Consider the following 58,937-nt stretch of genomic DNA (forward strand, 5'->3'; position numbering starts at 1 on the left):
CGGTGAAGATCGGGTTTGGAAGTTATTTTGATCTGTTTATGAATGAAAAAAATTAAGTATGTTATTCTCACGTAGAATATGAGTCGTTTTCCTTCGGAGGCTATATATAAAAAACTAACCATCAGATTCAGCTGAAGTTTGGATATGTTATTCAAATCATAGATAATGTATTTTGAACGATGAAATATTGGATTTTGAGCATAAAAGTGGTGGAAATAATTTTCTCAACGTTGACAACACTTCAATACTTGACATAACTTTTGACTCAAGAAATTGACAGCACTTGGAATGAGGATTTTTGAAAATATAGAGTGATTAAATGATGTAAATTTCAAGAATTGGGTGGGGTATTTATAGGCAGTGAAATGAAAACCTTATCATAATTCGGTTGATATTTTTTCATAAGTTTGAGATAATTTTTCCATACATATAATCTTGCTAAATCTCAAAAACTTGGCCCCCAAGTATTTGTAATTCTTGAAATTTATAGTGGACAAGGTGGTGGAATGTAGATTGTTTTCTTGTACACGTATAAGGCGTGCATAAACTACATTGAATTTATTAGTTTTTTGTTGGGCAAAAGTTACATTACAGGTATTATTTTCTTTCAGATTTGACCGATATATATTTTTATTTAAAATTTAAAATTCTTGAATATATTGTACTAGATTTTATAATTTAATGTTTTTTTTTTGAAAATTTTGAATATTATGTATTATTTAATATATTTGAATTTATTATTTTTATAATAATATCATAATTCAAAAATACATTATTACATTTTATATTTAAATAAATAATTATATACCCAAAAATCATGATTCTCCGGATATATTTTCGTTGTATCGTAATTTTAGTTATGTATGTTATAAATTTTTTGTTTTTTTTTTTTATAATTTTTAATGATATCCGACGTCAGAATATCCGATTCGCTATATCACCCACCTGCATGATACAACTTCGTGATTACCCGATTCGCTATATAACCCACCTGCATGATACAAACTTCAATCCCCGAACCAAATATTTCTTTTCCTCTCCTCTGAATCTGCCGTTCATATATATTTTTCGGCCCCAATCCGTGCAAGCGTTTCGATTCCTGTCTGACAGGTATGAAATTCTATCAGCAATTTTTTTGCGTACTATATACATTTCCTATTATTTGATTTGATTTATTTCCGTAAAATGAGGAGTTTTAGTTAGATTTTTGTGAATGTTTGCTGCAATCAATTTTCTTCATTGTGTGTTGATTTGATGCTGTGGTTTTGTAGGGATTTCGGTGAACTGGGCAGATAGTTTATTAGTCGATATCACACGAAAAGTACCGATGGTGAGAAAGAAGCCAACTGCTCGCGACGAGGAGAGCAGTGCCATCGGAGGTGGCGCAGGTAAGTCGAAGAAGAATGCGTTTGTGATTGGCGATGATGAGTACTCAATTGGGACTGAATTATCAGAGGAGGCTGCCGTTCCAGAAGAGAAAGTGGCTCCTGCAGGTAATAGAAAGAAGGGAAAAAAGGGTGTTTCGAATAAAAGGCGTCTAAAGGACGATGATGTGCAAGTGCGGGATAATAAAGTTGATGAAGAGGATGATATAATATTTAGTAATTCGAATTTTGGGTTATTAGGAGAAGATAAGGATGAGGGCGATGCTGAAACGGAGAATGATGAAGATTGCAGAGAGGATGTCACAGTCTTTACAGGGAAAAAGAAACCATCAAATACTAAAAGGGGTGGTGGTGTAAGTGGGTTTAGGTCATCGGTCTTTAATGCTGTTAGTGATGAGGATGAAGAACAGGCCTTGACTGATGATGATGGGGCCTTGATTTCTTTACCTCGGAAGAAGAAACCTTTGAAGAGTAAGAAGAGCGGTGGAAATGTCTCTTCTGCAGCTGGTTATGACGTGCTTGATGGGGATGATGAGATCGAAGACTTGAGTTTTAAAGAGGATGACGACGATGACATGGGAATTAGTTTTGCAGGTAAGAAGAAGACAAAGTCATTGAAGGGTTCAAAGAAGTCTTCTGGAAATTCATTTTCTGCAGCAGTGCTTGCAGATGAAAATGAAGAGGATACCTCAGTTTCAGAAATAGGGGATCAGCTGGTACGAGGTGCTGATGATGATCAAGAGGAAGATGTATTAGCGATTAAATTCTCAGGTAAGAAAAAGTCGTCTAAGAAGAAGAATAACAGTGTCAATAGCGCAAATGATATTGGAAACAGGGATGCATACTCTCAGGTCCTGGAATTTAATAAAACTTCTTCTGCAGATGCTTTCAGTAAAGAATCTGATTATTTGAAAAATCAAAAGCAGTTAAACGAAGACGTGTCAGAAACTTCAAAGAAAAAAAAGAAGAAAAAGGGTGGGAAAGCTGTTCAAGAAGAAGAAGACCTTGACAAAATTTTAGCTGAACTTGGTGAGGCACCTCCAGTGTCAAAAACTGTTCCAACTCTTGCTTCAGCTCCTAGTGCACCTCCACCAGTGGAAAAGGTACACAACCAGTCCCAGCTAGAAGAGGTTTCTAGGGATAAAGAAGCTGAAGAAGAAGAACCTATCGAGTCAGTAACTTCGAAGAAAAAGAAAAAGAAAGAAAAAGAAAAGGAGAAAAGGGCAGCTGCACCTTCACTTGCAACTGAAGAAAAGCAGGAAGAAACTAAGACTGATATGAACAGTAAAGTAACAGACGAGAAAGTTCGGAAGCATGTCCGGAAGATGCAAGAGAAACTTGCTAGAATGAAGGAAGCAGAAGAGCAGAAAAAAAGGGAAGAAGAGGAGCGATTAAGGAAAGAAGAAGAAGAAAGACGCCAATTAGAAGAATTGGAACGATTAGCTGAAGAGAGAAAGCGCTTAAAAAAGGAAAAAGAAAAGGAGAAACTTCTAAAAAAAAAATTAGAAGGGAAGCTTTTAACTGGAAAACAAAAGGAAGAAGCTCGTAGATTGGAAGCAATGAGGAAGCAAATACTTGCCAATGCTGGGGGCTTGCTGTTACCTGGTGATAATACCAGAGCACCAGCCAAGCGGCCCCTCTATCAGAAGAAAAAATCGAAGACACTGCCACAATCTAATGGAGCAGCCCCTGCAGAGGTCGAGAGCACAGACACAAGGGGGATCCAGCAAGAAATTACTTCCGAGGTTGATTATGTGGAAGCGGACAACATTGAGGAAGCTGAAGTTTCGAGTGCAAAGGTTAATGTAGAGGCTACTGATGTATTTGAAGAAAATGGAATGGAAGAGGAAGAGGAAGAAGACAACGATGATGCTGAGTGGGATGCTAAAAGTTGGGATGATGCTGATCTTAAGTTGTCAGGTAAAAGTGCATTTGCTGATGAAGAAATTGACTCAGAGCCTCAGCTTTTGGCAAAGAAGGAGATAAAGAGTGCAAGGACTGCGGCTCAGGATGTTGAGCTGCCATCTGTTGCAACCAAGTCAGTTGGATTGTCGGAAAAAGTTGCCTCGACTATGCCACTTAAATCCAATAACGTGGAAGTTAGAAGGAAGGATTGTGAGGCTGTGGATGCCGACAAAAACAACAACAAAGTTGCTGCTAATTCTGACAAGATAAAAAATGTTATTGTTAAAGAGGAAACACCAAAATCGGATGATGGTCCTGTACAGGGTAGACAAAATCTTCGTTCACCAATATGCTGTATTATGGGCCATGTTGATACTGGCAAAACAAAATTGCTGGATTGCATAAGAGGTACTAATGTCCAAGAGGGCGAGGCTGGTGGGATTACTCAGCAAATTGGTGCAACCTATTTCCCTGCTGCCAACATTCGTGAAAGAACTAGGGAACTGAAAGCTGATGCGAAGCTTAATGTCCCTGGTCTGTTAGTTATTGATACCCCGGGACATGAATCTTTTACTAATTTACGTTCTCGAGGATCAGGATTATGTGATATTGCAATATTGGTGGTCGATATAATGCATGGCTTGGAACATCAGACCATCGAATCCCTTGATCTTTTGAAGTTGAGAAATACTGAATTCATCGTCGCCTTGAATAAAGTGAGTGGCATTGTAACATTTCCCTTGTAAGTTTTCAATACCAATATTTGGTGGTTCTTTATTTCTATGATCCATTCTCCTTATGCACTTGCAGGTGGATAAGTTATATGGTTGGAAAACATGTCCCAATGCGCCAATTGTGAAGGCAATGAAGCAACAGTCAAGAGATGTTCAAATTATGTTTGATACGAGGCTCACTCAGGTCATCTTGATCTCTTATGTTTAGTATAGTTTTCAGAATGGCTTTGGCTGGTAGACATTTTTTTTTCTGTTTAGGTTATCACACAGTTAAAAGAGCAAGGGCTTAACACAGAGTTATATTACAAAAACAAAGAAATGGGAGAAACTTTCAGCATTGTACCCACTAGTGCTATAAGGTTTCTGTTTCCTGCGAACTTTATTAGTTTTTGTAGCTGGTTTAGTATTTTCGGTTGTCTTTCTTGTAGAACTGTCAATGTAACCTTATAATGTTTGTGATTCTGGCTATAACAGTGGTGAAGGCATCCCTGATTTATTGTTACTAATGGTTCAATGGACCCAAAAGACAATGGTAGAAAGGTTGACATTTAGTGATGAAGTGCAGGTTTGTTTTCTTTCATATTCCCTGATTGTGAGGAATATTGTCCGATTGTGAGGCAATGTTGTTTACATCCTTCTCTGTGGCAGTGTACTGTTTTGGAGGTTAAGGTGATTGAAGGGCATGGAACAACAATTGATGCGGTGTTGGTAAATGGGGTACTTCATGACGGGGACCGAATTGTTGTTTGTGGCTTACAGGTATGGATTTCAAGGTTTATTTCATTTTTAGATCCTTTGTCGGGAAATTCACATTCATCCACTGTACTTTTAGGGGCCTATTGTTACTTCAATTAGAGCGTTATTGACACCCCACCCAATGAAGGAGCTCCGAGTCAAGGTGAACATTTCTTGATTATAAATTGTTTTTTTATGGCAGATTATAGTGTGTTTTTTTCCAGACACCAGTCTTTATTATTTATTTTAAAATACTTTTTTCCTTCAATCCAATTCTGTTCCACCTGCAATGTTCGTAGACTTAGCAAATATGCGTACACTTGAGATTTGATGCAAATCCACTTGATCCTCCAGACTTTTACTATTTATCATGAGAAATCAATAATTCTACGAAAGGTGGCTACATTTTGTTGAAAAGGTATTGTTGGAACTTTTCAAGTTCTCAATCTTGATTTTGATGTTAACAAAACTTGTTATTGTGTTTCTAACATATTTACTCAAGTGTGAAGTTGCAAACACAAGAAGCTAGCTGAAACTGAATTTTGCACAAACTGAATTTCTGGCGAGCTTCGGTATTTTGATGATATCTCTCAACTGGATTATCCAAATGACAATCCGTCAACTAGATTGATTAGAAAACGCAATTTGGAACAAATCGTATTTCACGTCAGTTAGGCAAAATCGGATGTTATCATGGTCTAACTGATCGCTATATTACCGAACTGATCACACGAAAACAACAATCAGTTGGGTTTGAGCAGCTGTGGTATTTTGGTCATATCTCTCAGCTCGGTTATCGAAATGAAGCGATTCAGTATGCGTTGGAAAGATAAGACAAAGATCTACAAATCATTATGAGAAGTCAAAGTCTGAATCGAAGCTTAAGATGCTGATAAATGGCGATGAAGCTACTGATTCTGCACCAACTGAAATCAGTTAGGCTGATTTCAGCAAACCAGTTGAAAACTCAACTGAACCAGACCTGCTGAACTGAACCAGCTGCTGACCTGCTGAACTGAACCAGCTGCTGACCTGCTGACCAGTTGAACTGAACGATCAGTTGAGTTGACCAGAGTTGACCAGTCGGGAAATGCCCAGCAAGCTGAATTTGACCGTTGCAATTCCCGAAACATTACAGAAACTTTCCAACGGTCATATTCTTATGTCTAACGTATATATCAGTGTTGGAGCCTATAAATACAATATCTTGAAGATCAAACAAGAGCTTTGGAAGTGGATTCAAAGCATGGGCACTTAGCATGAATATATCAGCTAGTTGAGAGCACAAGCCCTCGTGTGAGGAAACATTTGAGATGTACACTGTAACTGATAAATTCCTCACACACAATCACTCACACATATACAGAGAGTTTGAGCTGAAAAGTTTAGTTGAGTGAGTCTTTACACAAAGATGTAAAACATTGTGTTTGTAGTCTTTGCATATGAGACATTAAACAATATGCTGATTGTGAGGTGCTGCCTACAATCTTGAGTGTTAGGAGTTCAGTTTTAGGCAGTGGGTAAGTCCTAGCTGAATGGGTTTGTACAATGAGTTGTATAAATCAAAGTCTTCTAGTGGATCCTTCCCAAGGGGAAGAAGGGGTGACGTAGGAGTGTTTGAAATCTCCGAACATCAATAAACAAATTCGTGTTTATTTATTTATTGCATTTACTTATGATTTCCATAGTTTTAAAGATGCATTGTTGAAGCATTTTATGTGTTCTTCAAATACCAAAATATTGTACACCAAGTGTTTGATAAAATGCTTCAACTGAATATTTTAACTCATTCAACGTGCATATATTTTAAATGGTTTACAAAATATTTATTCGGTTTCTACGAAGGATTATTTCGAGTATTTTCCGCTTGGTTTGAACACCAAACTCGATTTAATTCATCGGTGTTCAATATTTCAAGAACCGAGCTATTGTAGCTCAACGATTACCCCCCCTAATCGATCCTATCAGGTATGCTCTGGAGTTTTGTTTGTTATCCTTCATATTGTAGATCACTGATAGAACAATTGTTAATTTGGCGTTGACAATAAGTGATGGACTACACAAGCCTTGGGTAACCAAATATGAATGGCAATATAGGCTTGGATTTGGGGTGTTAGATATATATCTTGCTTGAAATTTAAAACCTTGGAACAGAAAGAAGATTATGTGCCCCGAGGTCGAGGTTGATAACCGATAAGCATATTCATGATATGAATTATAATTAAAATTGAATGAAACATCAAATGATATTATTTAGAGATCAAAGGTTTTTCTCTAATGCTCTTTAGTGATATACATGTCGAACAAGGTTCAAATGTCAGTGAGGCAGTGAGCACAGCTGTCACAAGTCATTAGCATTTAGAATTAGGGATGTAAATGAACCAAACGGTTTGCGAGCTATTCGAAGCTCGGCTCGATAAAAAGCTCGTTTGAGTTTGTTTGTTAATCATATCAAATCAAGCCCAAGCTCGATTTTGAGCTCGAAAATTTAATCAAACCAAGCTCAAGCCTAAGGATATTCGGCTCATGAGTTCGCAAACATGTTTGATTTTTATGTCTGATTTAAAATTAGTTTATAGATATATTTAATTTTTAACAAGCTCGATTCAAACTCAAACTCGAGCTCAATTCTATGCTTATCGAGCTCGAAAACGAGTCGAGCTCAAGCCAGGCTTGTTAAACATGTTAAACGAGTTATTAATGAATCAAGCTCGAGCCTGACTTGATTAACATGCTAAACGAGCTTTTAACGAGCCGAGCTCGAGCCTGGCTTGATTAACATGCTAAACGAGCTTTTAACGAGCCGAGCTCGAGCTTTTAACGAGCTCAGTAATTTCAATACAAACCAAGCTCGAGCCTGATAATAAAAGCTCGAATCGAACTCGAGCTCGAGCCTCAAACAGTTTTAAACAAACCAAACTCAAGCCTGATATTGTTTGATTTGGTTTGGATCGTTTACATCCCTATTTAGAATGTATAATGTAGGTGTTTTCCTTTTGTGTGAAGTATGACGAGGAGCTTATATGAATTTCCAGCATTTTATACATCTTTTTTTTCTTTATCATCAATTCTCTCGTGTAATTATTATTATAGAATATAGTGGTGGATGTGAATGTAGTACAAGCATTTTCATATTGAGTGTTAGAACAAGATATTTTTGGAAGTTTGTGGAAGATAATTGAAAGTTTGAAAAAGGAGTCAAAAGATTCTGAAACACGATTGTGTATTTATCAAAAAACTCTCATACTTTATAACTAGTGTTTACAATCCTTATATAGAGATCCCTAGATATAACTACCTCCTAATTAATAGAATCGATTGTTACATAGCGGTAAGACTAAATCTCTTCCTAACAAATAATTAAAAATACACGCTAACACCCATCCTCAAGCTGGACTGTACAGGTTGTACATTCCAAGCTTGGTTACAAATTTCTCAAAGGTTGGCTTGAACAAAGCTTTTGGGCCCGTTTGGTATAAGAAGCTACAATTAAAAAAGTGCTTTTTTTTTAAAAAAAAGTGCTTTTTTAATTTTTAACTTGTTTGGGTGGGCTTCTAGTGCTTAAAAAAGCACTTATTTAAGTTGAAATTAGAGCTTTTTTAAAAGCCCTATTTTAGAGCTTTTTCCACTAGCTTTTTCAATAACCTAAAAAAAACATCCACCAGTAGCCTCCTCTCAATCTTTTCTCCATTCTTCTACAAGGTACAATTTTTTTTTTCCGTCGAGGTTTTTGTACGTTCATTTTTTTCTGCTTTTTTTTTTGCTGCAGAATCTACACTCCTTATTGTTTTTTTATGTTTATTTTTTGAATATAGAATGTATTCGAAGTTAGCTCCTAAACGAGGATTATCAAATCCAAGTCAATTACCTAGATATACGATTGAGACTGTTGAACCTGGATTTGTTGCTGATGGGAATAATAAGGCGGATTGGACTGATCAGAATACCGAAATATTTTTAAAAATTTGTGAGGAAGAAATTGAATCCGGCAATAAGCCTACCAAACATTTAAACAAAACGGGGTACACAAATTTAGTTTCAAAATTTCATGAGAGAACGGGACTTTCTTTGAATCAAAAACAATTCAAAAATAAATGGGATTCTATGAGAAAATATTTTGCACTGTGGGCACAACTTATTGGAAATAATGAGACTGGCCTTGGTTGGGATCATAACAAGATGACCGTGCAAGCTGATAATAGTTGGTGGGAGGATAAGATTAAGACACATAATTTATATACTACATTTTAAATTTTTAATCAATGTATTTAATTATCATCATTCCAGTTTAAGGACGGTTATTGAAAGAATATTTGGAGTGTGCAAAGCATGATGGAAGGTATTACAAAATATGCCCACATTTTGTTTAGATACTCAATTTAAAATTATAGTGACATGTTTTGCTTTACACAATTTCATAAGGCGATATGATGCGGCTGGAGATATTCTTGAACAATTCGAAAATATTGATGATTTACAAGAAATCGAGCAAGATGGTGAAAATGTTTATGTCCATGACAGAGGTACGAGATGGCAAGAGCCAACACAAGAAAATATTACGGAAATGAAAGAATTGAGAGATGACATAAGAAATTCACTGCCAATACAAGGTCGACATTGAACTATTAGTTTTTAGTTAAATAAATTAAATTAGAATGTAAACATTAACCATTGTTATTAACAATTGTTTTTATGGTTTTTAAGATTTCAATATTTTATTGTTTTGGTATGGATTTAATCATTTATATTTATACATCACATTTGTTTAGAAATCCGTTATAAAATATATATATAAATTAATGAGTTAAAAAAGCACTTTAATGATATGTATCCAAACACATTTATTAATTAAAAAGTGCTTTTTATCTATTCATCCAAACACAATATTAACACAACTTTTACTTAAAAAAACACTTTTAAAAGTCAACTTAAAAAAGCACTTTTTTAATCAAAAAACTTTTGATATCAAACGGGCTCTTTGTTAAGATGTGAGCAGTCTGTTCTTCGGTTGAGATGTGTTTCACTGCCAGAATTCTTTGGTCTATCTTTTCTTTGATAAAGTGCCTGTCAACCTCTACGTGCTTAATCTTGTCATGGTGAACTGGATTGTGGATGATAGAGATTGCTGCACTGTTGTCGCAGAATTCTAGAATTGGCCCTATAGTCTCCAGCTTAAGTTCTTCCAAGAACATTTTTATCCATAAGCCTTCGCATGTTCCAAGAACTACTGATCGTAGTTCAGCCTCAGCACTACTTCTAGCTACAACGTTTTGTTTCTTACTACGCCACGTGACCAGATTCCCCCAGACAAAGGAACAATATCCAGATGTAGATCGTCGATCTATTGGAGATCCAGCATAATCATCATCAACAAACATCTGTATAACTCTGCTTTCGGTCCTTCGAAATAAAAGGCCTTTACCCGAGTTCCCTTTTAGGTACCTAAGAATTCTGTTGAGGGCCCTCATATGAGTTTCTGAAGGAGAGTGCATAAACTGACTTACACAACTAACTGCAAACCCAATATCCGGGCGTGTGTGTGAGAGATGAATTAGCTTGCCCACTAGCCGTTGATAACCGCCCTTGTCAACCTGTTTGTCATCTGAGTTAATCACCAATTTCAGATTTGCGTCCATTGGAGTATCAACTGGTTTTGAGCCTAACATGCCAGTTTCTTTCAATAGATCGAGAGGTGTATTTACGTTGAGATACTGAGATGGAGTCTTTGTTCCTAGCAATCTCCATTCCGAGGAAAAATCTGAGATTACCGAGGTCCTTCATGTCAAATTCTCTTGTTAATTCAGCTTTAATTCTCTGCATCTCGAGTTTGTCATCCCCGGTTAGGACAATATCATCAACATAGACTATTAAAATAGTAATACCGGTTGACTGTCGTTTGTAGAACAGTGTGAGGTCAACTTGAGCCTGCTTGAAACCTTGGCTTTGGACAAATTTCATAAATCTCCCAAACCAAGCTCTTGGTGACTGCTTGAGTCCGTATAAAGACTTCTTCAACCTACACGAATTACCTTGGTTATGGCTGGTGTTGAAACCAGGAGGTAGATCCATGTAAACTTCTTCTTCTAATTCCTCATTTAAAAACGCGTTTTTCACATCAAGTTGTAGAAGTGGCCAATCGAGATTGATCGCGAGAGACAAGAGAATACGTATGGAATTTATCTTTGCCACCAGAGCAAAGGTTTCTTGGAAGTCAATACCTTGGGTTTGAGTATATCCCTTTGCGACGAGTCTTGCTTTGTGTCGTTCAATAGTCCCATCTGAATTGTATTTGATGGTAAATACCCATTTGCAGCCTACTGATTTTTTATCTTGTGGTTTCTGAACAATTGTCCAAGTGTCATTCTTTTCAAGAGCTTGCATTTCGTTTAAAATAGTTTGTTTCCACCTGTTATCACACCATGCTTCCTCAAAGTTCTTTGGAATTTCCGCGGTGGCTAGTTGAGATACAAGGGCCTGCATAGCTTGTGACAAGTGTGCATAACCAAGAAAATCTGAAATGGGATGGTTAGTGCAAGAACGTTTTCCTTTCCGTAATGCTATAGGAATGTTAATTTCAGAGATTGTGAGATCCTTACCAGGGATCGGGAGTTGTGCTTGGTCATGAGAGGTGTCGGGTTCTTTATTTGCTGCAAGTTTTTTCTTCTCTCATAACATCTGTCATATGGCTGTATTTTTGTAGTACCAATTGGATTTGAAGGAAGCTTTTGGGGAATTTGGTGGATTTGGTGCTGATAGATTAGGATCAGGTATATCTGTAAGTAGAAACTCCCAGTCCATAGTTGGAGGATGATTTGAATCCCAGAAAATGTCGTGATCTGCTGCATTTTCCCAGAAATTTGCGATACTAGTTATCCCCCCTGAAGCTGATTTATGGGATAAAATGCTTGATTTTCAAAGAATGTGACATTATGTGAAATCAAATATTTTTTTGTAGACGGACAAAACACACGATATCCTTTTTTTGTGGAAGAGTATCCTAGAAAAATACAAGGTAAAGCCCGGGGTCAAGTTTGCTCTTAGTGGGACAAGTATTGTGGACAAATGCCTTACACCCAAATACTCTAAGGTCTAGTTCTGAGTATATACGTGAAGTTGGAAAGGATCTAAGAAGAGTTGACAAAGGTGTATTGAAACCAAGGACTTTTGATGGTTGGCGAAAAATAAGATAGCAAGCAGTTAAGATTGCATCCCCCCAAAAATGTTTAGGAACATTAGCAGTGAATAAAAGTGTGCGTGCAATTTCAAGAAGATGACGATTTTTACGTTCGGAAATTCCATTTTGTTGAGGTGACTCAACACAAGAGCTTTGATGTAATAGACAATTTTTTGTGATAAATGCATTCATGACAGAGTTGAAGTATTCAGTGTCATTGTCAGTACGAAAAACTGTAATGGTTGTGTTAAATTGATTTTTGATCATGGTATAAAATGAGGAAAAAATGTTTGGAACTTCCGATTTTTCTTTAAGTAAATAAACCCAAGAGACACGAGAATGATCATCAGTAAATGTAATAAACCATCTTTTGTTTGAATGAGATGCGATCCTCGATGGACCCCATAAATCACTATGAATAAGCGAAAAAGGATGTGAGGGACGAGGGTTGGTATGGCCGAGAGAAAAAAAGAATTTTTTTGTGCTTTGCAAGTTGACAAATATCACAATCGAATCGTTCATTTTTCAAGAATAATGTAGGAAACACTCTTTGCAAATATTGAAAACTTGGATGACCTAAACGACAGTGAAAGAGCTTTATTTGTTGACGCCTAGAAAGAGTAGAGGAGGATCCAACAGCCGCCAGATGTTTATTTTTAGAAAAATCACCTTGCTGAAAATAGTAGAGACACGGGCTTTCCTCAGCATTCCCGATCACTCGGCCCGATCTTTGGTCCTGAAAAAAACTTCGCGAAGGTGAGAAAATAGCATTACAATTCTGATCCATTGTCAGCTTGCTGATGGATAATAAATTACACGAGAAACCAGGCACATAAAGAACGTTTTTCAAGCATAACGAGGGCCGAGAGAGACTAAACCAGTCCCGTGAATGTGCAAGAAAGAACCATCGGCAATCTTAACAATGCGAGGAAAAATGCTCGGAGAGTAAGTAGTAAAAAACACTTTGCTACCCATCATATGATCAGAGGCGCCTGAATCAATTATCCATGGAGCTTTTGATAGAGCAGAAATTGAGTTTAAAGGATTACCGGTTGAGGCCATAAGAGAGGCAGTATGAGTAGATGAGAGAAACTTGCTCAATTGATCGAGTTGAGCATCAGTGAAGAGGGCAGGATGCGGTGGAGACATCGCGGACTGCGCAGATGTTGTGTGACCAGGACTGTCGCGCATGTGCTTAGGAACCCAATCGGCTGGCTTCCCATGTAGTTTCCAACACTCTGATTTTGTGTGATATGGTTTGTGGCAGTGATCACACCAAGTTGTTGGTTTCTTGCCCTTCTCATCACCTGCCCGAGTTGCCATAGCCGATGAATCAACAGGTGAAGGCAAGTTGGGGCCGAGCATAACAGATTTGCGATGTTTCTCGCGACATACTTCAGCAAAAATTTCATCGAGAGATGGTAGAGGTTTCACGCCAAGAATTCGACCGCGAACTTCATCCAAAGTGGGATTGAGACCAGCAAGAAAATCATATGTGCGCTCCTTCTCTAGCATGCGACGATGGAGACGTGCACCAGCCGGATCTTTCCAATCTTGGGGTTGGAACATATTTAATTCCTGCCAGACACGAGTTAGAGAATGGTAATAATCCGAGACACATCCATCAGCTTGACGGAGGTCGCGAGCTCTCGTTCTTAAAGCGAACATCTGAGACGAGTCTTCGAGATCTGAATAAGCTCGTTTGACTGCGTCCCAAATAGCAGAGACAGTCTCGTACATGAGATAGAGTTCTCCGATCCCGTTTTCCATGGAGTGGATAAGCCAAGACATGACCAGAGAATTCTGGATGTCCCAGGCAGCAAACGAAGGATCCTCCACGGGAGGAGAAGGGATAGACCCATCGAGATATCCGAATTTCCCTTTTCCACGAATGATCATCTGGACAGATCGAGACCAGGGAACAAAGTTCCGGCCATTAAGTTTGTATGCAATGATGGCGCCGGAAAAAGAATTATCAGAGTGTAGGGTAGTGGGAGCTGTGAGGGAGGTAGGTATAGAGGTTTCCGAAGCTACCTCTGAATCGTTACCTCCCGATACTCCGGCCATAAGTGCGATGGAATGCATTGTCCTGAATTCAAAGAAATCGCCGAGCTCTGATATCATGAAAGTTCGAAAAAGGAGTCAAAAGATCCTGAAACACGATTGTTTATTTATCAAAAAACTCTCATACTTTACAACTAGTGTTTACAATCCTTATATGGAGATCCTTAGATATAACTACCTCCTAATTAATAGGATCGATTGTTACATAGCGATAAGATTAAATCTCTTCCTAACAAATAATTAAAAATACACGCTAACAATAATTTTTTCCCAATCATATTTTGGTTGTTATTTAAAAAATACTGTCACTGTTTTACCATTTTGATGCTGTAGGATCAATTTTTTGATTTGGAGATTAGAGCATTGGTCTTTGATCTTTTTTATATTGTCAATATGCTGTGATCGAAACAGAGATCCAAAAGTGATTATTTCCTTGAGTAACTTTCATGAAGATTAGGTTGATTAGGTTTGATATATTGGCTGAAATCTCACAGTTTTGTCATTATTTAAATCCAGGGAACTTATTTACGTCATAAAGAAATCAAGGCTGCCCAGGGTATAAAGATCACTGCACAGGTAACTTGGTCAAAAGTTGCACTGATAATAATTTTCAACGATAGGTGGAAATTGGCATGGTTTGTTGATAAGTTCTTTTGGGTACAAATAAAGACATTGACATGACCTAAAACTGTTTATTTAGGATGCCATGTTCGGGTTGTACTCTTTGGAAACTGATTTGAACTTGTGGATTTATACACTTCATTTTTTGGGACTCCATATCATCTTCAAGGAATCACTTCTCTTGCATGCCGAGTCTGCTGGCTTTAATAGCCGCCCCTCATTTTGTTTACTTGGTAATCTGAAAAGCAAACCCAGCAAACAAACAATCCTGGTTCTCAAGGGATGCAAAGTGTGCACCCAGCTTCTTAATGAATCACTGTGCAATCCTGGCATCTTTCTGTCTTGTGGCTATGCATAAACCTTCCATATGGTAACCTCGATATATATGAACAGACACAAGGCATGCAAAAAAATTCCCCTCTGTGGATTAATTCCCAGCCTTTTGTGTTTTTACCATACGTCTCACATTTTTTAATTATTCATTCTTCTACTTATCGCTGAAATAAATAAGACACTTAAAAGGTTCTGACACACAGCTATGAAGTTCTTGAAGTTTGTAGATTTATGTGGTTGAGAGAGGAATTTGAAGTTCTCAAATTGATTGTAATTTGTTCAATTCTTTTGAAGTGTGCTGGGAATTTGCAGTTGTTCATGATTTGTCGGGATTAAATGCTAATATTATTGGACTACTTAATTTATGTGTGGAAACAGTATGTCTTAGAAAGTTTTTGAAATGGTGGTTTGCTTGTAATTTATTAATGTTATTGAAGGTGAAATTAGATATTCTAATATGTTTTTGACGTGCTGAAATAATTTGGCACTCACTTAGCAATTGGGCATGTTCAAGTGTTTAAGTTGGATTGCTGCTGATAATTTGTGCCCCTTTTTCTTGTTTTGCCATATAGGGCCTTGAGCATGCCATTGCAGGCTCAAGTCTCTATGTTGTGGGGCCTGATGATGATTTGGATAACATCAAAGAGCAAGCTATGGGGGATATGAAGTCATTGATGAGTAGAATTGATAAAAGCGGTGAGGGAGTTTATGTTCAAGCATCTACTCTTGGGTCATTAGAAGCATTATTGGAGTTCTTGAAGACTCCTGTTGTCAACATACCTGTCAGTGGCATAAGCATAGGCCCGGTACACAAGAAAGATGTGATGAAGGCCAGTGTTATGCTGGAGAAGAAAAAAGAGTATGGGACTATACTGGCCTTTGATGTTAAAGTGACACCAGAAGCTCGGGAACTGGCTGATGAACTCGGTGTGAAAATATTCATTGCTGACATTATTTATCACTTATTTGATCAGTTTAAGGCCTATATAGATAATCTTAAGGAGGAAAAGAAGAAAAAAGCTTCTGAAGAAGCAGTTTTTCCATGTGTTCTCAAGATTATACCCAACTGTGTGTTCAATAAGAAGGATCCCATTATCTTGGGGGTTGATGTCCTTGAAGGCATTGCGAAGGTAGATCATCAAACTACCCTTATTTCAAGCATCATATATATGTGTGCCCCATCATCTCTATCATCATCATACATCCCCCTTATAATACGAACTTGTAGAATTTGCTGCATTGGATCCCGTGTCCAAGTGCTCTGTTTAAAATTAAGTAAACGCTCTTGCTGGAATCAACCCAGGCACATGTGATTGAAAGTGATTGATGTGGTCATAGTACAAAGTTTATAGTAATTTGATTTTCATGATGATGGTTTTCCATTGAATGGAGAATGAATTTCTATTCAAGTTTTCCTTTTACGGCCTATCACTTAATTTCTATGGTTAAAGCATTCATTTTTGGTACAAAATCATCTCATTAACATGCAAATCTAACCAAGCTATACATTTATGAGGGTGGAGAATTTTTTGGCGGGAAGTGTCTCTTCGGATGTGTCTACTTTTTTAACATTTGCGTTAATCTTGATAGATTTGTTTGTTGTATTTTTCCCTCTATATTTGTTGAGATCATAGTTTGACTTGAATTGAATTTATGCAGATTGGAACTCCACTATGTGTTCCCCAAAGGGAGTTTATTGATATTGGTCGCATAGCTTCATTTAAGAACAATCACAGTCCTGGTGATTATGCCAAGAAAGGCCAGAAGGTGACCATTAAGGTTTGAGATTTACATTTGCTGCCACATTTGATTTTCTGGGGACCTTGATATGTGGTTCTTTCTTTTCGTTTGAATATAAGGCCATTCAAATTGATTGTGCAACTGAAGCATCAAATTAATGTATTTGCTACTTTCTAAAATGTTTGACACTGCATACCTTTATATAATGCGGAACGTCTGACTCAAATATTTTGAATTTTTCATTATGTTTTTTTGTTGAAGTGATAGTTTTTCTTTGCAGATAATCGGCAGTAATTCCGATGAACAGCAGAAGATGTTTGGCCGGCATTTTGAGATTGAAGATGAGCTTGTGAGCAAAATCTCAAGAAACTCCCTTGATGCGCTGAAAGAACATTATGCGGTCAGTAAATATGGGATTTTAATGCATATTTCCACTTCTTGCTCCATACATTACTTGTTTTAGCTGACAAGTACAGGTTCCTTGGAGAATGAGAGGCTTATCCTCTTATTTTGAAAAGCTTGTTCACGTGTTAGTAGTTGAAAGATGTTAAATCATGACACTTCTTTTATTCGTCAATTGAATATGCACAGGAAGACTTGTCCGTTGAGGAGAAAAGATTACTCTTCAAATTGAAAAAACTTTTCAAGATACCATGAGTTCTTTTCTCGTACCCATTGGAAATGAAACTGTATGGGGGTGTGTCACCCCTTGTCACTTGACCGTGAACTGAAGATTTTGTATCTCATGAAGAAAAACTGGGGACTGTACAAATACATGGTCGAATAATTCTTCAAACTACCGAGTTTTACTTTTTCAAGACACTCTGAACCATTCCAAGCTACCCATGGAGTCCGTATTGCTTGTCCCCTGGTTTTTTGTGCTTCAGTTTGCTGATAAGGTCACTGGAGTAGAAAGCCATCTTGAGTGGGAAGCTACACTAAACTTGCGTGTTCTTTTTTAACTACCGTAAAAATTTTGACTCTGCCATTGTAGGTTTGGTGAATGGTGGTTCTTTTATTTTTATGTTTTTGTTTTTATTTTGTTATGCACGTTCAGTGTGCCTTGAATGAGGAAATGAGCTGCGAGAAATCAACTACTATGTGATTAATATGCTAAATCAACTACGATCTCAAACTGAATTTTATTATTATGGTTGTATTCGGGTGGAAGTTTTTAAATAAATGAATTTAATTGACAATAGATTTCAAACGACATATATTTTGGGTTAATTTGAAATCAAAATGTCAATTGTTAGTACACGCGTCTAAATCAAATTAGGTTGTATTTGAATTGAAGAGTTTGAGAATTTGATTTTTAAATTTGAAATCTATTATATAACATAAAAATAAAATAATGCTCTCTAACCTTCTGTACGAAAAAATCTGAAACATCCTACATTATAAAAGGTCAAACACATCTTGCAGCCTCGCAGGCAAGTCATTGTTTGTCCCGGAAATAAGGATTTCGAGTAACATATGATATGAAATCTTGTATTATCAATATATCTTCAAAACAAATTATTTTAATTATCCAACATCACAATTTCAAAAAGAATACCAACTGATTCCCCTATTGATTAACCTCCTCCAACCTCCGAAATGGATGAGATCCCGACAGCTTAATCTATAGCAGCAGATTAAATAGGATCACTGATAATTATTAATCAAATCATTTTGGTTGAGAGTCTTTGATTGATGTAACTTGATCTTAACAAAACCTATTTAATCCATACACAGATAGCAAGATGTAGCCATGATCACAGTTTAAGAACCGGGATTCAGCAGACGGTGGAACCAAATAATGTCATATATACAGCTGCATTATAATCTAATGCTGTATAACAAAAGATTAGTCAGTAGCAATCAAGGAACTTAAACATGCAAAAGTGGCACCTCCAAGAATTCGATTTGGACTTCATCTTCATCGATTACCATCACTCTATTCACTGATTTCTTGAGTGCACCGTCATTAAATGACTAGTGATATGATCGCTCAAGTCTCCACTCCCTCTAATCTGAAAAGTCGGTGTCATCTTCTTTAGTTATGTAGCTACTCCACTTTGACAAAGGTCCATCTGCAGCTATTTTATGGTTTAATTGTCCGTTAGAAGTATTTTCGTTCTCGCTTAGTGTTATGCACTCACTTTGCTTGGAAGTTGATACATCAATTATCTTTGCTAAATCATTGTCATCATCTAGAATTTGTGTCCTGAAGCTCTTTTGTTTAGAAGCCATGTTTTCTCGATGTAACCCAATTTGTTCCTCCTCGTCAGAACAAATACTTTGCATCTGCTGCATATCTGCATCAACTAATTTTATTATCTACAGTCCAAATAAAATAAACACTTTCGGGAATTAGGTTTGAAAATTGGGATTTCCCATGAGGTTGCTGAGCATAATCGTATAATTATGAAATCTTTTTCAGAAAGAGTAGGTGGCATACTAGCTTCCGAGGAATTTCATTCAAATTATAGGCATTTGAATTGTGGGGGCCTATGAAACCCTTTTATGATTGGATACAGATAATATGTCGGTCCAAACAAAAAGCAAAACATGAGCAAATTCCCATCTCCCTAAAATTTCTTACGATGTGCAAAACTACAAGTTCGAACTGAGGATAATCCATAAGTTGCTCTTTCTTTATTTAATCACCAATTTTAGGCCTTAAATGTTAAAAGGTAGCTCAAATACAAGATAGATGAATCAGACTTAAACACTGCTTTAAAAAATGTTCCATACACAGCAGCATTTCACGCATTCAAGATTAAAAGAAATTGATCAAAATCTCTTAAAAACAAGTTATTCATAATTAAAGTATCATTCAACGAAAGAGCAAATCATCCAATTTACCAGAAGTGAATGAATTCACCTTGATATCGAGCATTCTTCGGTTTTTTGGCTTTACTTCTATTTGGAAACGCTGATTTCAAAAGATTTTTGCCATGCCCAATCCCAGCAGCATAATCCTTCAATTTTGGCTTTTTAAGCACCGGTTTGGGCATCTCTGTCACAATCATCGCCTCATCAAATGTATCAGTATCACCCCCATAATCAGCACCTTTAAATCACATCAAAATGATATAACAATCAATTATCATTAGACAGACCCACTGATCGTGGGGTGACAAGTGCACTGTATATCGGGTGGGGAACAACGATTACATTTTACAAGCATAACATTTGTTTATTTTGGCATCTAAAGCCCATCGTCCTCATTCCCACATGGAATCAAACTCTGATTTATATAACAATATAGTTTAACACGAACACCTTTTGCGAGCTCATATTTCTCAAATCTTTCGGAGCATTCATCCTGATCATACTCAACATACTCGGTCCAATCACTCCTTTTCTTATTCTGATTTTCCATTACGGAAAATCCCTCCTCCTCAAAGATATCCTCTCCTTCTTCGAGGGCTGATTCTTTTCGATCCGATAATTGGCGGGACATGTTGAATTTCTGGACGAACTGCCGGATGTTTTTGGCCATTAAACCTTCGGCAAACACACGGAGAACGGATTGCTTCTGGTTGCACACGACGCATACCCATTTGTTGCTGCTCTTTTTGGCCTGCTTCACCTGCAGCAAGGACAAGGTAAATGCACAGATATTCAACCAATTTATATAACATAAACGCACAAATTTCCAGCAGATATAGCAGATAAAAAGCTTGCCTGCATAGTTGAGCATTGAAAACACTGGACGGCAATGAATTTGGTCTGCATGTTGCTTCAGATTCAGAGTTGAGAATGCAACAAATAATGGCGGGGATTAGGGCTTTGGATTCAAATATGGAGAGAGAGAGAGAGAGAGAGTAATTTATTCATATTGGGTTCGAGTTTTGGGCCCATATTTGGGCTGGACTAGGACTGTGCTTAATGGACTTTTTTATATACTTAATGGACTCTTTTGGTATTATATATGAATGACATTCAAATAAAATTGAAAAACTATGATTATATTTTAAAAAATACACATTTTAATAAATCTCGATGTGAAAATCATTTACACATTTTCTTTCAAAATTTTGAGATATAATAATTATTCTTGTTGAATATAACAATCAAAATTTCATGTATTTCATTACAAGTAAATACGTATTTCATAGTATTCGAGCAATATGACAAATATCAAAATTAATATCGGTCAAATGTTAATTTAACAATTGACCTGATAAATATGATAATCAACAAATTTGATACAAACCAAATATTTTTTTATATAGTAGAAAATATTAAAATACTAATAATAATTTCCATTACCTATTAAGTGTCACATCATAAAATCGATATTTTGGTACGATATTATGCCCGAATTCCTCAGTTATTAAATTAATAAAAAAATTTATACAAATACAGAATACGTGGATAATAATATCGTTTATCCATAAAAAAAATAAAAATCTATGTGCTATATTTTTTCAACCACTATTGTTATTTGTTTTTAATTAATACGTTAATAATAAAGATTAATAAATTAATTATTATTATAAGGATTAAAAAATTGATCAAGTATTCAATTTATAATAATCAATCAGACTTATGATGTTCGTATTTATTTGTTGAGTAGGTCTCATGTGAGACCGTCTCACGTATTTTAATCTGTGAGACGGGTGAACCTTACTCATATTCACAATAAAAAGTAATACTCTTAACATAAAAAATAATACTTTTTCATAGATAACCCAAATAAGATATCCGTCTCACAAATACGACTCGTGAGACCGTCTCACACAAATTTTTACCTATTTATTTAACATTATTTGTTCGACAACAAATCAGTACAATAAAATGATGATTATTATATTATTTTCACAAATAAAAAAAATAAAAAAAAATCAGCAAATTCACAACAAAGAGAGGCCAGATTGCAGATTAGATCTGGCCATTGCTTTCCCTTTCCCTTTCACAAAGCATAAAAGCGAACACAGTCTTTTTCCTGCTCTACGTAGACCTGATTTCCGCTCGATTTCTGCAGATCTCTCCTATCCTCTGAGCCCATTTGTTCATCCCATTTGCAGGTTTCATGGAAATGTAGTTCTTGCTAGTTTCAGGTGCTGCATTTTTACAGTATTTTTCTTTTTCTTTTTTGCGTTGTTTTTACTGGCTTATCATCTTGGTGAATTTTTTAATGGGTTTCTGAGCTTTTCAGTTCTACTTTAGAACTGCTATATTTGTGGGTTTTTTTGTTTTTACCTTGTTTCGTCCTTCGGATTTATGGTAAGTTTAGTTTAATTTGGGGATGGGTTAAGGGAGACATTAATTTATTTAGATTTAGAGATTGAAGTTCACAGATTTGCATGTAACTTATTGATATGCTCATTTGAGAGACCATCGCTCCCTCGCTGGTCCACGGAAGAATTTGGTGGTGGTTGTTGAGAATCTTCTTAAATATTTCTTTATTTTTGTATATTTTTTAGTGGGGCCATTTTTGTGCTCATTCGTAACAAAAATGATAAATCTTTGAGTAACAGGTGAAAATGATTATTTTTATGGCTTCCAAGAATTGAAAAACATAGGACAATTTCCAAAAGCGGTGATGGGAGGGAATCAGAGAAATCTGGGCTTCTGAACGAAACTATCAATTGTAATAATAGTATATATAAAATAACTTTAGTAAATTATATATATGAACTAAAATATACCAGGTTGGTACATACCGCTTTTATTTGACCCCGTATGTTTGCAAAATATAGAAGAGGTTGAAAAAATATTCTTTCAAACTGACCCGGTTAGGACTTGGTTGAAAGAAAGATTTTTTTCTTATTTGCTTGTAGCTTATTTACATGGACTACGTTTTGCAGCTACCCCAATTTGTGTTTGCTAGCTTATGTGTGCAACTGATTGGTGAGGCAGTCTTCCGTGTTATATGTTGAATAAATTACTTTTTTTTTCATCCATTTGCCAAGAGAAACGTTTGCACATGTAAGATGCTTCTGAGGTGTACTGATTGATCTACATGTTATTTTAGTTTTGATTCTTGCACAGAAGGAAGATAAACAGCTGAAAAGTTTCTCTTTGTTAAATCATCAGGTGGTGCCAATAAACTTTGGTGGTTATAGGTCTGGAGGTTTCGCGTGTGGGACTCTGCACACCAGATTCTCTATGGCGTCAGAGCAGAATCGGTTTCTGCTGCAGCAGCAACCATCAACACCTCGGGTATGTTGCTACATGAATTTAGAAGATTCTACTTTCATTACAGTCACTTGCATTCTTTCGGAGAAAGAAGTATGTTGCATTCATTTTTTCTCCCCTTCATTGGTAAATTTCTTTAATAGTCCTGGCTTTCAGTAATCTTATCGATTTAGTAGTATATCGTTTTGTACTTGATTATGGAATTAATTTCTGGATATAGATAATATGACTGCCCATCCTCTCAACACTTCTCGTCCATTGAACTAGAGAAGAGATTGGTGGAAACCAGGAGTCGCCTAACCTTTTTTCCCCTCACTGTTTAGCTCAGAATCAGTTTAGATTAGGGCCTTTTGACCGCAATGAATAGACTAATGATTGAGTGGTTTTATTTTAGTGACTGAATTTCCTTTGTCTTTCCTTTGAGAAATTATCCATATGGAGCTACATCTTATCTGGTGTGGGAATGTGACTGAAAGGGCATTGTTGATCATAAATGTACAGGAAATAAATATATTGTGTCTATCAGATTTTTAGTGTTGTGACACAGTGTTGTCAATACTAGTGCACAACATGCAGCGGAACTGCGGAAGTTAATTATAAACGCACAAATATAATTTTTTATGAATAAAGGACAGGTTTAAGTGTTTAACTCATGTACAAGTATTTATACTTGTACAACGCCTCCCGGCAAAAACTCACCAGAAAAAATTTGTAAATCGTTTACACAAAACAATAATATTATTGAGATTAACAAAAGTAAATTCTTTGACACTCCAAGGAATCAACATGCATCAAAATAAACCAAAATAAAAACTAGATGCATAAACCAAAGTTGCTTAAAATAAAGAAGAGAACACTCTTCCTTTAACACTCTGTGTCAGTGTTGTTCAAGTGTTGTCAACACTAATCAGCAACATGGTATAAACGTGAATCAATCACTCAAATTCTTCAACCTTGGACTTCGTGTATGTTCAGAAAAAAACTCTGGTCCACGAAAAAACTCTCCCACGGCTGTAAGGCCCTCTATATTTATATCTCATGCTTGGCCTAGAAACCATTCCATAAAAGAGTCCTAGAAAATATAGAAACAAGATTTTTATTAGATATAAAACTCTTTTAAATAAGGATAAAATATTTTAGAGATAAAAATCATACGAAAATCAACCCTATAATATCTATAGATAAATCAAGTAACATCTTTTAATCTAGAAAATCTTATAACAAAAATAAATAGGGAATAAAATACCTTTCAATGACCTTTGGCTGCACCAGTCCACCACCTCTTCCAGGGGTGGGAATGCTGTGGAGGACTATATCAAAGTCAAGACGGAGTCGTTATAGTTGCAGATTCTTATAATAGTGGTAACAATGGTAATGGTGACAGGACTATCAGTCTATCAGTTCTAGCAACTTATGAATAAAATCTCATTATGGCTTCACGTAGGTGCTACATTTCTAGTAAGGTGTCTTACGATATCATTGTAAATTTTTAAAAAAATGGGGAAACCATAATTCTATTGTTAATGGTAAGTGTTTCAATAAAACAAGTTATATTCATTCTCACACTCCAAAATATATTCTTGCTTTTAAGAACATCTATGTTTTGGTGGCTTCTTCCAATTTATATATATTCATATTTTTAGCTCCTATTTTGTATTGATTAATTCTTAATACATTTGTTCTGCTTAAGAACCTATTCATAGGACTCTTGGGCTGATAATTTATTTTGTTGACAGCTAAAGAGGTGGGGAGGTTGTTTGGGTGGACTATCTTGTTTTCGCAAACAACAAGGTGGAAAGCGTATTGTACCCGCTTCTCGAGTTCCAGAAGCCAATGTGTTAGCAAATCAGCCAAATGGACATCAACCTGGTGGATTGCCTAGTCAGACTACTGGAATTGCTCTATCACTTTTAGCTCCACCATCTTCTCCTGCTTCTTTCTCAAATTCTGCACTCCCGTCAACTGTTCAGTCTCCAAACTGTTTCTTGTCTGCCAATTCACCCAGAGGACCTTCTTCTACCATGTTTGTTACAGGTCCATATGCACACGAGACACAACTGGTATCTCCTCCCGTATTTTCAACTTTCACAACTGAGCCATCTACAGCTCCATTAACACCCCCGCCAGAGTTGGCACATCTAACTACTCCATCTTCTCCTGACGTGCCCTATGCCCATTTCCTTTCATCCTCTTCCAAAATAAAAAGCAACAATAAGACCAATTATTCTACTGCAAATGATATGCAATCAACTTATTCACTCTATCCCGGAAGTCCTGCAAGTGCTCTCAGATCACCTGTTTCGAGGACTTCTGGTGATCGTTTATCCTCATCTTTTAATGAAAGGGAGTTTCCCCTTCAATGGGATCCTTCAATTCCTTCGCAGGAAACTTCATATGCTAAGTCAGAGTCCGGCAGGTTTCTCGGGCTTCAGGAATCTGGTGTCTCTAAGCCACGTCAAGACTCCAATTTCTTCTGTCCGGAAACATTTGCCCAGTTCTACCTGGACCAGTCATCATTTTCTCATTCTGGTGGTAGGTTAAGCATCTCAAGAGATACAGACGCATACGCAAATGGTGTGAATGGACATCAAAGTAGGCAGAACAAAACTTGCAAACCAACTGACACTGAAGAACTAGAAGCTTACAGGGCGTCCTTTGGGTTCAGTGCTGATGAAATCATCACTACAACTAATTATGTTGAGATTTCCGATGTATCAGAAGAACCTTTTAGCATGACACTTTTTACCTCTAGCAAGCCTGTGGAAGAGGAACATATTTTAACTGTAATGTCAAAAGGTTCACAAATAGGTGAAAGATCAGTAGACTTTCCTAGTCCACAGGTCAGTAAAGCTGGACTGAATCGCGCAGATGGGGTGCGTTCTGGGGTCCCGGGTTCATATAACAGTATTGAAGGTGAACTATCATTACCCATTTTTCATATATGATGTTCCTTTTAAAGTTTGAACCATATAGAAGTGTTGAAAGTCTTTCTTATGGTTCACTGACCATTAACTTGCGATACAATTTGTGGTCTTCCCTAAATTACTCGGAAATGTTTGGTTTTTTATTTGGTTTCTGGAAATCATTTTTTTAGTAAAAGGAGACATTTTCTATTATACGGGCACGTCATGGAGGATTTTGGTGGTTTGTTCTTTTAAAAATTTGCCGGGCATTCTAAAACTTGAAAGAGTTTATTGTTTAGAAAATAAAGTAATATCTTGAATTTCATGCCATGGTGAAAAGTTTAATCGAAAATAATGACAGTATAGGAGAATGTGAAGATTGAAATGAGATGGAATGTGTTCGAGGAAAATAATTGAAAATAAGGTGAAAATGGTTGTTTTTACTTTTTATTTCTGTCAAAATGAAACCAAATATGGTGTTATATTTTTTACTGGTTTAATGAATCCCTAGTTTGGTAAAGAAAATTTTGATGTGTATTTTCTACCATTGCTGGATTCTTGGATTCATCTGTTTTCATGATTTATTGACGTTAGTTTTTGTTACTTCCCCAGAGCCAGTCCAAAAAAAGAAACGATTTGGAGATGGGTCTGGGCGGAGATTTCCTGGTAGCCAAATGCTTAGTGACGATGAAGATATATTTGCTAATGCTGCCGGTTCGAGAATTGGCTGGAAACACCATTTTGGTTCATCAAATTCTGATGCAGAAATCGAGTACCGGAGAGGGCGAAGCCTGAGAGAAGGCCGTAGTCGCAGGGAAAACTTAGATTACTTGCATGGCTTGGCATGAATAATATATTATGATTGGATGTGTAGGAACCGTTGCTTTGTATGTATTTGAAGCTGTCGAGTCTAGTCCCATTGTGGGGTTTCTTTTACAAAAGGTGCAACTTTTGAATGAGCCCTGGCTTAGCCAAACTCTTGTCTTGTGTCTTTGAAGGCTCTGTGCATGTAACATATATAACTTGAAATAGAGTATGAAACTCGTGTTTGTAAATTTTTAAGAAAATGCTACTTGAAATTGCTTCTTGTTTTGGTTCTTAGATGTGCTATTTATTCATATGCTACCATCATAGCAGATGCATTGTAATTTGTCTTGTTTATATATATTTTCACTTTTACTTTGGTTATTTATGATTTTTTTTAAAAAATTAGATTTTAAGCTAATGGATTTAGTTATGATTTTCTACTTGATTCTCTAGATTTTAAATAATAGGTAAATAAATTACGAAATGTCTTATCTTAAGTGTAGTTGGTGTGTAAAATCTACAAAAATTGTTGAGAGATGACGAAATTGACGATAATGATAAATGGAAAGAAATCCATGTATGAAATATGATTTTAAGGTCGAATTGGAAAACATTTTGGTAGGATAAGTCATGCATAACTTTTACCATAATGACATTTATAATATTGTAGATTCTAAATTTTTATTTTAGAAACATTAATTATATCGAGGCCATGTCTGGCTGTATGTCCTAGAATCTTGTAAAAATGTTTCAAAACAAGGAATCATGAAATGTCCTATTCATTTTATGTGATAAACATGTCAATTTTATAGTGTTCTATTTGAAACTGTAATATTCAAGCCAAATCTAAAACAAAAAACGCACCAAACAAACAAAAGAAAGACATGCCGGCAATTGTGAGTGCATTAAATGCATGTCGAGAGTGGGCAGAAGAAAGTGGGCAGACAAACACAATGTAGTTGGGGCAACCTTATTTGGTTAACTCGACCCTACCTTTGCGGGCACTGCCCGCAAGGGTCGATCCAACGGCTCGAATTTTTTCGAGTCAATTTTTTTTTTAACATGAAGGTGGGCCCGGATCACTTATGTGGAGTGATCCGGGCCGTTCATTGCCCGTGCAGACGGTAGGGTGAAACAAACCACCTTATTTGAAGAAAATTAGAATACGACAACTGATTTTCTAAAATGGCGGACGAAAGTTCACACTGAATAATACATCTATAACAGAGGCATCATTCGACATTTCAATGTTTCCCATTCACAAGCTTCTTCTTGTGATTTATTATTTCTCCTATTAGTTCTATATTATTTGTGAGGTGTTTGTTCTCCTGTACTAAGAAAGTGTGTGTTTTCTTTGGAAACACATTGAGTGAGTTGTACACCATAATATCTTATAGTGAAATTATTTTCATATTGTTTGTGGTTTTTATCCTAATAATTTTTAAGGGTTTTTCACGTAAATCTCGATATCTAGTTTATTCTTTATTTTCGAGTTTTATTATTTCAAATTATCGCATATAGGACCGACAAAAAGATCATTAATCAATATAAGATATTCGAATTGGCGAAATAGATGTTCATTATCATGTTGATATTAGTAGTATGTGCGGATTTTCAATTAAAAAAAGAAAGGAGAGCCCCAAATTTGTAACACCAAAAATAATGTCGGAATAATCTTTGCATAACTATGCTTTAATTCTCCCAAAACCCTGATAAATCCCAAGTATCGAATACCGCCGCTCCAGGACCGTAGTTCCTTTTCTCATCTTCCATGGATTTGAACAGCGATGTAGAGAGAATTCTATGGACCGAAGAGCAAATCTTGGAACGGGTCTCCGAATTGGGTTCTCAGTTGACCCGGGACTTCGAGTCCCGGGCTATTACTCCAGTGCTTGTGGGAGTGGCCACGGGCGCATTCATATTCCTCGCAGACCTCGTGAGGAAAATTCAGCTGCCCATGAATGTGGACTTCGTACGGGTCGAGTCTTACGGGTCGGGCACAGTCTCAAACGGCAAACCGAAGATATCCTGCGACTTGAAAGTCGATGTTCGAGGAAGGCACGTCATTCTGGTACCTATTTTTCATTTACTTCATTTGAATTTCTGTATGCTTATTAGATTGATTCTGATGTTTATTGCTTCTTGGAAATTTCTTGCTCAAGTATGGGATTTCTTTACGTAATGGGAATTTTGTAATGTTGAATAACCTTTATGATTTCCAAGAGAAAAATGTTCAAACTTTATTTTTTTTGGTAAAAAATTGTAACTTTAACTCATATTACTGAGTTCAGGAGTCGCCGAGTGGGTGGGCATTCAAGTGGAAGGACTTCTTTATATTTCGTAGCCATGCTGTTTTGAAATCCATCCGCCATTGTATCCTGATAAACAGTCACAAACACTTCTTATAAGAATTTTGGGAGTGAAAAATGTGTATTACAGTCTTGAGAATATATCGTCGATGTTCATTCACAAATTTACTCTTTATTTTTTTGGTTTGTTTAGGTTGAGGATATTGTTGATACTGGGAACACTTTGTCCTGCGTAATTGATTACTTGAAGTCTAAAGGTGCCTCGTCCATATCCGTGTGCACTCTCCTTGATAAACCCGCAAGACGAAAGGTTCATTTTGAACTAGTTGGAGAAGGAAAATATTACTGTGGCTTTGAGGTTCTCTCTTCCTAAATCTTTTTCCATAGAATTAACAACTCACTTTATAGTTTGAGAATTTAATGCTGCTTAATGGATCAACTTGTTTTCTCGAAGAATTTAATATGTTATAACACAGAACATCCTTGCAGCCGATTTGCTGGCTGTTGCATCATTAGAATATTTCGTTGTTTTTTATAACATGGCATGAAATTGATGGTTTTGTCCTTCTAACTCAACAATAAATTCTTTCTCAACTAAGATACTATTGTATCTGACTACAATTGATTTGATCTATTCAATTTTTTCCAGTTGAGGATAATTCCTACTTTTATTTACTTTTGTTGACGATCGATGTTAACGGTCGAACTCTACACTCCTGTTTTTGGAATTTTAATTTTACATTGAACTGATTTGAAGATTTTTATTAAAGACACGAATTTTTTTTTAACTATCTTTATCATCAAATATAATTCTTCTAAAATAACACGTTTTTAGATGTAACAATATTATTTCCTTAAAGATACTTGCTGAAAGACGAGACAAGGCATGGAAGAAAATCATATATTGTTGAAAATCTCGATTGCACTTTTGATGATTGATCCGACTAGGTTTTTGAGTTTCTTGAATTTTCCGAGTTTCTCTATATGTCAAAATGTGATGACATTGTGGACAACATTGAATAAATTAATGTGATGTTTGATCTCATGAAATTTGAATTTGGCCTACCGTGTGAATCAGTTTGTGATATGTGATGGCAGTGCCCTGATTATTTTGTGGTGGGCTATGGATTCGACTTTGATGAGCAGTACCGGAACTTGCCGTATGTTGGTGTCTTGAAGCCTGAAATTTACGAGTCATAATTCTTGCCGATTGGGAAGCGCGCGACGACAAATTACTTCATTATAGGTATGTTTGGAAGTTATCACGAGAATTGTCCACGCCCTATTTATCTAGTGAAAACACACACAAAATGAAAAATAGTCTCAACTTCATATACGATTATTCAAAGGAGTAAGTTTCACTCCGACTAGATTACGTCGTCTTTCTCGAGTAAATTCGTTGGTCCTGTCTCAAGTCAGGTGTATTCGATAAACAACTTTCGATTTTCTGGCATCAGGTGGGAAGATTTCTTTGAAAAGAAGATACATAATACACTTTCTTTGTCTACTAAGTGTGATGGGTTTGTGGATCAGAGTAATGTTGCTTTGGTATTCATATTAAGTATTAACCTCTAAAAATAGCATGAACAATTTAGGCAAAATACGTGTAAAAATAAAATATTCTGAAATGCATTTCAAAACTAAAAACAAATTCATCTATATATTTAGATAGAACCGAATTTATCACTTGGAAAATAGATATAACATTAAATTTTATAATAAATAAATACATGATTAAGGAAATTTGGATTCAGACCCAAACATCAATATGACTTAAGTTTCAGTTTTCTTGTTAGAAAATTTAGTTCGAGTTCTCTAACCTCGTATGTTTTCTTCGTTTCAGTTTCATGGTATTCTTTAGTCCAAATATGAAAATATAGTTGAAATTATTGCAAATAAACAAAGCACGTGTATGCATAATTTATTTTGTATTTTTAAAATTATAGGTTTTTATTGTAAAATTATTTTTAATGCAAAATTGTATTTTCGGTCATGTCATTCATTGTAAAGGGTTTGCGATTCTCATCTTATGTGTGTTATAAATTATCTCAAGGAAATTTAATCATATAGTTATTAGCATTGGAAGTTTATTCTTAAATTTGTGTACATAAAATGGGTTAATGAGGATTCAGCCCCTAAGTTCAAAATAAGTTATGATTCAGTATCCGTATCAAAAAAACTTAATTTTAACTTCATTATCTACATGTTTTTCATTTCACTTTCTGAATTTAAAAGTCCAAATATTATATTACATATATTCGATTTAAGTTTATTGATATTTAATTAAAGACACTTGGTATTTAAAATGCAAATATTTGTATCTTATTGAGACTTTATTGTCCCAAAAAATGTTAGCATTTCATACCCAAAAATTATGATTATATATCTGATTTGAGCGGTTGATACTTAAAATTTGCAAATATGTGTTATAATTTCAATGATTTGTACTTATATTTATATTGCGACGGTTTTTGTTTTTGCCCCGATTATAACACCTTATTTTTTTGTAGTGGCATGCGAAAAGCATTTAATCTAAATCTAGTAACAATTTATTTTTATTTTTAGGCAGGCAATCTAAGTTACTTTTATACCACAGTCCACACACTTGTTGCATATATTGAAATTGATAATGTTAATAAGATGTTGATAGGTTTAAATTTCAAATTTTAATCCATGTCATTATTATAATAATGAATACTTTTAGTATTTTTAACTTATTACATCATTATGAAAATAACGGTTATTTTATAAAATAATAACATAAAAGAAATTAAAATACATTGGTATTTATGTTATCATTAGATGGAATGACATTTCGGGAAAAGAGAAACATACACCCAAAAAAACTAATTAACTGGGCAAATCAATATATTCTGCACTAGTGTAATATGTGGACATATTTTAATCTAAAGCACTCCTCTGCTTGCTGTATGGTATATGCTAGGTATATTAATGCATTCTGAGTTAAAGATGCATATATTTATACACCTATAAAATCGGTCTATGCATTTTTCTAGTACCTAAAAATACATTGCTGAATTTCTTCTAACATTTGAGTATATGTTTTGTGTTTAATGATAGACATTTTTATTCCTCTACTACGAATCAATCAGGTATCACATGTGACGTGTCAAAAATGGATGAAATTTCTTACTCTATTTCAGTCAGGAATTAGAGCAGCTGCTGAGATATGCTAATTGAAACAATTTCCCCATTTTTTCCAGCCTTCATAGCTTGGAATTTAATCTGAAGTCCTGTTTTGAATTATAATTAATCATCTGGAAGTGAAACTAAAGTAATACGCTTAAACTTGAATTGGCTGAACCATGTACATATTTGAGTCTTGCTTCTCTTCAATTTTCTTTTTTGAAGCCTCTTTTTCATTACCATATTGGATACTAAAACTAAAATTGAAATTCTTTTTTTCATTATTCAAATTTAATGGGAATTTTTTGAAAATTCCCTTTAAATTTGAATAATGAAAGGAAAAAAATTGCAATTTTAGCATTTGAAAATTTCAAAAAAGTTAGATTTCAAGCTTACCATCATTCTGTTGTAAGTTGGTGTTTACTGCAACTGCATGGAGGGTTACCATAGATTTTGGCTGCCAGTCCGTGCGTTTTCCCACCCATAACTTACTGTTAAGAATATCTGAAATGAGTTCAATGTTAGTCCAGATTTGTAATATCTTCAGTTGAGAATGCTGTCATTTTCGAATGGAAAAAATAACTTTGAATTGATGTGTGATTATTTCAAAGTACTAGTTTTCATATTCAATTGAACTTCTTGTGCATAGCATCATAATCAGTTCCAAAGGAACATTGAAGACATACCAGAGGTTGACTGATCCTTGATGTGCTCAATGTCAAAGATCCCTCCAGAGGCTGCATCAGCTTGCTTGTTTATGTCATGAGATCCTATTAATTCATAGTCCCAACTCCCTTCTAGATATCCCTCGTTCAGGAACAGCTCGATATTTCTTGCATCCAAGACTTGCATTGTTCCTGAATAAAAGCATCACAATTTCTTAATGTCAATGTGTTGATCCATACAGCATTTTCAACCTTCTTTAATCACACAAAATGCATCAATGGTAAGCTTCCACTTCACATTTAATGTATTAAAAGAAAACTAAAACAGTTCTACTGAGATATTTCATGCATCTGTATATCAGAATCAAACTTCAACAAAATTTAGGAATATAAAATCTGTAGTGCTTTCGTAGGACCCTGGTTGTCTTTGTATAGTTTTGTAGGTTCCAAGAAAGTTTAAAGAAAATCTGATGATACGCTAGTTATAGAGAGAATACTGGTTTAGTTTGCTGCTTACCATCACATGCATCAAGGTCGCAGATGGGGCATCGAACAAGCTGCAAGTCTTCAAACATGATTGCATTTTGAAACGAAAGCTGTTAAGTCTTGAAATGTGAAAAATGGCATAATAATATGATAGGGGAAACATTAATTGCTTACCAGCAATCCAGATTCCAGTTTTTATTGAGTTTAATACGCAACAACCAGTCATCTGCAACATTTTTTGTGTCGTCACTTCTTCTGGAATTCTCATTGGCCCTGCCAGGCTCTCAGTCAAAAGTGCAGCATGTGAATCAAGTGAGAATGCTCCAATTCGCATCCAATCTATCCATCCCGCCAAACAAATTTTTTAAAAAAAACGTTAGTTTCATCACGTATTATTGGCGTTCAATTCAAAATAAATGCCATGCCAGAGAACTAGGTTTGTTCTATTCTATATTCGGAGATATACTCCCTGCGTAGCAAACAGAAGAATGAATAGGTTCATGTGATTTTCTTGTATGATAGCATAAACTAAACAGACATTTCCGTCCCATTTCGTAAATCAGCAATCTAATGCAGTAAGGGGGTCGATATTTAGTGGCACGCGTTTGAGAAAATAAAGAAGTTGAAACTACAAGCAGAAATAGCACTTACCAATATGCTTCTCCTGTTGGCAGTACTTGTACGAGTGGCTTCCGTCTGCAGAAATTACTCATGAATTCTCTGACTGCATGCATGATATTGTTGAAAATTTTTATGGAAGAGTGCCGGCTGAAATTTACCGAAAGCTGTAGTGTAAAGTTTGATCCATTTGAAGCTGACATTTCCAGGATCAGGCACCTGAAGATCACGCAAACATGCGAATTTCCAGATGCTATCCTCCATTATGGTACGATTGAACCACTTGCAGGTCACTGCTAGCATTACCAGAGATCTCCCATCCATAAACTTGGCAATTTCAGTCCATATATCCACATCATACCTTTTTGCATCAAGTCAAAACTTGAACTGATGGAAATTTCTTTAAATTTAGAGGAAAACGAACTCTTTCACAAGGTAAGAGAAAATGAAAAAGTTGCCTTCATTACAGATCGTAAACATCATCAATTTCGAAACAACCATGCGCTAATTATTTCTAAAACATGTGATTAAAATCTAATCTGAAGCAAAATGATAATAAGCTGATCACCATAGGATCTGAATACTCAGGTGACAAATTTCAATATGATGCTCAAACAATTTCAGGCAAAAATCATACTCGCATATCACCAAATACAATTATAATCCATAAACTGAATAATTTCCTAAAAAACGCCGAACGAGGCATTTAACACAAAATGTAAAGCAGATTCACAAACATCGAATCACAAAACACACAAATTTCAATTCGAAGTGAAATGCATGGTTCAGCCGACGCAACTTCTTCGTTCTCCTAAATCATTCCGCAATCAGCGCAGAAGCTAAAAAATACAAATCCAAAACATACTTCAAATTAGCTGTGTTTCAAAGCTTAAATCCTTCGCTTCAGCTAACCAATCCAATCATTTCACAACGCACAAACCTCGCATAAATCCAAATCCCGATCCTCCAATTCACTGAAAGCAGAACAGAGCTACCAAAATCCAAAAACAAACTATCGTATCTAAAAATCAACACTCGTTTAATCCATGTCTGGATTCGAAATACGAAAACGGAGCAAGTATACTAACCAGTTGGCGTTCGATTGACGAGAAACGTGGACAGATAATCTAGGAGAGGCGCAACAGCAAATCGATCTCGCTCTTCGCAATCGCTTCCCCGTGTTTTTCTCTTCATCCAGTTTGAAATGTGTGAAAAATTCTTTCGACCGATAATCAGTATGTGAAGTGTGTGAAGAAAAGAATTGAATTTGGAGCTATTTATATTCCCGGGAAGCGAGCGGATTCAAAATAATATATTTGTTGCGGGTGTCAATCCAAAGTTTCGCGGTTTCTGTGTAGGAGTCCTAATCAGAGTATTAATACCCAATAATTCTCATGTTAAACTAGATCGAGAATATTAAACAATATTAATTAATCGATGGTGCCTATCATGGGTGTTGGTTTAATCCAACACATAACACTGGAACTTGAACTTTGGTACCATGTTAAGATTGACACTCAGACTTTTGTTCAAGTCTATATACAACTTTTATTAATTTTATTCAACCGATATGATACAACTCACAGTGAAAAAAAAAAAGAGAAAATGAGTTTTGATTCCAAATTCATTTAAAGTTATGATTTCATATTTCCATGGATGCTATACATTTTATCTTATACATTTTATCTATTTAGGAGTGTCTGTGTTCGTATATTATCTTATAATTTCTGCACTTGAAACTTGATTTATAAAAGAGATAAGTGTTAAATACATGAAATATAAGGGACGTGAATGGAAAAAAAACTCGTTAAATCTATGAAATTATTATTTTTATATAAAAAACAATATTGTATTAATTAAAACTATTTAAGTATAGAGAAAATGTAATTGAATAATTAATAAGTTATTGTTTGATTTGAATTGAAAATTGAGTGAGGTTTTTATTTTTTTGATAGTCACGAAAATGAAAATTGCGATAGAGTGTAGTAATTATGAGCATGTCGTGCTTATTACAAAAATAAATTGGGCTTATTTCAAGTGTTTCATAACCCATGAAAATATTTTAAAAATCAAATAAGAATCAAATTTAAAGAAATCTCCAAGTTTTTATATCTTTCCCAGCATTCTAAGCTATCAGCCAAAGATTTTAAGGAATTCTTGCAATTGTACTTCAGTTTTTGTGCCAATATACAATCTATATATCGTGTGGGTCGAGTTTCACGATGATAGCATAATTTCTCTTGAGTGGATCGGATTGTGGAAGATCACCTGCAAAGAAATCGATTAATCCCAAGATGTTTGAATTTTAATTTTAAAACATAAATATTTTTTATGTTTTTTTTACTTTTGATATTTTAGGAAATCTATAAGATCTTAATTATTCATCGCTCATAAAAACAGAAAAGACAAATCAAATATTGGAAATGTTCTTCTCATTTGAGTCAAATTAAAGACCAATTGCCTTCTTTCATTGATATCCGGCGCGGAGAGTCCAAACTTTTTTGCAGAATTAGGATAAAGAAAATCTATAATATTCTGAAAATTAGAGAAATTTGAATTGGGAACAAACTGAAAGAAAAAAAATTGGCAACAAGATCGTTGTTATCGAGACTTGAGTAAATGTTGTGTGTGTGTTTTTTTTTTTTTTTGGAAAAGAAAGACAAGGTAAGTGGGGAAAATTTGTAAAATACATCGGTCAATTATTTAATTAAGAAAATGACCCGTGTATTTTCAATATTTGACCGAGATTAAACTGAACTTACCCTCAAGAACAAAGATAAGCTGCACATAATTCTTCAGAAACTGTAAGTATCACTGATCCTCTAATGTTTAAATTTCTCCATTAAATTAACATTGAAGAATGAAGCCACTAAAGCTATACAAGTAAATTGCCAAAGATTTTGTCCCATTCAAGGAGCAAAGTTTCCATCTTTTTCTTCTGCATAACAATTGCAAGAAAAAACAATCACCAAGCAAAACCTATTACAACAAACTAGAAACAACATCAAGAAAAGGAATCAATTATCTTCCATGTTTCATTAAAGGCTGAGAAGTACTTTTCCCACATTCTTCAAGTGGGCTCTTGACTTCCATCAGAAGTGCCACCACTTCCTTCATTGTCGGCCTCTCGGAAGGCGATGAATTAACGCAAAACATTGCGATCCCAAGCGTCTGTAGCATTTCTTGCACCATTTGGTCGGGCAATGCCTGGAGCTTGGAATCGAGTACTGTGACAGCCGGTTCAAAGCTTCCCATCTTCTTCTTCACCCAATCCACAATGTGGATTCCATCACCAAGATGAGGCTCAACCGCGCTACGCCCACTTAAGATCTCTAGCAAAACTACGCCATAGCTGTAGACATCGCTTTTTTCGGTTATGTTTATTGCATATCCGTATTCTGTAAAAAAAGATAGAGAATTATTTTAATGAACGGTAGCAAGGGACTAAGCATTCAAAGAAAAATGAGTGGTTCTGTACTAAAAGCAACACTTGCCTGGCGCTATGTATCCATATGATCCCGCCACTCGGGACACAGCCTGATGATAATTCGAAGAGTTCATTAGTTTTGCAAGTCCAAAATCAGCAAGATAAGCCTCATACTTGGAATCTAGGAGTATGTTGTTGCATTTCACATCTCTATGAAGAATTGCAGGCAGGCAATCGTGATGAAGATAAGCAAGACCTTGAGCTGATCCAAGTGCAATCTTGTACCGAATTTCCCAGTCCAAGTTCCGATTATTTTGAAGAAGCTGTTGGAGATTACCATTCGGGACGTAGTTATAGAGTAGAAGTTTCACACTTTTATTCGAGCAATATCCCAATAGTTTTACTATATTCCGATGCCTTATGTGACCAAGAATTTGAATCTCTGCAGCAAAAGAGTCTATTGTTTCTTCGTCTTTCTTTGTTTTCCACAGCTTTTTGACAGCAAACAACTCGCCATTTGGCATCTCAGCCTTGTAAACGGCCCCCGAAAAACCTTTTCCGATAATATTTTCATCTCTTAGGCAACTCAAGATGTTCTCAATAGTGAAGTTGAGCTTCTGAAATGGGATAAAGGTCCATGGATATGAGAAATCTTCTTCTCTAGAAGAACATGGTATGCCAGAATTCTCGATCATGAATTTGTTATTCCGTGTTACTAGAATCCATATTCCTACAGCTGCCATTATCAGAGAAGCCAGAATCACAGTTACCACAGTTATGGTTTTGGCAGACTTTAATCCATCTCTTCTTGTTTGATGTGACGAACAAGTCAAGCCATCAATAGATTCACAAAGCCGATTTTCGAGGAAAGAATTAGGGGTTAAAGTTCGGAAGAAGGGCGTGACAGGGATCGGGCCAGAGAAGTTGTTAAATGAAACATTCATGAATGTGAGACTGGTTAAAAAACTAAGAACTGTGATTCTCCCATATAACATATTACTAGAGAGGTCTAGAGATTGCAACTGTGTTAAACCAGATATTGTTTCCGGAATTTCACCAGTGAAATGGTTTGATCCCAAGTTCAAACTTATGCTCAAGCTTGTCAAATAACCAATCTCAGTGGGGACAGGACCAGAAAAGTTATTAAAACTCAAATCAAGAAGAGTTATTTTTCTCAAGTTTTTGATGGACTTTGGAATTGCTCCAGTGAAATGGTTATTCTTTAGGATAAGTTTATTCAAGTAGCTAAAGTTACCAAAACTCCATGGAATCTCACCGGTGAAACTATTTCTACTGAGATCAAGCTGCTCTAAGTTGATAAGGGCTCCTAACTGAGGTGATACATTTCCAGTTATGTAGTTATCGTGCACATCCAGAAGCTCGAGAACCGTAATATTGGCTATTTCGGCAGGCAAGCTACCCGAAAAATGGTTTGTGTACAAATCAAGAAACACAAGATTTTGTAACTGTCCAATTTCTTTAGGAATCTCACCTGAAAGTTGGTTCTCGCCGAGCCTTAATCTCACAAGAGATTGGCATTTAGCTACACTGCGTGGCAAGCCCCCGGATAAGGTATTTCCTAGCAGCAAAAGCTTGCTGAGCTTCTTTAAGTTGAATATCTCTTCTGGGATCAATCCAGTTAGCTTGTTATGCGAGAGATCAAGGGAATAAAGCTCGGTACAATTGCCAAACTCTGGGGGGATCATTCCTGACACTGAATTCCCCCACAAGAAAAAACTCTGCAAGTACTTCAATCTACCAATTTCAGCTGGAATTGTACCGGATAGTTGGTTCTTATCCAGCTGAAGATTGGTTATACTCGTGCAGTTGCTCAGCTGAACTGGGATTACACCGGTTAGAGCATTTTCGGACAAATGTAGCTGTTCAAGGACAGTTAGCTTCCCAAAATAACCCGGGATTTCGCCAGACAAATTATTGGCGGAAACATCGAGAACAACAAGTGAGGAGCAATTGGAAAGGTCGTCCGGGATTGAACCAGACAGCAAGTTGCCCCACAAAAGCATGCTAGTTAGCTTTTGGAGCTGGCCGATCTGAGGAGGGATTGGACCAGTGAGCTTGTTCATGTGAAGAAAAAGGTTTCTCAACTCTAAACAAGAGCCTACTTCAGGGGGAATTGAACCAGACACCTCAGTATCATAAAGAGCCAACGTTTCAAGATTGATCAGGTTACCAAATGTGTGCGGAATAGCACCAGAGAGTCCAGTTGCAGCAGCACCAAATATTGTAAGATTGGTCAAGAAACCAAGTTGGAGTGGAATTTCACCGCTTAGATATGGATTGCCACCGATTCTAAGCTGCTGCAGGGAAAGCAAAGAGCCTAACTCCGAAGGAATCGACCCGTTAAGGAGATTATCTTGAAGACAAAGGACTTGAAGGGAAGAAAGATTGGCAAGTTGCTGTGGGATGGAACCAGTTATTCTATTCGAATTCAAGAAAATGAACTGAATGTCAGTGAGTTTGCCTAGTTCTGGTGGAATAGGGCCAGGAACAGAGTTTGAAGACAAGTCCAAAAGGCGAAGCTGAGACAATGAACCAAAGGAAACAGGGATTGGGCCGGATATATTTGTGGAAGAGAGATTGAGGAGTTGAAGAGAGGAAAGTGAAGAGAGTTGCGACGGGATTGAGGATAGATTGAGAAACGTATTGGGTATGGAAACCGAAATAACTCTTTCTTGAGGTGAACAAGTTATCCCCTGCCATGAACATGGTGTTGGGCTTGAAGGGTTCCAAGAAGAGAGAACAGGCGATGAACTTCTGTAAAAAGAGTCGGTTTCTGAGAGTAGGGAGAGAAGGGCTTCTCCATCGGAAGACAAGGAATTAACTTTCAGAGTTTTTGTGGCACTCAAGAGAAACCAGAAGAAAAGAACGAAGAAAACAGGATATGTTACGTTCTCCATTACATTCAGGAAAGTAAGTAAACTTCCTGATAATGGATGGTTGAAATTGGCTGCGGCGGAGGGTGGCGAAAGCTCACTTTTCGGGATATTGCACGTGAGAGAGGCCTTCAAATTTACACAATCTGGTGGTGTGGAATCAAATTCAACGCAGCACAAATGTGTATCCTCATACAACGGCGTCAGCTTTCTGCTTCTCCCCTGACATTATTATCCTCTCAACTCCGCCGTATGCGGCGGTGGGAGGTGGTGGCGGACAATGATAGTCGACCTATGGAGCTAGCTCAGCCTTGTAATCCATTACTGCGACCATTTTTTTTCCCATTCTGCATGCTTTCATCGCAGTTTCTACGGAGTGATGATTAAGTTCCTTTCTCTTTGTGCAACAATTTCTTGAGCTTGGCGAAGTCTAAAGCTAATGCTGCTGCCTTGATTTAATTTAATGCAAAGATATTAATTATTTCTCTCCTTTCTAGACACATTATTATTTAATAAACTTTTCAAATCCTTGGTAATATCTTTATAAATACTAAATAATTTTGCACCAAATAATTAACATAATTCACAAAATACTAAATTTTTTAGCAAAATTTTAAATGGACACTTTAAGATATGACCATGGCCGATAAAAACACATAATCCAATATATTATACCACGAAACTGAACAAATCAAGTCGAATAAAAAAATATGTGAGTTCATAATAGAGTTAAATTCGAACGTGTTCGAATTGTTTCTTGCCGGGCTTGATCCACTTGAATTATTTTGTTTGATAGTTAACAACATAAATATCACAAAAAAATTTAAGCGTATCACTTGTTAATTTTGCGAGACGGGGACTTTGCTCATGAAAAAAGTTTAATTTTTATGTCAACGGTGTTTTTCACATCAAGTATAGATGTCTTACGGATATATCTGTGAGACTGTTTCATAATATATCTACTCAATAAATATATTTTCAGCTTTCGAAGTTTTTTTTTCTCAAGCAATAATTCGAAAAATTTGTGAACGTGTTCGAATATTTCTTACCCAACTCGATCTCGAGCTCCAATTTTAATCAAATTCACTGATATATATATAATAATAAAGTTTCAAATTGAATTCAAAATTGCATAATTCGATATAATATTATATTTTTTACTCGGATGTTTTAAATGCTTTTTTACAAAGAGACAATGCTCAATTTTACATGGAAAAGAAACATGATTATGTTTTTTTTGTATAATATTATATTTTTTACTCACCCGATTTTGAGAAAATTTCGTGTATAAGTGCATACAATTTAAAGAGATGCTCCCGAAATATTAGTAACTCTCAATTAGAAAACGATAATTTATCAAAAACACTTTATTTAATTTAACTCAATAAATATAGAAGCATTATTGCACATCATGAAATACAATAAATTATATAAAAATAACTTGTATTAGTAAAAAAAATAAGAATTTTTTTAAAAAAAAATCTAAAAAGTTATAACAACAGTATAGTTGAACATATAAATAAAAATAAGAGCTATGATCATTCCAAAATAAAAATTTGGAACATATATAGAATACAGCAGAAGTTACTTCCAATTACACTAAAGTATATGTTATCTTTGCATACTGTTACATTAATCTGGAGGTTCATCGTGTATCGAAATATAGTGGCATCATTAAAATAAATAAATTAAATATAGGATTATCTCAACATATATTCTTTTGCAATAAATTTTAAATAATCATAATATTTTGTAATATAATGATCACTTTATTTATATTAAAAAAAGATAAAAACTTATGTGAGACGGTCTCACGAGTCGTATTTTGTAATACAGATCTCTTATTTGGGTTATCCATGAAAAAATAATAATTTTTATGCTAAGAGTATTATTTTTTATTGTGAATATCAGTATGGATGATCCGTTTCACATACAAAAAGTTTAGAGATCGTCTCACAAGAAACATATTCTAAAAAAATAGACTAAATATTTTTAAACCGTGTTGCTTAAATGCGTTGGGAAGAGCAGAATTTGATGACGACCGTAGGAGTGAGCAAGTGAGGCAGCTTAGGGGGTTGTGAAAGCCAAAAAGAAACTTGGATTAGCAACGCCACTCGATGTCTTTTTCTTTTTGTATTTTATTTTTATATTTTTCTATTATTGTGATGTTTTTTTTTAACAAAAATAATATATCGAATCAACTTATAAAAAATCACGAGTTGTTTAAGAAATTGTAGCTACACTTGTAATATTTTGATATAACATAATCAATTTTGATGGTAAAATCGAAATTTCATCGCGAATATTGATATACGAAGAGAATTTTAGTTGAACTATATGTTGATTTAAGTTAATATTATTTTAGATGAATTATATATGTGATGACTACCATGGATCTCCTTGATTCACTAACATTTGTCCTAATTTGAGACAAGGTTAATTTGATCGATCTTATTCTCGATATACCGAAAAAATCCACTGTCTCGATGAATTTTATATGTTTATAGACTTTAAATTAATTATCATTAAAAACTTGATATTTGGATATATTGCAAGTAAAAGAATTTTGAGGACCTGTACGCTAATTCATTTCTTAATCGTTCTTGGAAATAATTGGATCAATTAAATAAACTGGTTCTAATTTTTTTTAAATACAAGTGCAGAAAATAATATAATCAATCTGATATACATATCAAAAGTAAAAGTACATGTCTTGTACAACAGTATGTCATAACAAACTACTGTTCTTTCACTACCTATCAAGTAATGAAAATGACTCTACTTCTGGGTCCGGATCTCCACGCTAAAATATAATATCTCATCCTCGTCTTGACCCTATTCATGTCCCACCTGTTGTCATGCACACATACAAACACAACAACAGCCGGATAACTCCGGTAAGAATAATATTTCCAGTATAAACAATGTATACATGCAATCATATAAAAGCATAAAAGAAAGCATATAACAATTATCAATAACATGTATCAAATCTGAAAAATGAAATGATATAAAACTGTAAATCAAACTTTTTGACTCATCATCTATGACTCGACTCTGATCTAGTCTAGTCTAAGGATCCCGGTTCCCAGACGTTGGCATATCATATCGAATCTCAACAATAGAAGTCGATCTACTTCTAAGCAACATCGATATAACCAAACATCCAATGTTTAGGCACATCTGCCAATGACTCGTTCTCGTAATCTATCTTCGATTCTCTGCTATTATATAAGTCAATAGAATAAGCATATGAATTCAAGTAATACAAGGTAGTAAAACAATAACAAACAAGTATGTGGTTTAGGGAAACTCAAGTTAATTCTAACTCAAGTCGTATCTCCCGATTAACATTGATTTATGCATTTCTCTTGTCGATCTGATAAAGTCGAAGTCTCGAATTCGAAGCCTGTCAATACTCCATCTGGCAATGACAATATCAAGGAATGCAATATCAATATACAACTCAAATCAATGCTGGATATAATCAGAACTCAATCTAATTCTGTTTCAACGGCATAAACGCACAATCTCAATATATCCAGCAATACAAATATCAACAGATATCAATCTCAACTCATAATCGATCGACAAACATAATCTGATATCAAATCTATATAGTCTCAATTATATCAAATCTGAAAAATCATAACAATTTCATGCGGCATCTGTTCAATCTGGTTTCGATTATACGATGTCTACTATGTCAAGAACACTATATATCAATCATATATGATTCCTTTAATAGCATATTTTCAAATCATATATCCAAACGTAGTAAAACTTACGTCCGTGTGAAGCTCTTGTCACAAGGATTACAGAATCAAACTCGGATCGAAATTCTAACGAACGGATCTCGTGCACAACTCAAATTCTAAAATGAAAAGCTTGAAACTTTTGTTGGCTCTCTTTCCGTTTCTTTCTGGCTGGAAGATGAAGAAATGAAAGGAATATACATATATATTGCATGTCCAAGCCATGTGGCTCGTTCTTTCACTTGCACGTCTCGTGCATATACGTGACCCTCCTCGGCGCATATCGTCGCTCATATGCGCGAGACATTCTGTCTCGGCGTGTGTCCTCTCAGCAGCTCGCGCATATGCGCGCACCATCTTTGCGCATATGCGCGAGGTCCTCTGCCATATCCGCGCATATGCGGGCAACGGTGCCGCACATATGCGCGAGGTTCTCTGCATGTCTCGCGTATATGCGCACATCGGTGCCGCGCATATACGCGAGAGCTTCGGTCCTCGCACATACAATGTCACATGCAATCTCAATTCGTACGTGTCTCGGTTGGTCCTTTCATAATCATATCAATTCATAAATTAATCATCTCGAATTAACATGATAAAAATCTCAGACATTACAAGAATAATAAAGATGAAAAAATTATAATAATGCCATATTTTATGTCGAAATTTTTTCTCACACAAGGGTTTTGATAGGGTAAAAATGAATAAGATAGGGATTATTAGGTTATCGAGGAAAGGAGCAGTGGACTTTTTTGGGGAGCAGTAAAATTATATTTACAGTCACGTGACTGAGATACAGCCATGGAAAGAGGAGTGTTGGAAATATATATATATATATAAATTTGGGCACAATTAACGATTAGGGTTTCAGCATCTAATTATTTTAATTAATTTGGGTTAATTTTTAATGTCAAATTAAATCATTATTTCTAGTACTTTGAGGTTCCTAATATTTACTCGAATCGAGATGCTTCGAGTTAATTATGGTGGATGGTACGTGATTCGTAAATTTACTTGAGAAAATTTATTTAATTTCTTGTGAGAGCGGGAAACCTAAATTTAATCTATTTTAATGAATTAATCAATATATGTTTAAAAAAAATATGGATCGGTTTGGTTCGATTTCAATTCACATGGGCGGAGCCAGCTAAGGCCCAGTGTGGGCACTTGCCTACACTGGGCCTTAGCTAACTATGTATATATATTATAATTTTTAGGAAAAAAATTAAGTATATATATATATATATATATTATAAGTTGTAAATCAAAAATTTTAAGTTTTGATATTCTAATATTGTGTAATTCTCCAAATTAACTTAAAAAACAACAAAAATATTTCTTTAATAATTTATAGAGTCAAATTTTAGATTTTTTACTTGATAGTACTATTCTGATTGACAATATGTAATATTCTATACAATTTTTTCCACATAAGCCCCATACTTCATATGATTTGATTAATAATCATTCCAATTCATATTAACTAATGTCACATTTTTTATATTCCCAACAAAATCCAGAATTTTATGAAATTTAAGATCGTTTTTTTCATTTAATATTATTCGATCATTCAACTGTTTTATTTTTTTGCAATCGAGAATGAATTTATGCATATTTTTCGTTTGTAAAATTTATATTTTCTATCAGATTTTGTTTTGATTGTTGGTTTTGTACGCAATATTTTTTGTCATTTTTCTGATGTTTTCCATCAACTAACAGATGTTTCTGGCTTTGTGTAGCTTGGTTTTTGTTTAACCGGGTTTTTTTTTTTTTGCTTTATTAATTGTAGTATATTTTTGCCTACACTGAATAATAATTCTGACTCCGCCCTTGTCAATTCATATAAATAAAATGAATCTAACATTGTGGTACACTTAAAATTGTAAGAAATATTTGTTCAATTGCTTCAAATAATATTAAATCTTGATGACAAACTAAATTTTTCATCGTCGTTCGCCAATCTAGCTACCTTTCATTTAGTCATGAGTGATTCAAATAATAATAATTAACAAAACTCGATCTTGGTATTAATATTTTTTTGGCTTTTAGATGAAATTTTGCTGACGTTGTATGCACATTAATGATTTATCTGATATCATGTTACAAAGACGAAAATTCTGATAACTTAGAAAATCAAGCTATCTAAAATGTTAATTACTTAAACAATATAACAAATCAATATCATTTTAAAGAAAGGAAAACTTGCATTTTTTGTTTTATATATTTGTTTTGTTTTGGTATTCTATATTGTTAAATTTCAGTCATAGTCTGTTATTTGTTTTTTTGACAATTTTAATCATTTTCCGTGATGCTAATTTGACACCAATAAAACACTGACGTAAAACTGACATGTGTAGTGCCAAATCATGACTATTGAAGAAAAATAGAATAAAATTACAAAAAAAATCACAACTAAGATTAAATTTTATAACATAGAAGACCTAAATTACAAAACAACAAACATACAAGACAAAAAACGCAATTTTTCCTTATATAGATTTGCACATGATTCTTGTTAAGTATCCTACAATTAAATGTACGTATGCATGCTACTTAATAGAGAATATTATACATATATACATATATATATATATATATATATATATATATATATATATATATATATATATATATATATATATATTATAAGACAGCTAGATAGAGTACAAACTAAAATTAGGCGTATATGACTGCGTAATATTTGGCCTCACTCGCACTGAGATTTCATATAATCTGATTGGCATTTTAATTGATTGGTTTGGGGTTCATGGAGCCCCCAACCTAACAACCATAGCCCATGACTAATGTAAATACTTCCATCCCAAATGGGGCGATAATGCTATTACTTTATAAATTTAACAGTAAAATAAGTAAAGAAGAAAAGAGAGAAGAAATAATTCACCTGGAACTATTTTATTTATGACAAAAACTTGTGTGAGACGATCTCACGGGTCGTATTTGTGAGACGGATCTCTTATTTGAGTTAACAATTAAAAAATACTATTTTTTATGCTAAGAGTATTACTTTTTATTGTGAGTATGAGTAGGATTGACTCGTCTCACAGATTAAGATCCGTGAGACGGTTTCACATGAGATCCACTCTTTGTTTATAACCGAAATCCCTCGTCTATATGATAAAATTACGAAATACACGAATCTAAAGATATATTAGATCAACATATTTATCTTAACTAAAGATCGTCCCAAGTCTACAGAATAAATGAGTTTATAAACTACAAAAACAGTAACAAGCGATATTTTCAAATTAGGAAATCCACACGTGTGTGTGTCTCTCTCTGTATATGTATATTTGAGTTGAGAGAGATGTTGTTTCATAATGGCTCAAGACTCGAGAGCATATTTTTTCCTTGGATCCTGATTATTTTCAAGGCATTGTATTGTCCAGCAGCATAAATTCAGATGCCTTTAAATCTAAGTTTTAACAACTTTTAGTTGTAAATTGCAAGTCATCCTACCAGCATAAACGTGGAAATCAAACAAATTATTTATTATCAATATAATTAAAATAAGAAAATAAAACGCCAGCTTAATAGAATAGGAGTGAACTCAAAAATTTAAAAAAAAAATTAAAGTACTTAATTTCAGAAAAGAACTCCATACTCACATCTTCAACTCTCATATCAGCAGAACATGCACACACCCAAGAACATTACCAAGAATTTGATTTTACATTTCAAAATAATCACACGAAGATTAATATTAATTTTATTTTTTTATTCATATTTCAAAATTGCAGTATAATTTCTCACTATTTCTTATAAATATATTTTAATCATCATTTGAATATAAACAAAATAAATTATAAAAAAATATTATATAAGGTGTGAATCAGTACATAGTTATAATTTCTTATGCAAGTGATATATTTAAGGCACATTGCATTTCATTAAAACTAGTTATTCTGCACACGCGATGTGTATGTTTATCATTATCGATGGACTAAAGTGAAATTTGACAAATTATGGAGGGACTAAATTGATATTTGAATTTTTGAAATTAAAAAAATAAAATAAAAGTGTGTTGAAATTTAAAAAAAAAACGAAAAACAAAAATGTAATATTAATATCATATAAGAGTAAAATTGGAAGAAAATTTTGTGTCCTTCATATATAGTTACTATCATCTTCTCAACTTTAATAAGATAGAATAGATTATACATATATTTTATTAAATCCGATTTCTTTACATTTTCATACGTGGCCGGTTTTTAAAAAGAATTCGAAGTGACGGGATCTAAGTAAAGATTCAGACCAACACGTTGTTCTAAAATCTAATATAATCTGAAATCTAAAAAAATGTATACGAGGTATCTCCTTAACCGTCACGCACCCTACAAACTTATTAACTGCTATCTATAAAATTTACTCTTCTTCTTCTTCCAACCACAAAAAATATGGCGAAACAAAGTGAGATTTTACTTACAGTCGCACTACTATTGCTTGTGTTGATGGATGGTTCGTATAGTTTGCAACACATCGTGGGCGACTCAATTTGGTCCATCCCGCCGACAAATGGCTTCTACACCAATTGGTCGTCCTGTCAGTCCTTTCACATTGGTGACAAATTATGTAATTCTTGATTTTTCTTGCATTTCACATTCATTAAATATTTAATGTAATGGATTTGAGACAGTTAAAACATGAAAATTCCATCTTTAAATTTGAATGACATGCCTGATACATATCTGTCTATTTCATTTTAATTTCCATACAGATTTCGACTTCGATTCAGGGCTTTACGATGTGAACCAAGTGTCGAGAGGGGAATATGACAGTTGCAGCACAAATCAACCCTTCAAGGCCTTCGTGGATGGACCAGCGCTAGTTGATCTTACAGAAAAGGGGGTGTTCTATTTTATATGTAATATTTCCAATTACTGCAGATTGGGGCAACAAGTCAGTGTTATAGTTGAAGAAAAGGCCATAGATATGGCACCGAATTTGAGCCCATCTCCCTCTCCCTCAGCTAATAGTCCATATTCTTCTCAAGCACCTAGCGTTCACTAGATTGAGTGCAAGCAAAATGTTGGTGAATTTTGAATATAATACTGAACTTGATTGCCATGTAGTTTGATGCTCATACTAGAGTAATGCTGGAAAAATAGAACTAAAATGATTGAACTAGAAATAAAAACTAGAAATTTGAAGATTGAAACTGAATTTGCAGACGGATATTGCCTTGTTTGAGTGTTGATTGATAATGAGTTGTTTTTTCTTGTTTATGCATTGATGCCCTTTCAAACGATGGTTCCCGAGTCAGTTCCTTAACTGTTCAACTCCACTACCCCACTACATGCGGCACTAACTCCCCGAGTGCTGAAGGATTCCCGAGTGCCCGACTCCACCATCCCACTACTTGCATTGTGCGTCTTGGAAGTGGTTGATCAATTCTTTGCACTTCCTATAGCCTTCTTGGCTTTAATTCACAGAGGCCCATAATTAAAATTCTTAAATAGATGAAATGATAACTTAATGGGCCAAATTAATTTATAGGCAAAACAAAGACCCTGCGAGCTGTTTGGCAAATATGCCTAGATATAATACAATGCATTGAGCTGATTTTTCCCATAATATTTTAGCCCAGCCAGTCAATATGCTGGAGAAAACATGTTTCTTGATCCTGTAGTGTCGTTCCTTTGATAGTAAGTCTTGCTTTGTGTATCTCGGGCCACGGTTCCTTCTTTTATATATGCTCGGTTGTTTGAATCCACGTTTCCATGATGATTGGAATTATTCCTTGCCCCATGGGCCATGATTCCTCTTCGACCCGAATGGTTCCTTGACCTTCAGATTTCGGTTCCTCCAGGGTCAATGGGTTATTTATTCAAACACCTATCGCACAATCCCGTTTACTTATTTTACTAAATAAATTGTTTTGAATGGAAAAATTTCTTAGAATTAATCTGATATCAAGATCTCAAGTTTGACACAAGATCGTGGTAAACCCTTCTTCCAATTAAAAAATGTTTTGAGTTGTGTAATTTTCAATATCTTAGCAAAATGAGTTGAATTGCGGGATTTATAATATTTTAGAGTATTTCGTTAGACCAGAAAATAATTCTTTCCATTTATCAAATTTATCGTCGACTTTAATTTTGATATAATAAAATTGACCCAGAAAGTATACATAATTTTTTTAATTTTTTTTTTTAAAAAAGAGAAAAGTGGATGGAATTTTGATTTTTGAAGGGGAGGTGACATTTGACAAAAACAAAAAAACAAACATGGAAGGGACTCGAATGTCGCATCTTAACCGTCCAAACTATCTCGTCCTATCGACCACGTCATTCAATTTGATGCCAAACGACACGTGTACGGACACGAATAAGCCACGATGCAACTCCGATCGTCTCTCCTTTGCTTCCCCATATTATATATGCTTATCTTTATCAAGTTAATTTTGACTTTAATCACTACCAATTATATATTCCATTAATTAATCAATTATGGGTCACTTTGTTGCCGACCCTCGGTTATCTTTCACAACACAATTTAATGCAACTTGTAGATTTTTTTTCAAAAATACGGAGGCAAACCATTTCCCGAGTAGACCATAAAAATATTACAACACCACCAATATCAGAATCACGGAAAATTTGTAATTTATGTGTCTCGATCGAGACGATTACATATGTTTGTTAACAAGACTTGTAAATATTCCTTCAATAGAGTGTCTCAGTTGATGGAGTAAATAAACAATTAGTCAATAGTCAGAAATTCGATTTACAATATCAACACATTTTTTCAAACAAGTTTCTCGTACATGACTTGTTTAGAGGCTATCGCGACAGTCTAATAGTTGTGATTTCAGGTTCCAATTCATGAAAAAAAAAGACTCATAAACACTTATCCTTCTAACCTTATAGATATTAATTTTTCTATAACTATTGATGTTTTAATAAACCCAATTTGGTTTGTGAATAGGAAAATTTAAATAATTTGTGTTGATTTCTTGGTATGGTGGCACTCAACTTTATACAGAGAGTGGGGTTTGTATGGGTATTTGTATCTCTTACACTATAAATATTGGGTTTTGTCACTACGAACGTGCCAAACATTTTATTGGGTATTTCAATGTGTTTCTGACTTGTCGATTTATTTATTATATGCAAACGTGGTACTGTATTTTAATTGGTAAGAGTATTTATTTCGGTGGGTTCAAATTTACAATATGTGTCTTTGAAAAGATAAAAATTCAGTGTGACACGGTTTCACGAATCGTATTTTATGAGATAGATCTCTTATTTTGGTCATTTATGAAAAAATATTACTTTTTATGTTAAGACTATTACTTTTTATTGTGAATATCGGTAGGGTTGACCCGTCTCATAGATAAAGATTCGTGAGACCGTCTCACAAGAGACCTACTCTTAAAAAAAAGTCGTCTCACAAAAGACCTACTCTTCAAAAAAAAAAGTCATAATAGGTCACATTCGATCCTTTATTTCCATGTAATACAAACTATTTGATCAATACAATTTGTAAGGAATGTGTATTTTTTACATGAGTAGGTCTCATGTGAGACCGTCTCACGGATCTTAATCTGTGAGACGGGTCAACCCTACCTATATTCACAATAAAAAGTAATACTCTTAGCATAAAAAATAATACTTTTTCATGGATGACCCAAATAAGAGATCTGTCTCATAAAAACGACCCGTGAGACCGTCTCATACAAGTTTTTATCTTTTTACTTTGTATATTTTTTAATTTGGTAGGACCTATAATAATCAGTGATATTGAAAATACAATGTTATAATATGTCTGACAGAAATAATTATCGCTCTTCAACAGTTCGTTCATTTGAATAATGTTTTTGATATCAACTGTAAATTAATGTTCACCACCTTATAAAAAATTATGATATGAACGTCGTGAGCACGTTTTAATTACTTTTTCAACGTAGATAATTATTGGTCATCAACAAATAATATCCAGATCCTTGTTTTTGAACAAAATTTTTAACATAACGGGTAGTATCACTTTTATCATAAGTCGAAGAAGCTGAATGATATCATACTCTACAAAATGAGAGTGACTCGAGTTCAAATCTCCTCCGCCCCAAATCATTTAAAAACAAGTTATGAATCACTTTGTAGGTACATTAATGAGTAATAATTAAACTTTAAATTGTTCAGCTAATTAAAAATTTATTCAAAATGAAAATACATCTAATAAGTTTATCCATCAAGATAGAACATATTATTCCAAAAAAATGTCACTTTGACTAATAATAGTTTATACTGATTATTTTATTAAAAAATTTATTCGATTATTTTCCTAAAATCCAATATTTCCAGTTTAAAAATCGAAAACAACATATTTTCTTTGTCGTACTTTATTATTGTATTAAACCCCTATTTTATTTTTAAAAAATTCATAGGACAATATTCAATACATCTTATTTACCACTACGTTAAAAAAAAGAAAAAATATGAGGCAAAAATTTGTGTGAAATGATTTCACGGTTCGTATTTTGTTATACGGATCTCTTATTTGGGTCGTCCTTGAAAAATATTACTTTTTATGCTAAGAGTATTATTTTTTATCGTGAATATCAATAGGGTTGACTCATCTAACAGATAAAGATTCGTGAGATCGTCTCACAAAAGATCTACTCAAAATGTGATTGCATTTTACTATTCTGGTTATATTATCTATAAAAAAAAATTATTATTTTTTATTATAAATATAAGGAATAAAATTTTACTACCATTTAGTATGTACGATACCATGTCATGATATGTCATCTCATGTCCAACATGCAAACGCAGAAAGATATCAATAAAGATTATGGGCCCACAAGTCGAATAATATCGTTAAATATTAATCTCGAATCTGATTGGGCCACGTTTCCTTGTTAAGCACCATTTAATTAATATCTAAAGTATGTATTATTGGGTGATATTATATTGTAATTTATATATACATAATACTTCGTTGCTATTGGACACAAGTTGCGTGAAAATATCTAAAGGTTTATCGGATAAGATATTTATTGCTCACACTGCCCGCCATGCTGCCCCTTCAGTCTTGGCCACTGAATTTAGGTTTTAGCTGCTTGTTTAGGACAGATGCATGTTCGGGCAGCTTCTGCTCGTTTCCTTTCTGGAGAAATTGGTGGTTGGCTTTTAAAATATTTTGGTCCAATGTACAAATTTGTTCATCTTTCTATTTGATACCACATCCTTCCAAATTATATATATATATATATATATATATATATATATATATATATATATATATGACAAAAATTTGTGTGAGACGATCTCACGAATCGTATTTTGTGAGACGAGTCTCTTATTTGGGTCATCCATGAAAAAATATTACTTTTTAGGCTAAGAGTGTTACTTTTTTATTGTAAATATCGGTAGCGTTGAGTCGTCTCCCATTATATCACATCCAATGTGTGAGTGACACCAAATCGGTGCTCACAAAGTTTTTAAAATTAGTTATTTTTTCTTGGTTTTCCTAAAATACACTGATTTTGTTTTTCAGTGATTTTCTTAATAAATTTGAAAAAACAAACAAAAATATATATTTGAAACGGAGAGATTACTTATTATGAAACTCGGATGGAAGCCAAATTTTTTTATTTATCATTATTTAATCTGTTCGAGAAGTTGTTGCACATCTTTTCAAATTTTAGTTAATAAAGATATATAAGAAACAATAATAAATGCTACCAAATGTAGAAACTGAACTATATATCAGATAAAATAAAAAGAAAATAAAACATATATATTTGATACGGAGAGAATATTATTCTACAAATATAATCAAAATTATTAGATAATTTGTTCAAAATACCTATAATTTAAATAATTTTTAGTTTTGTAACTAAAAATTATGGTTTTACTTTATAAATGATGTATAAAATTATCAACTCAATCTACCTATTTTAAGTAACGGGCCGACCTAGCCAATTTTATGTGTAATTTGACAGGTTGAAGTGTGCCAACCCACGACCCTCAGCAATTCATTATCAAGTGGGGAGGGGCAAGTCGGACTACCATTTTGGTCGATGACGAGTTCAGAAATTATCAACTTACCTCCTTCACCTATTATATTTTATATGGTGGTACGGGTCGACTTGATGGATGTAGATAATTTTTACACCTCTACATGTATTATGTTTTCCTGAAAAAAGTTAATATGAACACCGGTAATATTATTGAGAATCAAGAATAAAGCTTGCGAGAATATTAAGCATCTAAGTACAGGAACTTAAACCAAGTTTTTTATCCATGTACATAAATGTTTCTAATAACTAAAAAACTGAAAAACAAAATAAATATTTCGACTTAGCCAAAATAAGATATATGGCGATTTTTGGTACTTGATACGTTAATGTATATTAAATTTAACATGAAGTAATATTTTATTTTTTATATATAGTATAATGTGTTGGTGTAATTTTTATCTTTTTCTAACTTTTGTTATGCCTTCTCTCGTAATAATAGAATATAAATAACATACTATTATATTTTTTGAAATTTTAAATATTTAGAAATAATCTGGTATTTCATTAATTAGATGCAATAAATATTTAATAAAATTAGAAAAAAAAAATCCAAATATCGACGATGATCATCAATATAAGAGGTATTTTATGAATAACACTGAAAAGAAATCAAGAGTCAAAACTGGATACTCTGGTGTATTTAATTTTTTTCAATGACGTGAGAACTCGTAACCGTTACTATTCGATACGTACTTGGTAAACCTTCCATTTAACTTAATATTCTACACATAATGCTAGTCAAGTAATATACACCGAGCAAGTCATGTGTGACGTACTCATCCGAAAAAATGTTAGCATGACCATTTGTCAAGGTTCACGTACTCCAATCCGGACACCATTGCATATGGTGTACTTCTTTAAAAAAATATTTTGTGTAATGATACACACAATATGTTTGTAAATCAACTGTTATACAATATACACACAAGATGATAAAACTGGGAATAGGTCAATTGAAAATTCTAAGTTCTATTTTACTTTACCCCTCTTGGTTTGAGGTTTTATGTCAATTGACAGGGTTAGACATGTAATTTTAGTTTGCTGTAACTAAGTGAAACCAAATTCAATTATTAAAACGGTCTCAAGTTTTATTAATTTTAATCTTTTCTACCACGATTCAATTTTATAAGACTGATATCTAACCTAATCCGACTTATGAAAATATTTATTTTTATCTCAAAATATTATTTTTCACTGCAAATATGAACTAAATTAGTTCATCTCATATATATAGATATCGAACTTCTCACCAGAATCCTACTCAAAGTTGATATATTCCTTTTTCTTCTATCTCATCTTTTGAGTGGAAGGAAATAGGCACTTGATGCAAATACGACTTTTTGCATGTCGGTTCATCGTAATTACTACTTAGCTTTCAATGCGCATACATAAACAATATTAATTTTTCTATAATTTTTTTAATGATATGTAATGAGTTTTAATTTGAATAAAAGAAAAGAATCTAAATATAGAAATATTTACTACTACGTTAAATATTAAATAATTTGTATTATTTGGTTGATTTATTGAAATTAAAGATAAAATAAGGGTCTGAATAGAAAAAATTATGGATAAATAATATGACAGACTTCACCACTGCAACAAATTATTTAATATAATGAGTTTTACTTTAATATAATATATAGATTTATTAGCGACCACACTGCTACAGTGTATTGTAATTTTATGTTACGTGTGTGTAATCTAATACATTACATGAATGAATATAAGAAGATTTTATGAGATAATTTTATATAAGGATTGACAATCGATTGATTTATATAGCAAATTAGTAATCTAATTTTGTGATTAATAAGATGGTTAATTTGTTGTTTTTATTTTGCCAATGGGATGTCTAATTTTGAATTAATTATACTCATTGTTATGATTGGTCGCTTATAAGTATGTTTAAAGATATAATTGTTAGTCAATACACAACTTTATTTTTCTATATTCATGGCAGTGATGAGCGCATCTATTTGAATGCTAATAGATCAGATTGTTATAAGGCTCGTGAGTTTGGGAATGTGTGTGTCTATTTGTTGGATATTTATCGTATCCCTTAGAGATCAGTCTTGCCTTATTCCTATTTAGAGTTATGTCTCCAGCAGAGACAATATTATCCGTTAAGATGCGACTTCACTTTTTTTCGATCCAACTAGCTAACCAGATCAAACGGCTCAATATCAATGACTTGATGTATGATAACTTCTCAATAGGTTAATCATCTCAGTATTGCTCTATCTCATGCACATTTAACTCGACACTCTTAATAAAGATATTTTATGATAAATATTCTACACATCGTCCAATCTTGACCATTAGATTCACATTATGAATCTTGAGCAATAAATTCACCCGGACATGTGTGTGCATAAATTTATGAGACTGTCTCACAACTAGATTTTTTAAGAAGATTCTCTTATCCAACTCGAACCATGAAAAAAATATTATTTTTATGTTAATAATATTATTTTAATTTAAGATATCAACCGGGTCGACCCGTCAAATAAATATAATCCATTAGATCGTCTCATTGCTGAAAAATTTAAAAGATTTGAGTTGCATCATTACCACCAAATATACTTTTCGTAAATCGACAAACATTCAATTTTACAATTGGTATAAAATGCAAGGTCAATAGTTCGATTTTCATGATCGCAAGAAGTTTAATTATCGAGAATAAGATTGTTGAGGTGCAATAATTTATCTACACATGAACCGACCGAAACTTAATGATTGAATTATTATATGATTTAAAATATTTGAGTTGGACTATTATCTCTACTTATAACTTTTATCGTGATTCCTAGTTTTAACTTTTGGTAGAGTCGTACTATTGTAAAAAAAAAAAAAAAAAAAAAAAACTAAAGTTTTGATTGAGAAAATGTTATCATATTTCATAAAGGTACACACTACAATGTTCTAAAAAACGTAAAAATATGTAATGAAGCATGAAGCGTCGAGAAAAAACTTTTCTTAAATCAAAATATAGAAAAAACGGTCAACTCTTTGGTTGATCATATTAAGTGATAAAATGCGGGGAAAAACCCATTTTTTTGGGATAAGATTTTATATTATGTTTTTTTTAATATAAAATGTAAAATTTATTAATAATATAAAATTTTAAGCAAAAGAAATCCTATAAGAATCGAAGTAAAAATTGTAATAAATCCTTCATTTATTTTTGTAAATAAAAGACTATACCTGACTAGGGGTGGGAAAAAATACCGAAATATCGAAATACCGAAAAACCGTGCCGAAAAAAATACCGAACTTACCGAAAAAATCGATATACCGAAAATTTTCGGTACGGTACGAACTTTTCGGTATCGGTATCGGTATATACCGAAATACCGAAAATAATTTTTTATTATTATTATTTTTAGATTTAAGTTCGATATACCAAAAAAATGTCGATATACCGAAAATATTTTCGGTATACCGACGTTTTTTCGGTATACCGACAAAATTTTCGGTGTCGGTACGATACCGGTATGAGTTTTTTTCATACCGAAAATTCGGCATACCGCATGTGCGGTATACCGAATTTTCGGTATCGATATCGGTATGAAAAAATTTCATACCGATATTTTCGATACGGTATACGGTACCGTAGTTCGATACGGTATACCGTACCGTACCCACCCCTATACCTAACCCAACAACAATCGACAAACTTTATTCCACATAACTTGTGATTTTGAAACTAATGTTTTTTATATACCTTAAACATTTATTCTTAAAATTTATATGTTTTTACGTTTTATTTAATCATTTATTCTTAAAATTTATATGTTTTTACTTTTTATTTAATCTATTAATTGACATGATATAATTATAATCATAATAAAACTAAAAACATTTTTTTTTACGAAATCACGTACTAAATGTGCTTAATTTTGTAAAGCTCGACTCTTAATCTTGACGTTTCCCAACACTTCACACTTTTTAGAACTTTGAGTTCACATAGATATTAATCATCAAGTATTTTATATCTCAAGAAGTAAATTGCTTTTAAATATTTACTTGTACATATTGATTAATAAATAAGTTTTAAAAATCGATTTATCAAAAATAAAAACATTCGACCAAATGTCGTCATTTTTCAAACACTCTCCGATCATTGTATCATTTCAAGAATCATCTATCCATCAATTATTAATCAAAATGATTTGCAATCTATTTTTTTTTAATAATATTTCAACACAAAAACTTCTATGAGATTATCGCACTGATCAATTTGTGAGACTGTTATTTTATCAGACCCGATTAAATAAAAATTATAATTTTTATACCAAAAAATATTATTTTTACTATACGTATGAATCAAATAATCATGTTTAATAAAATAGATTATGTATATTCAAATATATTCCAAGTAAATTTATTTTTTTACAAATCGAATCTGAATAAAACAAATCAAATCAACAAAACAAAATTTGTAGAAAAAAAAAAAAAGAGAAAAAGATAGTTTCTCATGGAATGATGGGCATGGGTCGACATGATGATGAGTAAAAGGATGCATGCACATCATGAGATGGGTATGCCACATGGCCTCGTTAGGCGAGAGGAAAATATCATCTCCACGTATGCATTTGAGAGAGCACAGCTAAAGATCTCCTCTTCTCTATCTCACCATCCTCTCTCTATTCTCTCTCCACCCAAATCTAGCCACCCAAAAAAATCTTCATTCTTCAGAATCCAATCTCCTTTTTTGATATTTGTTGTTGCTATTACTCTAATAATTGCTTGATTAACACGGTTAATCTCTCCGTTGAAGCTGATACAAGGTACTGACTTTTTTTCTTTGTAGATAATTTGGAAGATTTTGGAATTTTTCTACTTAGCTGCCTGAGAAAAGTCTGAATTTAGTTTTTTCGTAATTTGATTCTCAAGGAATTGATGTGTATATGTTGATGTTATTTTTGGTCTGATTGTGTTTTTATTTTACTTGTTAACTTTAAATCTGGAATATTCTGGAAGAAGAGTTAATTTGATATGCTTTATTTGTGCGTTTTTGGTTGGCTGAACATGATTTTTTTACAAAAAGAT

At 34.1% G+C, this 58,937-nt stretch overlaps 7 protein-coding genes across 12 annotated transcripts; 4 read left to right on the forward strand and 3 right to left on the reverse strand.

Moving 5' to 3' along the window:
• The first annotated feature begins 933 nt into the window (after window positions 1-933).
• On the forward strand, window positions 934-17,838 carry LOC140832830 (uncharacterized). 2 transcript variants are annotated; one of them, XM_073197051.1, is made up of 12 exons: window positions 934-1,110; window positions 1,272-4,006; window positions 4,101-4,208; window positions 4,283-4,383; window positions 4,499-4,589; window positions 4,673-4,783; window positions 4,857-4,922; window positions 14,514-14,573; window positions 15,524-16,081; window positions 16,611-16,718; window positions 16,972-17,091; window positions 17,283-17,838. In XM_073197051.1, the coding sequence occupies exons 2-12, from the start codon at window positions 1,328-1,330 to the stop codon at window positions 17,346-17,348; spliced, it is 4,068 nt and encodes a 1,355-aa protein (XP_073053152.1). In that variant the 5' UTR covers window positions 934-1,110; window positions 1,272-1,327; the 3' UTR covers window positions 17,349-17,838. The 2 variants fall into 2 exon arrangements, with proteins under 2 accessions (XP_073053152.1, XP_073053151.1); XM_073197050.1 differs by having other exon boundaries at window positions 16,611-16,730; window positions 17,283-17,837.
• A 642-nt stretch (window positions 17,839-18,480) lies between these two features.
• On the reverse strand, window positions 18,481-20,470 carry LOC140831708 (uncharacterized). The gene is made up of 4 exons (XM_073195457.1): window positions 20,367-20,470; window positions 19,962-20,271; window positions 19,561-19,749; window positions 18,481-18,991 (listed from the first exon to the last, which is right to left on the reverse strand). The coding sequence occupies exons 1-4, from the start codon at window positions 20,415-20,417 to the stop codon at window positions 18,702-18,704; spliced, it is 840 nt and encodes a 279-aa protein (XP_073051558.1). The 5' UTR covers window positions 20,418-20,470; the 3' UTR covers window positions 18,481-18,701.
• Window positions 20,471-21,530: 1,060 nt separating this feature from the next.
• Window positions 21,531-26,816, forward strand: LOC140832831 (uncharacterized protein At1g76660-like). 2 transcript variants are annotated; one of them, XM_073197052.1, is made up of 4 exons: window positions 21,531-21,745; window positions 22,725-22,850; window positions 24,563-25,739; window positions 26,342-26,816. In XM_073197052.1, the coding sequence occupies exons 2-4, from the start codon at window positions 22,797-22,799 to the stop codon at window positions 26,575-26,577; spliced, it is 1,467 nt and encodes a 488-aa protein (XP_073053153.1). In that variant the 5' UTR covers window positions 21,531-21,745; window positions 22,725-22,796; the 3' UTR covers window positions 26,578-26,816. The 2 variants fall into 2 exon arrangements, with proteins under 2 accessions (XP_073053153.1, XP_073053154.1); XM_073197053.1 differs by having other exon boundaries at window positions 21,544-21,745; window positions 22,663-22,850.
• A 1,337-nt stretch (window positions 26,817-28,153) lies between these two features.
• On the forward strand, window positions 28,154-32,954 carry LOC140832834 (uncharacterized). 3 transcript variants are annotated; one of them, XM_073197059.1, is made up of 4 exons: window positions 28,154-28,607; window positions 29,039-29,203; window positions 29,944-30,091; window positions 32,642-32,954. In XM_073197059.1, the coding sequence occupies exons 1-3, from the start codon at window positions 28,308-28,310 to the stop codon at window positions 30,043-30,045; spliced, it is 567 nt and encodes a 188-aa protein (XP_073053160.1). In that variant the 5' UTR covers window positions 28,154-28,307; the 3' UTR covers window positions 30,046-30,091; window positions 32,642-32,954. The 3 variants fall into 3 exon arrangements, with proteins under 3 accessions (XP_073053160.1, XP_073053161.1, XP_073053159.1); XM_073197060.1 differs by having other exon boundaries at window positions 32,654-32,954; XM_073197058.1 differs by lacking the exon at window positions 32,642-32,954 and having other exon boundaries at window positions 28,155-28,607; window positions 29,944-30,350.
• On the reverse strand, window positions 31,962-35,073 carry LOC140832833 (probable F-box protein At3g61730). 2 transcript variants are annotated; one of them, XM_073197057.1, is made up of 8 exons: window positions 34,850-35,073; window positions 33,923-34,122; window positions 33,795-33,839; window positions 33,318-33,482; window positions 33,175-33,222; window positions 32,679-32,849; window positions 32,389-32,496; window positions 31,962-32,099 (listed from the first exon to the last, which is right to left on the reverse strand). In XM_073197057.1, exons 2-8 carry the CDS (start codon window positions 34,083-34,085, stop codon window positions 32,017-32,019), a joined length of 783 nt encoding a protein of 260 aa, XP_073053158.1. In that variant the 5' UTR covers window positions 34,086-34,122; window positions 34,850-35,073; the 3' UTR covers window positions 31,962-32,016. The 2 variants fall into 2 exon arrangements, with proteins under 2 accessions (XP_073053158.1, XP_073053156.1); XM_073197055.1 differs by having other exon boundaries at window positions 33,923-35,073.
• A 1,521-nt stretch (window positions 35,074-36,594) lies between these two features.
• LOC140832832 (uncharacterized) lies at window positions 36,595-40,490 on the reverse strand. The gene is made up of 2 exons (XM_073197054.1): window positions 37,256-40,490; window positions 36,595-37,159 (listed from the first exon to the last, which is right to left on the reverse strand). The coding sequence occupies exons 1-2, from the start codon at window positions 40,104-40,106 to the stop codon at window positions 36,783-36,785; spliced, it is 3,228 nt and encodes a 1,075-aa protein (XP_073053155.1). The 5' UTR covers window positions 40,107-40,490; the 3' UTR covers window positions 36,595-36,782.
• A 7,762-nt stretch (window positions 40,491-48,252) lies between these two features.
• LOC140831932 (mavicyanin-like) lies at window positions 48,253-48,865 on the forward strand. The gene is made up of 2 exons (XM_073195639.1): window positions 48,253-48,427; window positions 48,573-48,865. Exons 1-2 carry the CDS (start codon window positions 48,253-48,255, stop codon window positions 48,863-48,865), a joined length of 468 nt encoding a protein of 155 aa, XP_073051740.1.
• The last annotated feature ends 10,072 nt before the right edge of the window (window positions 48,866-58,937 follow it).

Source organism: Primulina eburnea, chromosome 5, assembly GCF_022965805.1.
Source record: "Primulina eburnea isolate SZY01 chromosome 5, ASM2296580v1, whole genome shotgun sequence".
NCBI lineage: Eukaryota > Viridiplantae > Streptophyta > Magnoliopsida > Lamiales > Gesneriaceae > Primulina > Primulina eburnea.

Coding starts and splice junctions, on each gene's coding strand:
- LOC140832830 (XM_073197050.1), top strand. CDS start 1,328: ATGGTGAGAAAGAAGCCAACTGCTCGCGACGAGGAGAGCAGTGCCATC. Junction 4,784..4,856: donor TTGTTGTTTGTGGCTTACAG/GTATGGATTTCA, acceptor CTGTACTTTTAG/GGGCCTATTGTTACTTCAAT. Junction 14,574..15,523: donor GTATAAAGATCACTGCACAG/GTAACTTGGTCA, acceptor TTTGCCATATAG/GGCCTTGAGCATGCCATTGC.
- LOC140831708 (XM_073195457.1), bottom strand. CDS start 20,417: ATGCAGACCAAATTCATTGCCGTCCAGTGTTTTCAATGCTCAACTATG. Junction 20,272..20,366: donor TTCAATGCTCAACTATGCAG/GCAAGCTTTTTA, acceptor TCCTTGCTGCAG/GTGAAGCAGGCCAAAAAGAG. Junction 19,750..19,961: donor GAAATATGAGCTCGCAAAAG/GTGTTCGTGTTA, acceptor TGTGATTTAAAG/GTGCTGATTATGGGGGTGAT.
- LOC140832831 (XM_073197052.1), top strand. CDS start 22,797: ATGGCGTCAGAGCAGAATCGGTTTCTGCTGCAGCAGCAACCATCAACA. Junction 22,851..24,562: donor AGCAACCATCAACACCTCGG/GTATGTTGCTAC, acceptor TTTTGTTGACAG/CTAAAGAGGTGGGGAGGTTG. Junction 25,740..26,341: donor TTCATATAACAGTATTGAAG/GTGAACTATCAT, acceptor TTACTTCCCCAG/AGCCAGTCCAAAAAAAGAAA.
- LOC140832834 (XM_073197059.1), top strand. CDS start 28,308: ATGGATTTGAACAGCGATGTAGAGAGAATTCTATGGACCGAAGAGCAA. Junction 28,608..29,038: donor GAGGAAGGCACGTCATTCTG/GTACCTATTTTT, acceptor TGGTTTGTTTAG/GTTGAGGATATTGTTGATAC. Junction 29,204..29,943: donor AATATTACTGTGGCTTTGAG/GTTCTCTCTTCC, acceptor ATGTGATGGCAG/TGCCCTGATTATTTTGTGGT.
- LOC140832833 (XM_073197057.1), bottom strand. CDS start 34,085: ATGGATGGGAGATCTCTGGTAATGCTAGCAGTGACCTGCAAGTGGTTC. Junction 33,840..33,922: donor ACTTTACACTACAGCTTTCG/GTAAATTTCAGC, acceptor TAATTTCTGCAG/ACGGAAGCCACTCGTACAAG. Junction 32,100..32,388: donor CAACTTACAACAGAATGATG/GTAAGCTTGAAA, acceptor AATTCAAAACAG/GACTTCAGATTAAATTCCAA.
- LOC140832832 (XM_073197054.1), bottom strand. CDS start 40,106: ATGGAGAACGTAACATATCCTGTTTTCTTCGTTCTTTTCTTCTGGTTT. Junction 37,160..37,255: donor ATATGGATACATAGCGCCAG/GCAAGTGTTGCT, acceptor CTTTTTTTACAG/AATACGGATATGCAATAAAC.
- LOC140831932 (XM_073195639.1), top strand. CDS start 48,253: ATGGCGAAACAAAGTGAGATTTTACTTACAGTCGCACTACTATTGCTT. Junction 48,428..48,572: donor TCACATTGGTGACAAATTAT/GTAATTCTTGAT, acceptor ATTTCCATACAG/ATTTCGACTTCGATTCAGGG.